This window comes from Salvelinus namaycush, chromosome 36 (genome assembly GCF_016432855.1).
Source record: "Salvelinus namaycush isolate Seneca chromosome 36, SaNama_1.0, whole genome shotgun sequence".
Taxonomy (NCBI): domain Eukaryota; kingdom Metazoa; phylum Chordata; class Actinopteri; order Salmoniformes; family Salmonidae; genus Salvelinus; species Salvelinus namaycush.
Window position 1 is genome coordinate 24,196,214 of NC_052342.1, and position 72,089 is coordinate 24,268,302.

The 72,089-nt window shown below is 46.0% G+C and overlaps 2 protein-coding genes and 3 non-coding genes across 5 annotated transcripts; all 5 read left to right on the top strand.

The window, feature by feature from the left end:
* The first annotated feature begins 28,891 nt into the window (after positions 1-28,891).
* Positions 28,892-34,214, top strand: LOC120030417 (cbp/p300-interacting transactivator 1-like). Its single transcript, XM_038975815.1, has 2 exons — positions 28,892-29,168; positions 31,623-34,214. The coding sequence occupies exon 2, from the start codon at positions 31,636-31,638 to the stop codon at positions 32,164-32,166; it is 531 nt and encodes a 176-aa protein (XP_038831743.1). The 5' UTR covers positions 28,892-29,168; positions 31,623-31,635; the 3' UTR covers positions 32,167-34,214.
* Positions 34,215-36,715: 2,501 nt separating this feature from the next.
* Positions 36,716-45,742, top strand: LOC120030603 (40S ribosomal protein S4-like). The gene is made up of 7 exons (XM_038976027.1): positions 36,716-36,770; positions 37,317-37,394; positions 38,501-38,681; positions 40,703-40,800; positions 43,290-43,461; positions 44,831-44,988; positions 45,576-45,742. Exons 1-7 carry the CDS (start codon positions 36,768-36,770, stop codon positions 45,675-45,677), a joined length of 792 nt encoding a protein of 263 aa, XP_038831955.1. The 5' UTR covers positions 36,716-36,767; the 3' UTR covers positions 45,678-45,742.
* On the top strand, positions 39,823-39,898 carry LOC120030726. The gene has a single exon (XR_005473681.1). It is a non-coding gene; the product is annotated as a small nucleolar RNA SNORD61 (small nucleolar RNA).
* Positions 40,886-40,963, top strand: LOC120030725. Its single transcript, XR_005473680.1, has one exon. It is a non-coding gene; the product is annotated as a small nucleolar RNA SNORD61 (small nucleolar RNA).
* LOC120030723 lies at positions 45,074-45,210 on the top strand. The gene has a single exon (XR_005473678.1). It is a non-coding gene; the product is annotated as a small nucleolar RNA SNORA57 (small nucleolar RNA).
* Positions 45,743-72,089: the final 26,347 nt, after the last annotated feature.

Genomic DNA, 72,089 nt, shown 5'->3' on the forward strand with positions numbered 1-72,089 from the left:
CACTCATGTCTCACTTTATCACGTCTTTCACGTGAAAAACTACACATTCTTTCCCCCACAGTTTTCTGTGTTTGTTTGATTTAGTTAGTCTTTCCTGGACTTCTTAACTATCTCTCTGATTGATTTAGTTAGTCTTTCCTGGACTTCTTAACTATCTCTCTGTTTGATTTAGTTAGTCTTTCCTGGACTTCTTAACTATCTCTCTGTTTGATTTAGTTAGTCTTTCCTGGACTTCTTAACTATCTCTCTGATTGATTTAGTTAGTCTTTCCTGGACTTCTTAACTATCTCTCTGTTTGATTTAGTTAGTCTTTCCTGGACTTCTTAACTATCTCTCTGATTGATTTAGTTAGTCTTTCCTGGACTTCTTAACTATCTCTCTGATTGATTTAGTTAGTCTTTCCTGGACTTCTTAACTATCTCTCTGTTTGGTTTAGTTAGTCTTTCCTGGACTTCTTAACTATCTCTCTGTTTGATTTAGTTAGTCTTTCCTGGACTTCTTAACTATCTCTATGTTTGGTTTAGTTAGTCTTTCCTGGACTTCTTAACTATCTGTTTGATTTAGTTAGTCTTTCCTGGACTTCTTAACTATCTCTATGTTTGGTTTAGTTAGTCTTTCCTGGACTTCTTAACTATCTGTTTGATTTAGTTTGTCTTTCCTGGACTTCTTAACTATCTCTGTTTGATTTAGTTAGTCTTTCCTGGACTTCTTAACTATCTGTTTGATTTAGTTAGTCTTTCCTGGACTTCTTAACTATCTCTCTGATTGATTTAGTTAGTCTTTCCTGGACTTCTTAACTATCTCTCTGTTTGATTTAGTTAGTCTTTCCTGGACTTCTTAACTATCTCTCTGTTTGATTTAGTTAGTCTTTCCTGGACTTCTTAACTATCTCTCTGTTTGATTTAGTTAGTCTTTCCTGGACTTTTTAACTATCTCTCTGTTTGATTTAGTTAGTCTTTCCTGGACTTCTTAACTATCTCTCTGTTTGGTTTAGTTAGTCTTTCCTGGACTTCTTAACTATCTGTTTGATTTAGTTAGTCTTTCCTGGACTTCTTAACTATCTCTCTGTTTGATTTAGTTAGTTAAATTAGTTAGTTAAACATTAAAATACAATTTATAATACAAACACATTTTCACATATAACACACTATTACAAACATACATATATACTAACATAATGACCCAATAAATATTACATCTAAAAAATATTGATTATTTTTTAAAGTGGTATTCAGGGTTTTAACATGTTAAATCTACTGTGGTGGTTGGTATCAGACCAGTGGTGTTTGGTGTCAGACCAGTGGTGTTTGGTGTCAGACCAGTGTTTGGTGTAAATTGGTGGTTGGTGTCAGACCAGTGTTTGGTGTAAAGAGGGGTCTGTACCAGACCAGTGTTTGGTGTAAAGAGGTGTCTGTACCAGACCAGTGTTTGGTGTAAAGAGGTGTCTGTACCAGACCAGTGTTTGGTGTAAAGAGGTGTCTGTACCAGACCAGTGTTTGGTGTAAAGAGGTGTCTGTACCAGACCAGTGTTTGGTGTAAAGGGGTGTCTGTGTCAGACCAGTGTTTGGTGTAAAGAGGTGTCTGTACCAGACCAGTGTTTGGTGTAAAGGGGTGTCTGTGTCAGACCAGTGTTTGGTGTAAAGGGGTGTCTGTGTCAGACCAGTGTTTGGTGTAAAGAGGTGTCTGTACCAGACCAGTGTTTGGTGTAAAGGGGTGTCTGTGTCAGACCAGTGTTTGGTGTAAAGGGGTGTCTGTGTCAGACCAGTGTTTGGTGTAAAGAGGTGTCTGTACCAGACCAGTGTTTGGTGTAAAGAGGTGTCTGTACCAGACCAGTGTTTGGTGTAAAGAGGTGTCTGTACCAGACCAGTGTTTGGTGTAAAGAGGTGTCTGTACCAGACCAGTGTTTGGTGTAAAGGGGTGTCTGTGTCAGACCAGTGTTTGGTGTAAAGAGGTGTCTGTACCAGACCAGTGTTTGGTGTAAAGGGGTGTCTGTACCAGACCAGTGTTTGGTGTAAAGAGGTGTCTGTACCAGACCAGTGTTTGGTGTAAAGGGGTGTCTGTACCAGACCAGTGTTTGGTGTAAAGGGGTGTCTGTGTCAGACCAGTGTTTGGTGTAAAGGGGTGTCTGTACCAGACCAGTGTTTGGTGTAAAGAGGTGTCTGTACCAGACCAGTGTTTGGTGTAAAGAGGTGTCTGTACCAGACCAGTGTTTGGTGTAAAGAGGTGTCTGTACCAGACCAGTGTTTGGTGTAAAGAGGTGTCTGTACCAGACCAGTGTTTGGTGTAAAGAGGTGTCTGTACCAGACCAGTGTTTGGTGTAAAGGGGTGTCTGTACCAGGCCAGTGCTTCACAACTCTCTATGTTTGTTTGTTTGTTTGTTTGTTTGTTTGTTTGTTTGTTTGTTTGTCATGCTGCTGTTTATTTCCTGGTCCAGTTCTTCACTGTGGGGTGGGGAGAGGGGTGGGTGGAGGAGGGAGAGGTGTGTGTGTGTGTGTGTGTGTGTGTGTGTGTGTGTGTGTGTGTGTGTGTGTGTGTGTGTGTGTGTGTGTGTGTGTGTGTGTGTGTGTGTGTGTGTGTGTGTGTGTGTGTGTGTGTGTGTGTGTGTGTGTGTGTGTGTGTGTGTGTGTGTGTGCGTGCTGAGTGCTGCCCTACTACACTTCTCCAGGGGGACCAGCAGTGGTTTGTGTGTACGGGGTTAAAACCATGTCTTCACTGTAGAGTAAGTTATTGTCTTGGCTAGGGAGTAGGAGCTGTTGTAAGAAGTAACCATGTCTTCACTGTAGAGTAAGTTATTGTCTTGGCTAGGGAGTAGGAGCTGTTGTAAGAAGTAACCATGTCTTCACTGTAGAGTAAGTTATTGTCTTGGCTAGGGAGTAGGAGCTGTTGTAAGAAGTAACCATGTCTTCACTGTAGAGTAAGTTATTGTCTTGGCTAGGGAGTAGGAGCTGTTGTAAGAAGTAACCATGTCTTCACTGTAGAGCGAGAGGAGGGATTTCTCAGACATTGTAATTCTTGGGCTGGAGAGTTGTTTCGAGCTTGAGAGGATCTGCAGATAAGAATGGGAGAAACTCCCCAAATACAGGTGTGCCAAACTTGTAGCATCATACCCAAGAAGACTTGAGGCTGTAATCACTGCCAAAAGGTGCTTCAACAAAGTACTGAGTAAAGGGTCTGAATACTTATGTAAATGTGATATTTCATTTTTTTTTTTTTATAAATTAGCAAAAAATGTCTAAAAACCTGTTTCTGCTTTGTCATTATGGGGTAATGTATGTAGATTGATGAGGGGGCAATTAAAAAAAAATCTATTTTAGAAGAAGGCTGTAACATAGAAATGCAGGAAACTGCAACATTTTCTCTCAGCAGCATGGAAAAAGGTTTAGAATTACAGGAAATTAGCTTTTAAACTGCAACAAAAAAGAAATCGCAGCTCCATGGGGAAATGTATAGAATTGATGGAAATTGCCTTAAAAATGCTGAAAAAGTCTTTACAGCGCCAAGATGGATAAGATACGCCCCTTTTTGATCCATAGAAAACCCTGGAAGAGCTATTGTCTTATGCTAGGGACTAGGGAGTAGGAGCTATTGTCTTACGCTAGGGACTAGGGAGTAGGAGCTATTGTCTTACGCTAGGGACTAGGGAGTAGGAGCTATTGTCTTACGCTAGGGACTAGGGAGTAGGAGCTATTGTCTTACGCTAGGGAGTAGGAGCTATTGTCTTACGCTAGGGACTAGGGAGTAGGAGCTATTGTCTTACGCTAGGGACTAGGGAGTAGGAGCTATTGTCTTACGCTAGGGACTAGGGAGTAGGAGCTATTGTCTTACGCTAGGGACTAGGGAGTAGGAGCTATTGTCTTATGCTAGGGACTAGGGAGTAGGAGCTATTGTCTTACGCTAGGGACTAGGGAGTAGGAGCTATTGTCTTACGCTAGGGACTAGGGAGTAGGAGCTATTGTCTTACGCTAGGGTCTAGGGAGTAGGAGCTATTGTCTTACGCTAGGGACTAGGGAGTAGGAGCTATTGTCTTACGCTAGGGACTAGGGAGTAGGAGCTATTGTCTTACGCTAGGGACTAGGGAGTAGGAGCTATTGTCTTACGCTAGGGACTAGGGAGTAGGAGCTATTGTCTTACGCTAGGGACTAGGGAGTAGGAGCTATTGTCTTACGCTAGGGACTAGGGAGTAGGAGCTATTGTCTTACGCTAGGGACTAGGGAGTAGGAGCTATTGTCTTACGCTAGGGACTAGGGAGTAGGAGCTATTGTCTTACGCTAGGGACTAGGGAGTAGGAGCTATTGTCTTATGCTAGGGACTAGGGAGTAGGAGCTATTGTCTTACGCTAGGGACTAGGGAGTAGGAGCTATTGTCTTACGCTAGGGACTAGGGAGTAGGAGCTATTGTCTTACGCTAGGGTCTAGGGAGTAGGAGCTATTGTCTTACGCTAGGGACTAGGGAGTAGGAGCTATTGTCTTACGCTAGGGGCTAGGGAGTAGGAGCTATTGTCTTACGCTAGGGACTAGGGAGTAGGAGCTATTGTCTTACGCTAGGGGCTAGGGAGTAGGAGCTATTGTCTTACGCTAGGGACTAGGGAGTAGGAGCTATTGTCTTACGCTAGGGGCTAGGGAGTAGGAGCTATTGTCTTACGCTAGGGGCTAGGAGCTATTGTCTTACGCTAGGGGCTAGGGAGTAGGAGCTATTGTCTTACGCTAGGGACTAGGGAGTAGGAGCTATTGTCTTACGCTAGGGACTAGGGAGTAGGAGCTATTGTCTTACGCTAGGGACTAGGGAGTAGGAGCTATTGTCTTACGCTAGGGACTAGGGAGTAGGAGCTATTGTCTTACGCTAGGGAGTAGGAGCTATTGTCTTACGCTAGGGACTAGGGAGTAGGAGCTATTGTCTTACGCTAGGGAGTAGGAGCTATTGTCTTACGCTAGGGACTAGGGAGTAGGAGCTATGGTAAGAGTTAAACCTGTCTTCACTGTGTATAAGGGTAGGGGGTGCGAGGGAATAGTGAAGGGGGCTAGAGTTAGGGACTAGCAAAGGGGGCTAGGGAGTAGGCTTTGGGATGAGGGAGTGGGCTAGGGTTAGGGACTAGTGAAGGGGGCTAAGGAGTAGGCATTGAGAAGAAGATGAGGCTAGGGTTAGGGACAGTGAAGGTGGTTAGGGAGTAGGCTTTGGGAAGAAGATGAGGGTTACGGAATTAGTGAAGGGGGTTAGGGAGTAGGCTTTGGGAAGAAGATGAGGCTAGGGTCAGGGATTACTGAAGTGGGTTAGGGAGTAGGCTTTGGGAAGAAGATGAGGCTAGGGTTAGGGACTATTGAAGGGGGTTAGGGAGTAGGCTTTGGGAAGAAGATGAGACTAGGGTTAGGGACTAGTGAAGGGGGTTAGGGAGTAGGCTTTGGGAAGAAGATGAGGCTAGGGTTAGGGACTATTGAAGGGGGTTAGGGAGTAGGCCGTGGGAAGAAGATGGAAGCTAGGGTTAGGGACTAGTGAAGGTGGTTAGGGAGGAGGCTTTGGGAAGAAGATGAGGCTAGGGTTAGGGACTAGTGAAGGTGGTTAGGGAGTAGGCTTTGGGAAGAAGATGAGGGTTAGGGACTAGTGAAGGGGGTTAGGGAGTAGGCTTTGGGAAGAAGATGAGGCTAGGGTTAGGGACTAGTGAAGGGGGTTAGGGAGTAGGCCGTGGGAAGAAGATGGAAGCTAGGGTTAGGGACAGTGAAGGTGGTTAGGGAGTAGGCTTTGGGAAGAAGATGAGGCTAGGGTTAGGGACTAGTGAAGGGGGTTAGGGAGTAGTGAAGGAGGTTAGGGAGTAGGCTTTGGGAAGAAGATGAGGCTAGGGTTAGGGACTAGTGAAGGGAGTTAGGGAGTAGGCTTTGGGAAGAAGATGAGGGTTAGGGATTAGTGAAGGGGGTTAGGGAGTAGGCTTTGGGAAGAAGATGAGGCTAGGGTTAGGGACTAGTGAAGGGGGTTAGGAAGTAGGCTTTGGGAAGAAGATGAGGGTTAGGGATTAGTGAAGGGGGTTAGGGACTAGTGAAGGGGGTTAGGAAGTAGGCTTTGGGAAGAAGATGAGGCTAGGGTTAGGGACTAGTGAAGGGGGTTAGGAAGTAGGCTTTGGGAAGAAGATGAGGGTTAGGGATTAGTGAAGGGGGTTAGGGAGTAGGCTTTGGGAAGAAGATGAGGCTAGGGTTAGGGACTAGTGAAGGGGGTTAGGAAGTAGGCTTTGGGAAGAAGATGAGGCTAGGGTTAGGGACTAGTGAAGGGAGTTAGGGACTAGTGAAGGGGGTTAGGGAGTAGGCTTTGGGAAGAAGATGAGGCTAGGGTTAGGGACTAGTGAAGGGAGTTAGGGACTAGTGAAGGGATCAAAATGGGAGGAGGGGTAAAATGAAAGGCAGCTTCGGTCTTGTCACATCTACTGTCTATCTATCTGTCTGCTCCGTTCAGAGATCCTTTGTTTCCTCTCTCTCTCTGAGACAGACAGACAGACAGACAGACAGACAGACAGACAGACAGACAGACAGACAGACAGACAGACAGACAGACAGACAGACAGAGATTGAGACAGACAGAGAGACAGAGAAACAGACAGACAGACATAGACAGAAAGACTGTCTGTCTGTCTGTCTGTCTGTCTGTCTGTCTGTCTGTCTGTCTGTCCGTCCGTCCGTCCGTCCGTCCGTCCGTCCGTCCGTCCGTCCGTCCGTCCGTCCGTCCGTCCGTCCGTCCGTCCGTCTGTCTCTCTCTCTCTCTCTCTCTCTGTCTCTGTATCTGTCTCTCTCTCTCTCTGTCTCTCTCGTCTTACTCTGTTGGGAATTCGATCCGTGCAGTTAAATGAAGGTGGTGTCATTCCTTCCTCTGTTCCTCTCTTCTCTCTTCCCCCTCTCTGTTCTTTCTTTCTGTGACTGAGGGTTGGACGTGGGTTCACCCTGTCACATCTGTTTAACTTCTTCTCACACACACACACACACACACACACACACACACACACACACACACACACACACACACACACACACACACACACACACACACACACACACACACACACACACATACCTCAACCGTGTTGTGTGTTAGGGAGAGTCTGTGGGAGAGAAACATAGCGACTACAGTGGTTCCAGTTTAGACCAGGATGTGGTTGCTGGGCAACTGTGGCAAAGTGTAGACTGGAAATCAATGTTTACCCATGTTCCCAACTCAGGGAAAGCAATGTTTACCAGTGATCCCAACCCACATATGTCAGAGTCAAGGCCCGCGGGCCACATCCGGCCCGCGAGAAGGTTTTTTACGGCCCCTGGGATGATCTTGATTTATTATTAGAACCGGCCCGCAGACCGCAGCAAGCCGGCAGCCCGCAGATCTTTTACACGCACCAATACTACATTTCCCACAATGCAACGGTGACGCACCGAGCAGTAGGCTGCTTCATTTCAATATTTATTGGCACAGCAGTCGTCAGCATCACAGTAAAATTAACTTTCAGATACCCATCAAAAATGGCAAAACGGAAGGTGGACACTGAGAACCGGGGGTTTCAAACAAGGTGGGAGTCGGAGTATATGTTCACGGAGGTAGCTGGAAAACCTGTGTGTCTTCTGTGTGGAGAAAGTGTGGCGGTACTGAAAGAGTATAATCTGAGACGACATTATGAAACGAAACACGCGGACAAAAACAAGAATATGGACATGGAACAAAGGCTACAAAAGGCAGAGGAATTAAAACGAGGCCTCAAATCTCGACAGGCTCTGTTCAAAAAAGCCAAATCACAAGGCCAGGCTGCTGTCAAGGCCAGTTTTATTTTGGCAGAAGAGATCGCTAAATCAGCCCGGCCATTTACGGAGGGGGATTTCATCAAAAACTGCATGATTAAAGTTTGTGACGAAGTTTGCCCAGAAAAAAGGCAACTCTTTTTAAATGTGAGTATGAGCAGAAACACCATTGCCGAGAGAGTAGACCAGTTGTCCATCAATCTAAAAGAGCAGCTTGTGAAAAAGGGAAAAGATTTCATTGCATATTCCTTGGCTGTGGATGAGAGCACCGACATTTCTGACATTGCCCAGTTGTCAATTTTCATCCGCGGAGTGGACTCCAGCCTAAGCGTGACAGAGGAGTTTTTGGCTTTACGTCCTATGCATGGCACAACTACGGGGCATGATTTGTATGAAGAGGTGTCAAGATGTGTAAATGAGATGGAGCTGCCTTGGGAAAAACTCGTGGGTTTGACAACCGACGGAGCACCTGCGATGTGTGGACACAGGAGCGGACTGGTGGCGAAGATACGGGAAAAGATGCAAGAGGAAAACGCGACAGGTGAGCTGACAGCTTATCATTGTATCATACACCAGGAAGCGTTGTGCGGTAAAGCCTTGAAAATGGAGCATGTAATGAGCATCATCACGCGCACAGTTAACTTTATCAGAGCCAAAGGTTTGAATCACCGCCAGTTCAAGGCATTTCTGACGGAGTTAGAAACGGAGCATGGTGATTTGCCTTATCACACAGAGGTGCGATGGCTAAGCCAGGGAAAGGTGCTTCAAAGATGTTTCGAGCTTCGTGAGGAGATTTGTCTGTTCTTGGACAGCAAAGGGAAAGACACAACACAACTCCGAGACGAAATGTTTCTGTGTGAAATGGCTTTTCTGTGTGACATTACGAGTCATCTGAATGCAATGAACTTGCAGCTGCAGGGTCGGGATCATGTCATCTCTGATATGTACAGTACAGTGAAGGCATTTAAAACCAAACTGACTCTGTGGGAGACGCAGATGCGGAAAGAAAATTTGAGCCACTTTCCCAGCTGCCAGACCATGAAAGAGAAGCTCTCTACCAGTGCGTTCCCGAGCGCACAGTTGGCTGATAAAATAGGTATGCTTGCCGCTGACTTTCGACGCCGATTTGCTGACTTTGAAGCACAAAAAAGCAGGTTGGAACTGCTCGGTAACCCATTTGCTGTTGACGTGGAAAGCTCACCACCAAACCTCCAAATGGAGTTGATTGACCTCCAATGCAATGATGCACTGAGGGCAAAATATGCGGCAGTGGGTGCTGCGGAGTTCGCCCGTTTCCTCCCCGACACAATGCCCCAGCTGCGCATCCAGGCTGCTCAAACGTTGTCTATGTTTGGCAGCACATACCTGTGTGAACAACTGTTTTCTTTGATGAACCTGAACAAAACATCACACAGAAGTCGACTTACTGCTGAACACCTCCACTCAATTCTGAGGATTTCCTCAGCTCAGAGCCTTACCCCGAACATTGATGAACTTGTGGAAAAGATGGGACACCACCAAGTATCACCCTCAACCTCAAACAAGTGAACATTACTGTGCAATCACATATTTAGAGTTTTTACTCAGTTCAAGTTTAAAAGTTAAAGTTTAATATTTGTTTTCACTGCATGTTACTTCTCCTTAAACAAAGTGTTGTTTTTGATTAATAGATTTTTGCACTTTATTTTATTGTATTTCAATCCAATTATATTTTAAAAATATTTCAGTTGAGTGGATGATAGAAAATTGCTATTATTGTTTTTTTCTTTGAAGTAAATTTAGCCCACTTTTGCTAAAATAGAAAATATAGGCTACTGATGGTGCCTTGAATACCGGTTTCTTTCATTTAATGTTCATGTTATGGGGATTTTTATATAAAGGAAATTTGTCTTTTGTGTCTGTTGAAAATTAAAGATTACTGACAGAGCCATAAGAAAATATTGCTTTATTTATCTGATCATATTGGAATATATTTGTTAGGTTTTCAGTAGGTTCAATTAGGTTCACTAGACTATATGCGTCATTTAAAAATTTTTCAATGAACATTCGAACAGTCCGGCCCTCGGCTTGTAGCTAAATTTTTTATTTGGCCCTCCGTCCATTTGACTTTGACACCCCTGTCCCAACCCATTGAACCCAATGTTTACCAGTGTTCCCAACTCAGGGAAAGCAATGTTTACCAGTGATCCCAACCCATTGAACCCAATGTTTACCAGTGTTCCCAACCCATTGAACCCAATGTTTACCAGTGATCCCAACCCATTGAACCCAATGTTTACCAGTGTTCCCAACCCATTGAACCCAATGTTTACCAGTGTTCCCAACCCATTGAACCCAATGTTTACCAGTGATCCCAACCCATTGAACCCAATGTTTACCAGTGTTCCCAACCCATTGAACCCAATGTTTACCAGTGTTCCCAACCCATTGAACCCAATGTTTACCAGTGATCCCAACCCATTGAACCCAATGTTTACCAGTGATCCCAACCCAGGGAACCCAATGTTTACCAGTGTTCCCAACCCATTGAACCCAATGTTTACCAGTGATCCCAACCCAGGAAACCCAATGTTTACCAGTGTTCCCAACCCATTGAACCCAATGTTTCCCCATGTTCCCAACCCAGGGAAGGCAATGTTTACCAGTGTTCCCAACCCATTGAACCCAATGTTTCCCCATGTTCCCAACCCAGGGAAGGCAATGTTTACCAGTGTTCCCAACCCATTGAACCCAATGTTTCCCCATGTTCCCAACCCAGGGAAATCAATGTTTCCCCATGTTCCCAACCCAGGGAAAGCAATGTTTCCCCATGTTCCCAACCCATTGAACCCAATGTTTCCCCATGTTCCCAACCCAGGGAAATCAATGTTTACCCATGTTCCCAACCCAGGGAAAGCAATGTTTCCCCATGTTCCCAACCCATTGAACCCAATGTTTCCCCATGTTCCCAACCCAGGGAAAGCAATGTTTACCAGTGTTCCCAACTCAGGGAAAGCAATGTTTACCAGTGTTCCCAACTCAGGGAACCCAATGTTTACCAGTGTTCCCAACCCAGGGAAAGCAATGTTTACCAGTGATCCCAACCCAGGGAACCCAATGTTTACCAGTGTTCCCAACCCAGGGAACCCAATGTTTACCAGTGTTCCCAACCCAGGGAAAGCAATTTTTACCAGTGTTCCTAACCCAGGGAAAGCAATGTTTACCAGTGTTCCCAACTCAGGGAACCCAATGTTTACCCATGTTCCCAACCCAGGGAAATCAATGTTTCCCCATGTTCCCAACCCAGGGAAAGCAATGTTTACCAGTGATCCCAACCCAGGGAACCCAATGTTTACCAGTGTTCCCAACTCAGGGAACCCAATGTTTACCAGTGTTCCCAACCCAGGGAAAGCAATGTTTACCAGTGATCCCAACCCAGGGAACCCAATGTTTACCAGTGTTCCCAACTCAGGGAACCCAATGTTTACCAGTGTTCCCAACCCAGGGAAAGCAATGTTTACCAGTGATCCCAACCCAGGGAACCCAATGTTTACCAGTGTTCCCAACTCAGGGAACCCAATGTTTACCAGTGTTCCCAACCCAGGGAAAGCAATGTTTACCAGTGATCCCAACCCAGGGAACCCAATGTTTACCAGTGTTCCCAACTCAGGGAACCCAATGTTTACCAGTGTTCCCAACTCAGGGAACCCAATGTTTACCAGTGTTCCCAACCCAGGGAAGGCAATGTTTACCAGTGTTCCCAACCCAGGGAAAGCAATGTTTACCAGTGTTCCCAACTCAGGGAAAGCAATGTTTACCAGTGTTCCCAACTCAGGGAAAGCAATGTTTACCAGTGTTCCCAACTCAGGGAAAGCAATGTTTACCAGTGTTCCCAACTCAGGGAAAGCAATGTTTACCAGTGTTCCCAACCCAGGGAAGGCAATGTTTACCAGTGTTCCCAACTCAGGGAAAGCAATGTTTACCAGTGTTCCCAACTCAGGGAAAGTAATGTTTACCAGTGTTCCCAACTCAGGGAAGGCAATGTTTACCAGTGTTCCCAACCCAGGGAAAGCCATGTTTACCAGTGTTCCCAACTCAGGGAAAGTAATGTTTACCAGTGTTCCCAACCCAGGGAAGGCAATGTTTACCAGTGTTCCCAACCCAGGGAAGGCAATGTTTACCAGTGTTCCCAACTCAGGGAAGGCAATGTTTACCAGTGTTCCCAACCCAGGGAAGGCAATGTTTACCAGTGTTCCCAACTCAGGGAAGGCAATGTTTACCAGTGTTCCCAACCCAGGGAAAGCAATGTTTACCAGTGTTCCCAACTCAGGGAAAGTAATGTTTACCAGTGTTCCCAACCCAGGGAAGGCAATGTTTACCAGTGTTCCCAACCCAGGGAAGGCAATGTTTACCAGTGTTCCCAACCCAGGGAAGGCAATGTTTACCAGTGTTCCCAACTCAGGGAAGGCAATGTTTACCAGTGTTCCCAACTCAGGGAAAGCAATGTTTACCAGTGATCCCAACCCATTGAACCCAATGTTTACCAGTGTTCCCAACCCATTGAACCCAATGTTTACCAGTGATCCCAACCCATTGAACCCAATGTTTACCAGTGTTCCCAACCCATTGAACCCAATGTTTACCAGTGTTCCCAACCCATTGAACCCAATGTTTACCAGTGATCCCAACCCATTGAACCCAATGTTTACCAGTGTTCCCAACCCATTGAACCCAATGTTTACCAGTGTTCCCAACCCATTGAACCCAATGTTTACCAGTGATCCCAACCCATTGAACCCAATGTTTACCAGTGATCCCAACCCAGGGAACCCAATGTTTACCAGTGTTCCCAACCCATTGAACCCAATGTTTACCAGTGATCCCAACCCAGGAAACCCAATGTTTACCAGTGTTCCCAACCCATTGAACCCAATGTTTCCCCATGTTCCCAACCCAGGGAAGGCAATGTTTACCAGTGTTCCCAACCCATTGAACCCAATGTTTCCCCATGTTCCCAACCCAGGGAAGGCAATGTTTACCAGTGTTCCCAACCCATTGAACCCAATGTTTCCCCATGTTCCCAACCCAGGGAAATCAATGTTTCCCCATGTTCCCAACCCAGGGAAAGCAATGTTTCCCCATGTTCCCAACCCATTGAACCCAATGTTTCCCCATGTTCCCAACCCAGGGAAATCAATGTTTCCCCATGTTCCCAACCCAGGGAAAGCAATGTTTCCCCATGTTCCCAACCCATTGAACCCAATGTTTCCCCATGTTCCCAACCCAGGGAAAGCAATGTTTACCAGTGTTCCCAACTCAGGGAAAGCAATGTTTACCAGTGTTCCCAACTCAGGGAACCCAATGTTTACCAGTGTTCCCAACCCAGGGAAAGCAATGTTTACCAGTGATCCCAACCCAGGGAACCCAATGTTTACCAGTGTTCCCAACCCAGGGAACCCAATGTTTACCAGTGTTCCCAACCCAGGGAAAGCAATTTTTACCAGTGTTCCTAACCCAGGGAAAGCAATGTTTACCAGTGTTCCCAACTCAGGGAACCCAATGTTTACCCATGTTCCCAACCCAGGGAAATCAATGTTTCCCCATGTTCCCAACCCAGGGAAAGCAATGTTTACCAGTGATCCCAACCCAGGGAACCCAATGTTTACCAGTGTTCCCAACTCAGGGAACCCAATGTTTACCAGTGTTCCCAACCCAGGGAAAGCAATGTTTACCAGTGATCCCAACCCAGGGAACCCAATGTTTACCAGTGTTCCCAACTCAGGGAACCCAATGTTTACCAGTGTTCCCAACCCAGGGAAAGCAATGTTTACCAGTGATCCCAACCCAGGGAACCCAATGTTTACCAGTGTTCCCAACTCAGGGAACCCAATGTTTACCAGTGTTCCCAACCCAGGGAAAGCAATGTTTACCAGTGATCCCAACCCAGGGAACCCAATGTTTACCAGTGTTCCCAACTCAGGGAACCCAATGTTTACCAGTGTTCCCAACTCAGGGAACCCAATGTTTACCAGTGTTCCCAACCCAGGGAAGGCAATGTTTACCAGTGTTCCCAACCCAGGGAAAGCAATGTTTACCAGTGTTCCCAACTCAGGGAAAGCAATGTTTACCAGTGTTCCCAACTCAGGGAAAGCAATGTTTACCAGTGTTCCCAACTCAGGGAAAGCAATGTTTACCAGTGTTCCCAACTCAGGGAAAGCAATGTTTACCAGTGTTCCCAACCCAGGGAAGGCAATGTTTACCAGTGTTCCCAACTCAGGGAAAGCAATGTTTACCAGTGTTCCCAACTCAGGGAAAGTAATGTTTACCAGTGTTCCCAACTCAGGGAAGGCAATGTTTACCAGTGTTCCCAACCCAGGGAAAGCCATGTTTACCAGTGTTCCCAACTCAGGGAAAGTAATGTTTACCAGTGTTCCCAACCCAGGGAAGGCAATGTTTACCAGTGTTCCCAACCCAGGGAAGGCAATGTTTACCAGTGTTCCCAACTCAGGGAAGGCAATGTTTACCAGTGTTCCCAACCCAGGGAAGGCAATGTTTACCAGTGTTCCCAACTCAGGGAAGGCAATGTTTACCAGTGTTCCCAACCCAGGGAAAGCAATGTTTACCAGTGTTCCCAACTCAGGGAAAGTAATGTTTACCAGTGTTCCCAACCCAGGGAAGGCAATGTTTACCAGTGTTCCCAACCCAGGGAAGGCAATGTTTACCAGTGTTCCCAACCCAGGGAAGGCAATGTTTACCAGTGTTCCCAACTCAGGGAAGGCAATGTTTACCAGTGTTCCCAACTCAGGGAAAGCTGTGTTTACAAGCCTTTGCTCCCAAACAAAGGAAGCCCTTTTAACTATCCACCAGGCCTGGAATACACACACACACACACACACACACACACACACACACACACACACACACACACACACACACACACACACACACACACACACACACACACACACACACACACACACACACACACACACAGAACATTTGGTCAACTCCTCTGAAATGCTAACTGTGTGTACATCACCACAAAGGCTTAGGTTAACACGCCATGGCTTGAGTCTTGACACACACACACTGAACACACACACACTGAATGCGCACACACTGAACACACACACTGAACCACTCACACACTGAACACACACACACTATGGCCTGGCAATGTGGTCTACTGCCCTGGCATGCACAGTTATCAGGCCATTGAGTTTATATTCGTTTTCATTGGTTTTTAGTGATCATGGTAAGTTATGGGCCCCGCAAGGGTCCAAATAAAAATGACTTGTTTGTGTTGCAAAGACTGATTTCTCTGCAGTAGGCCTAATATCTGTGAGGTTCACACACACACACACACACACACACACACACACACACACACACACACACACACACACACACACACACACACACACACACACACACACACACACACACACACACACAGTAGTGTTGGTACTAAATTTAAATGAGCTGTCTGTCAATATGTCCTTGGTGGCCATCTTGAAAAAACTTCAATGATCAGTAGAAGGATTTAACCGTTACCTCTGTTCCGATGGTCGGACGGTCAAATTACAGTTTAAGATGAATTAATTAAACTGAGTTTAACTGCAATGTCATCCGGCAGGAACTGTCTCTCTCCACTGTTTGCTTATCGGTTTATTTTCAGAATAGTCAAGTTTTTACGAGCAGGGGAAAGTTTTATTTCCCAAGGCATGGATAAAGCAACAGGATCCCGCATTCCAAATAGGACCCTATCCGTTGTATAGTGCACTACTTTTGACCCCTAGTGCACATATGTTGACCCCTAGTGGACTACTGTTGACCCCTAGTGCACTATTTTAGATCCCTAGTGGACTACTGTTGACCACTAGTGGACTACTATTGACCCCTAGTGCACAACTGTTGACACCTAGTTCACTATTTTAGACCCCTAGTGCCATACTGTTGACTCCTAGTGGACTACTGTTGACCCGTAGTGGACTACGGTTGACCCCTAGTGCACTACCTGACTCGGGCCCCTAGTGGACTACTGTTGACCCCTAGTGGACTACTGTTGGCCCCTAGTGATCTACTGTTGACCCCTAGTGGACTACTGTTGACCCCAAATTGACTACTGTTGGCCCCTAGTGGACTACTGTTGACACCTAATGGACTACATGGCTAAGACCCCTAGTGGACTACTGTTGACCCTTAGTGGACTACTGTTGACCCCTAGTGGACTACTGTTGACCCCTAGTGGACTACTGTTGACCCCTAGTTGACTACTGTTGACCCCTAGTGGACTACTGTTGGCCCCAGGGGGACTACTGTTGACCCCTAGTGGACTACTGTTGACCCCTAGTTGACTACTGTTGACCCCTAGTGGACTACTGTTGGCCCCTAGTGGACTACGGTTGACCCCTAGTGGACTACTGCTGACCCCTAGTGGACTACTGTTGGCCCCTAGTGGACTACATGGCTAGGAACCCTAGTGGACTACTGTTGATCCCTAGTGGACTACTGTTGACGCCTAGTGGACTACTGTTGGCCCCTAGTGGACTACTGTTGACCCCTAGTGGACTACTGTTGACCCCTAGTGGACTACTGTTGACCCTTAGTGGACTACTGTTGACCCCTAGTGGACTACTGTTGACCCCTAGTGGACTACTGTTGACCCCTAGTTGACTACTGTTGACCCCTAGTGGACTACTGTTGGCCCCTAGTGGACTACTGTTGACCCCTAGTGGACTACTGTTGACCCCTAGTTGACTACTGTTGACCCCTAGTGGACTACTGTTGACCCTTAGTGGACTACTGTTGACCCCTAGTGGACTACTGTTGACCCCTAGTGGACTACTGTTGACCCCTAGTTGACTACTGTTGACCCCTAGTGGACTACTGTTGGCCCCTAGTGGACTACTGTTGACCCCTAGTGGACTACTGTTGGCCCCTAGTGCACTACTTTGACCCCTAGTGGACTACTGCTGACCCCTAGTGGACTACTGTTGGCCCCTAATGGACTACCTGGCTAGGGCCCCTAGTGGACTACTGTTGACCCCTAGTGGACTACTGTTGACCCCTAGTGGACTACCTGGCTAGGGCCCCTAGTGGACTACTGTTGACCCCTAGTGGACTACCTGGCTAGGGCCCCTAGTGGACTACATGACTATGACCCCTAGTGCACTACTTTTGGCCCCTAGTGCACTACCTGACTAAGGCCCCTAGTGGACTAATGTTGGCCCCTAGAGCACTACCTGGCTAGAACCCCTAGTGGACTACTGTTGACCCCTAGTGGATGACTGTTGGCCCCTAGTGGACTACCTGGCTAGGACCGTTAGTGCACTACCTGACTAGGACCCTTAGTGGACTACTGTTGGCCCCTAGTGGACTACTGTTGGCCCCTAGTGGACTACCTGGCTAGGGCCCCTAGTGAACTACCTGACTAGGACCCTCAGTGGACTACTGTTGGCCCCTAGTGGACTACCTGGCTAGGGCCCCTAGTGGACTACCTGGCTAGGGCCCCTAGTGCACTACCTGGCTAGGGCCCCTAGTGGACTACTGTTGACCCCTAGTGGACTACCTGGCTAGGACCCTTAGTGGACTACTGTTGGCCCCTAGTGGACTACCTGGCTAGGGCCCCTAGTGGACTACTGTTGGCCCCTAGTGGACTACCTGACTAGGACCCTTAGTGGACTACTGTTGGCCCCTAGTGGACTACCTGGCTAGGGCCCCTAGTGCACTACCTGGCTAGGACCCTTAGTGGACTACTGTTGGCCCCTAGTGGACTACCTGGCTAGGTTCCCTAGTGCACTACCTGGCTAGGACCCTTAGTGGACTACTGTTGACCCCTAGTGCACTACCTGGCTAGGACCCTTAGTGGACTACTGTTGGCCCCTAGTGGACTACCTGACTAGGACCCTTAGTGGACTACTGTTGGCCCCTAGTGGACTACCTGGCTAGGGCCCCTAGTGCACTACCTGGCTAGGACCCTTAGTGGACTACTGTTGGCCCCTAGTGGACTACCTGGCTAGGTTCCCTAGTGCACTACCTGGCTAGGACCCTTAGTGGACTACTGTTGGGCCCTAGTGGACTACCTGGCTAGGACCCTTAGTGGACTACTGTTGGCCCCTAGTGGACTACCTGGCTAGGGCCCCTAGTGCACTACCTGGCTAGGGCCCTTAGTGGACTACTGTTGGCTCCTAGTGGACTACCTGGCTAGGTTCCCTAGTGCACTACCTGGCTAGGACCCTTAGTGGACTACTGTTGACCCCTAGTGCACTACCTGGCTAGGACCCTTAGTGGACTACTGTTGGCCCCTAGTGGACTACCTGGCTAGGTTCCCTAGTGCACTACCTGGCTAGGACCCTTAGTGGACTACTGTTGGGCCCTAGTGCACTACCTGACTAGGACCCTTAGTGGACTACTGTTGGGCCCTAGTGGACTACCTGGCTAGGACCCCTAGTGGACTACTGTTGGGCCCTAGTGGACTACCTGGCTAGGACCCTTAGTGGACTACTGTTGGGCCCTAGTGCACTACATGGCAAGTGAGCCATTTTAGACATGTAGATATGAACTGCAGGAGCTGCCAGGGCAGGGAGATAACGGGTGGCGTGCGCACAGACAGCTTGCTCATTAATCCCCCTGGAGATGAGAAACGTGTGTGTGTGTGTGTGTGTGTGTGTGTGTGTGTGTGTGTGTGTGTGTGTGTGTGTGTGTGTGTGTGTGTGTGTGTGTGTGTGTGTGTGTGTGTGTGTGTAGTGTGTGTAGTGTGTGTAATGACAAATTCTTTGCCCCCAAAAATCACAACACTCCAATCCAGTTTGTCGGTGGGATGCGAGCTGTGTTTGATTAACACAGTCGGGTAGCAGAGGGCAGCGGTCGCCACTCGCTGCTCGCTAACCACCTTCGCTTTACCAGAATCTCTAAGCCACATCTGGAGGACATTTACTGAGCTCTGTTTTTTTTTTTAAATAGAGTGACAAAATGATAGAGGACATTAAATCCAGGGTTGCTTTTTCCCATGGGTCCTGAATGGAATGGATGCTTGGGCAATTCACACACACAGCAATGCAAACCTCGAGTCGGTTTGCTCATGCTGGCTTTTAAGCATATGCAGCAGGACGTTTTATAATGAACCATGCAAACACCCCCCCCCCCCCCCCCCCCCCCCCCCCCCCCACACACACACACACACACACACACACACACTGCAATGAAAACAAACAGGAAACCAAAGCATGCCTCTATAACATGGTTGTTTGTCAAAAACAATATATCTAAGTGTATTATTACTGTGCTCACAGCTGTTAAACATGAAACAGTGTTGGTGACCATAGGACATCAAGGCTGCATTGTCTTCATAGACACTGACATGATCTGTCCCCTTTCATTCTATGCATGCAGTGTTGGCTTCACCTATAGTCCGTCACATTACAGAGTACACACAGCTCTCCCCCTCTCTCTCCCCCTCTCTCTCTCACTCTGTCTCTCCCTCTCTCCCTCTCTCTCTCTCTCTCTCTCTCTCTCTCTCTCTCCCGCTCCCTCGCTCTAGCTCACTCGCTATCTCTCTCGCTCTGTCTCTCACTCTCTCTCAATTTTTCTTCTCTCAATTCAATTCAAAAAGGGCTTTATTGACATGGGAAATTACACTCACAAAAGTAAAAAAAAAAAAAATAGAGACATTTTAAACGTCATATTATGTCTATATATAGTGTTGTAATGATGTGCAAATAGTTAAAGTACAAAAGGGAAAATAAATAAATATGGGTTGTATTTACAATGGTGTTTGTTCTTCACTGGTTGCCCTTTTTCTTGTGGCAACAGATCACACATATTGATGCTGTGATGGCACACTGTGGTATTTCACCCAGTAGATATGAGAGTTTATCAAAATGTAATTTGTTTTCAAATTCTTTGTGGGTCTGTGTAATCTGAGGGTAATATGTGTCTCTAATATGGTCATACATTTTGCAGGAGGTTAGGAAGTGCAGCTCAGTTTCTACCTCATTTTGTGGGCAGTGTGCACATAGCCTGTCTTCTCTTGAGAGCCAGGTCTGCCTACGGTGGCCTTTCTTAATAGCAAGGCTATGCTCACTGAGTCTGTAAATAGTCAGAGCTTTCCTTAAGTTTGGGTCAGTCACAGTGGTCAGGTATTCTTCCACTGTGTACTCTCTCATGTGGTTATGCATTCTGAATTGTAACAACAAAGACGTCAAGTCCTGAAACATGATATTCAAGACAACAAACACCAAGGTTGTGAAGGTTGGTCATTCATTGGTTGGAGAAGAGTAGCATCACTATGTTGTTATGCAAATACACTCCCTATCGTCATGTTGTTATGTAAAGGAGCTGTGTTACATTGGTCTATTTACCTATTCTGTTTCCTCATTTGCATATCTGCTCTTCCTGAGGAAGTACATCACTGATGCATTTTGCATTTTGATAAAACCCCTGAGTCTGGGAAACTACCGCAAACACACACACACACACACACACACACACACACACACACACACACACACACACACACACACACACACACACACACACACACACACACACACACACACACACACACACACACAGACACAGACACAGACAGGCAGACGCACACAGACAGACGCACACAGACAGACAGACAGACAGACAGACAGAAGCACACAGACAGACGCACACAGACAGACAGACAGACAGACAGACAGACAGACAGACAGACAGACAGACAGACAGACAGACAGACAGACAGACAGACAGACAGACAGACAGACAGACAGACAGACAGACGCACACACAGAGACACACACACACACACCCAGACACACACACACCCAGACACACACCGACACACACCCAGACACACAGACACACACACACACACACACACACACACACACACACACACACACACACACACACACACACACACACACACACACACACACACACACACACACACACACACAGACACACACACAGAGACACACACCCTAACAGGCCTCCCTCCTCTTATCTAAACCAGGCTAACAGGAGGCTAACCCTCCCGGCCAGATGGCAGATGTATCACTGACTGTCCACACTTAACGTCACTGATAACACACTGTGGGGATCCTGTGTTTGCTGTTTTGAATGGACACAGAGAATACATGTTTAGATAAATGAATGATTCATAGTTTCTGTGTGTTTTGACTTTGTGTGTGTTGTGAGTCATGATTTAATTGTGCGTATATGTGAACGTATCTATGAATCATTTGACCCAGTTTTTCCCTTCCCCAACCCTCAATCCCTCCTCGCGTCCCTCAGCTCCTCCTCCCATCCCTCACCCATTTTCCTGTCCCTCAATCCCTCCCCCCGTCCCTCAACTCCTCCTCCCGTCCCTCACCCCTTTTCCTGCCCCTCAATCCCTCCCCCATCCTTCAATCCCTCCCACCGTCCCTCAATCCCTCCTCCTGGCCCTCAACCCATCCCCCATCCCTCAATCCCTCCTCCAGTCCCTCAATCCCTCCTCCTGTCCCTCGAATCCCTCCTCCTGTCTCTCACCCCTTTTCCCGTCCAGCAATCCCTCCCCCGTCCCTCAATCCCTCCCCCGTCCCTCAATCCCTCCCCGCGTCCCACCAATTCCTCTTCTCGTCCCTCAAACCCTCTTCACGTCCCTCAAACGCTTTTCTCGTCCCTCAAACCCTCCCCCGTCCCTCAATCCCTTTTCCCATCCCTCCAGCCCTCCTCCCGTCCCTCAATCCCTCCCCCGTTCCTCAATACCTTTTCCCTTCCCTCAATCCCTCCCCCGTTCCTCAATCCCTCCTGCTGTCCCTCAATCCCTTTTCCCGTCCCTCAATCCCTCCTCCTGTCCCTCAATCCCTTTTCCCGTCCCTCAATCCCTCCTCCCGTCCCTCAACCCCTCCCCCATCCCTCAATCCCTCCTCCCATCCATCAATCCCTCCTCCTGTCCATCACCCCTTTTACCGTCCAGCAATCCTTCCCCCGACCCTCAACCCCTCCCCACGTCCCCCAATCCCTCTTCCTGTCCCTCAAACCCTTTTCCCGTCCCTCAATCCCTCCTCCCAGCCCTCAATCCCTCCTCCCGTCCCTCAATTCCTCCTCCCGTCCCTCAATCCCTCCTCCCGTCCCTCAATCCCTCCTCCCGTCCCTCAATCCCTCCTCCCGTCCCTCAATCCCTCCTCCTCCCCCTCAATCGCTTTTCCCATCCCTCAATTCCTCCTCCCTTCCCTCCCCTTTGTTGTTTACAGGGAATCTAAAGAATGTGGTTTAAGAGCGGCGTCTCGGTCTCATGTTTCCAATCAGGTCCTCCTGGGGTAATGAACACACACAGACATCGGGTCAGGCTAATGAAGACAGTATGTTGGAGCAGTGTGTGTGTTGAGAGGAGAGATGTTGGAAAACAATGTTTCCAGGGGGATGTTTTAATGTCTGACGAAGGTAGGGTGCTAATGTTGCCTGTTTGGTGTTTGCTGGTCTGTTTCTGTTTCAGTCTGTGATCTTTTTTAATCTTTGGGGAGATGGGTTGGGCTAGACTGGGACCAGACTGAGAATCCTGCTCCGTAAAATGGCTTCCAGGGCCCGTATTCACAAAGCGGATCAGCGTAAGAGTTTTGCCTTTCAGATCATAATGAATTCTGATTAAGATGGCCCAGAATCTGAACTAAACTTTTAGTTCCATAGTTCGAGGGGGGGGGGGGGTAATATTACACTGAAAGATGTACAGAGAAAATGGCGTTGACAGAGAGGGCTGCCGTGCTTCTAGCTCTTAGGAAACTTTGCAGTATTTCGTTTTTTAATGTATTATTTCTTACATTGTTAGGCCAGAAAAAATTGTGTACAAGCATTTTGCTACACCCGCAAGAACCTCTGCTAAACACGTGTATGTGACCAATGAAATTTGGTTTGATTTGATTTGATATAAAGGCCTGGGAAACATGTAGGGTGGGGATATGTTGCATATTATTTGTGTTAAACGGGTAAAGCAGACATGATGGGGGCTTGTGTTACCCCATTGGGTTTTGCCCTAGCACTATACAGCTGATTGATATAACTCATCAAGCTTTGATTATTTGAATCAGCTGTGTAGTGCTGGGGCAAAAACCAAAATGTGCAACCAGGAGGGGCCGAAGGACCGAGTCAGGGGAACCCTGCTCTATGGTAACATGTTAACACCCCCTGGATACATACAAAACATACTAGATCTTGGGGGGAGTTTCCCCCAAAAATAAAGATCATCCTCAGCATAAAGATCATCCTCAGCATAAAGATCATCCTCATCATAAAGATCATCCTCAGCATAAAGATCATCCTCAGAGTTAAAGATCATCCTCATCATAAAGATCATCCTCAGCATAAAGATCATCCTCAGCATAAAGATCATCCTCATCATAAAGATTATTCTCAGAGTTAAAGATCATCCTCATCATAAAGATCATCCTCAGCATAAAGATCATCCTCAGCATAAAGATCATCCTCATCATAAAGATTATTCTCAGAGTTAAAGATCATCCTCAGCATAAAGATCATCCTCAGCATAAAGATCATCCTCAGCATAAAGATCATCCTCATCATAAAGATCATCCTCAGAGTTAAAGATCATCCTCATCATAAAGATCATCCTGAGCATAAAGATCGTCCTTAGCATAAAGGTCATCCTCATTATAAAGATCATCCTCAGCATAAAGATCATCCTCAGCATAAAGATCATCCTCAGTATAAAGATCATCCTTATCATAAAGACCATCCTCAGCATAAAGATCATCCTCATCATAAAGATCATCCTCAGCATAAAGATCATCCTCAGAGTTAAAGATCATCCTCATCATAAAGCCCATCCTCAGCATAAAGATCATCCTCAGCATAAAGACCATCCTCAGCATAAAGATCATCCTCATCATAAAGATCATCCTCAGAGTTAAAGATCATCCTCATCATAAAGATCATCCTCATCATAAAGACCATCCTCAGCATAAAGATCATCCTCATCATAAAGATCATCCTCAGCATAAAGATCATCCTCAGAGTTAAAGATCATCCTCAGCATAAAGATCATCCTCAGCATAAAGATCATCCTCAGCATAAAGATCATCCTCATCATAAAGATCATCCTCAGAGTTAAAGATCATCCTCAGAGTTAAAGATCATCCTCAGCATAAAGATCATCCTCATCATAAAGATCATCCTCAGCATAAAGATCATCCTCAGAGTTAAAGATCATCCTCAGCATAAAGATCATCCTCATCATAAAGATCATCCTCAGAGTTAAAGATCATCCTCAGCATAAAGATCATCCTCAGCATAAAGATCATCCTCATCATAAAGATTATTCTCAGAGTTAAAGATCATCCTCAGCATAAAGATCATCCTCAGCATAAAGATCATCCTCAGCATTAAGATCATCCTCAGAGTTAAAGATCATCCTCAGCATAAAGATCATCCTCAGCATAAAGATCATCCTCATCATAAAGATCATCCTCAGCATAAAGAGCATCCTCATCATAAAGATCATCCTCAGCATAAAGATCATCCTCATCATAAAGATCATCCTCAGCATAAAGATCATCCTCATCATAAAGATCATCCTCAGCATAAAGATCATCCTCATCATAAAGATCATCCTCATCATAAAAATCATCCTCATCATAAAGATCATCCTCAGCATAAAGATCATCCTCAGCATAAAGATCATCCTCATCATAAAGATCATCCTCAGAGTTAAAGATCATCCTCAGCATAAAGATCATCCTCATCATAAAGATCATCCTCAGAGTTAAAGATCATCCTCATCATAAAGATCATCCGCATCATAAAGATCATCCTCAGCATAAAGATCATCCTCAGAGTTAAAGATCATCCTCATCATAAAGACCATCCTCAGCATAAAGACCATCCTCAAAGTTAAAGATCATCCGCATCATAAAGACCATCCTCAGCATAAAGACCATCCTCAGCATAAAGATCATCCTCAGGATAAAGATCATCCTCAGCATAAAGATCATCCTCATCATAAAGATCATCCTCAGCATAAAGATCATCCTCATCATAAAGATCATCCTCATCATAAAGATCATCCTCAGAGTTAAAGATCATCCTCATCATAAAGATCATCCTCAGAGTTAAAGATCATCCTCAGCATAAAGATCATCCTCATCATAAAGATCATCCTCAGAGTTAAAGATCATCCTCATCATAAAGATCATCCTCATCATAAAGATCATCCTCATCATAAAGATCATCCTCAAAGTTAAAGATCATCCGCATCATAAAGATCATCCTCAGCATAAAGATCATCCTCAGAGTTAAAGATCATCCTCATCATAAAGACCATCCTCAGCATAAAGACCATCCTCAAAGTTAAAGATCATCCGCATCATAAAGACCATCCTCAGCATAAAGACCATCCTCAGCATAAAGATCATCCTCAGGATAAAGATCATCCTCAGCATAAAGATCATCCTCATCATAAAGATCATCCTCAGCATAAAGATCATCCTCATCATAAAGATCATCCTCATCATAAAGATCATCCTCAGAGTTAAAGATCATCCTCATCATAAAGATCATCCTCATCATAAAGCCCATCCTCAGCATAAAGATCATCCTCAGCATAAAGATCATCCTCATCATAAAGATCATCCTCATCATAAAGATCATCCTCAGAGTTAAAGATCATCCTCAGCATAAAGATCATCCTCATCATAAAGATCATCCTCAGCATAAAGATCATCCTCAGTCCATATATAGCAGGGGTATCAAACGAATGTGATTCTACCAACTGAGCTACAAATCTGTTATGACCTTGGTGCTAAACATGATATTTACTACTTCAGTGTCAGATGAAGAGCATTCCTAGCATTTTCATATATTGTACAGTCTGTGTGTTAAGACGAAGTGTCAATGATATGATCTCCTATCTAATGAAATGTTTCAGGTGTGTATTCTGTCCTGTTCCTATTCAAACTGCATGTTTAAATTCAACTGGAAAAACTGTAGGAGTGTAAAAATGTTTTGTATCATTTTACTTTTGGTTTCACAAAAGTATAACTTTAACTTTAACTTTTTTTTTACAGTTCACTTTTGCCTTTTATATGGTGTAAACAACATGTTTTATTATAAAATACAATCTGTTTTATTATAAAATACAATCTGTATTATATGGTGTAAATAACATGTTTTATTATAAAATACAATCTGTATTATATGGTGTAAATAACATGTTTTATTATAAAATACAATCTGTTTTATTATAAAATACAATCTGTATTATATGGTGTAAACAACATGTTTTATTATAAAATACAATCTGTTTTATTATAAAATACAATCTGTTTTATTATAAAATACAATCTGTATTATATGGTGTAAACAACATGTTTTATTATAAAATACAATCTGTTTTATTATAAAATACAATCTATATCTGAGTATGTTGATGTTAGTCTTTTTTTGTTATTTTTTTCCAACGTGAGCTTCAATAACCTCCTAAGAGGAAACTGACACCAAACTGACACCAAACTGACACCAAACTGACACTAAACTGACACCATACTGACACTAAACTGACACCAAACTGACACCAAACCGACACCAAACTGACACCAAACTGACACCAAACTGACACCATACTGACACCAAACTGACACCTGTGCTCCAAATGGCACCCCTTTCCATCTAGTGCACTAATTTTGACCAGAGCCCTATGGGTAGTGCACTACTTTACACCGGAGCCCTATGGGTAGTGTACTACTTTTGACCAGAACCCTATGGGTAGTGCACTACTTTAGACCAGAGCCCTATGGGTAGTGTACTACTTTTGACCAGAACCCTATGGGTAGTGCACTACTTTAGACCAGAGCCCTATCGGTAGTGTACTACTTTAGACCAGAGCCCTATGGGTAGTGCACTACTTTAGACCAGAGCCCTATGGGTAGTGTACTACTTTTGACCAGAACCCTATGGGTAGTGCACTACTTTAGACCAGAGCCCTATGGGTAGTGTACTACTTTTGACCAGAACCCTATGGGTAGTGCCCTACTTTAGACCAGAACCCTATGGGTAGTGCACTACTTTAGACCAGAGCCCTATCGGTAGTGTACTACTTTAGACCAGAGCCCTATGGGTAGTGCACTACTTTAGACCAGAGCCCTATGGGTAGTGCACTAGAAAGGTAATAGGGTGCAATTTGAGATGTAGACTAGGAGTGGTGAATCAAAGTGGTTTCCATGTGTGCAACAGAAGTTGTAAAGTTCTGTCTGTGATCTTTATGGATTTAATTTAAACACCATGGCCAGGACACCCACTCACACTACGGATGCCGTGGTCAGCCTTGCGCTTCTCAGAGTGAATGTGAAACGAGGGAAAGTCATCAGTGTGTTTATGGGTTAATAGGAAAGACGGAACTGATTGAAACGCTCTGTCTTAATAAACGGCTGTTGCACAAAGACCCTAGAAAATGAATGAACTTAGACAGGAGAGAAGTGTGGTTAAGTTTTCCTCCCCCAAACACCCCTTAAGGAGACCAAAATAAGACAACTTCAGGGGGCCAGATTCACTAAATATTTTAGGAGAACCTTTTAAATAACTGTTTCCTTAATTTAAAAAAACTTCTTGAGAACTTCTCAAATGTCTTCTTTTAGGAGAACCTTCTTAAAGCATATGTACCAATGTCTTGTGCCATGCCATCCCTTAAAAACAAGTTCATCAACCCACTTCAATGAATATGTACTGTAAAGAAACTCTCAGAGCCTATATAACGTTTCCTCTCCTCCCCTGCCTGAAATCAAACTCCCATCTCTCTATGTTCTCCATTCATGCTGTTGAATAGCACACCTGCCTGCCCTGTCCCGTGTGGCGGCTAGACTGACTCCATCAGGACTTCCCAACGACATTTTATGCAAAACATCATGTTTCCCTCCAAAGTGGCATGGCATCATTATTTGAATAGGACACCAGTTGACGTTTAAGATAAATGATAAAATTAGATAAAAGTTCGGTTCAATGTCTATTGTGTTATCAACGTATATTTGCTTAGGCTGTACTTCTATGGGAGGCTTGCTAAAATGATCCCACAGCAGACTCATTGAAAACTTCAAGGTGACGTTAATGTGCGCTTCCTTCGGACGTTCTATGTGTTTACCCATTTCGCCTAGTTTTACGTTAGAAGGGAACTTGAAAACCGCTCATCTCATTTGCATACTGTTTTCCCACGGGGGAAGACTCCACGAACTTCCATACATCATGCTCGAGCCTCATCTACATGTTAACTGTCTCCGCGCGCCGACGGGACTAAAGACAGATGCTCGTGAGCCTTTAACTGAAAGGGAATTAAGGCGCGTGGCGTTCTAAAAGAAAATTGTCTTCACCTGTTCTGTTCTTTTCTCTCTTTGACTATTAGACGTAGGCGTATTATTTAGAATGAATGAATGAAAATATGATATTTATTTAGGCTAAAACGGATGAAAAAAATGCTGAGACGATAACATCGAGGTTTGGGGAATGTTTGGGTCTCTATCTCCTATTATTGTTTTATTTTAGCATATAATTTGTAGTTATTTGACCTATAGCCAGTTGTAACAGATGACCTTTTAGATATGAAATAGGTCTACCCTAATGATGAGACGTTAGCATAGCGGTCTCTCCAGGTGGGCTGCGCAATAGGTTTAAGGCCAATTGTGTGTGTGCGCGGGTGCGTGCGTGCGTAATGGCTCATATCCACGTGGTTTTCTATTTGGTTCCTCCTGTGAACATTGTTTTTCTCGTGAAAATCAACAGTTATTGTTTCAAGACCTTTGAAGATTGTTGAGGCTGTGCGTTCTCTCATGAATGAAAATCAGTGAGTTGTCTGTTTGGAGAAGAATAGAACAGACAATAATAGAATTTGATCTGTGATTGTAGAGAAAAGCGCTCGCTCTGAGAATATAAAACATCTGCGCTTTCATGACCGAAACTCCGGAAACTGTTTTCATCCGATACTGGAATGAACCGTTTATTGTGCGATAACCGTGGTGCGTCAGTCCTATTCCTCTACAAATCCACGCCGTGATTTAAATGCTGTCCCGCCACAAACGCGCCTCACTTGAGGGTCGTGTGTGTGTGTGTGTGAGAGAGAGAATAATACTTTATATTCAGTAACAACCACAGTGAGGGAACTATCCCGGAGTCGGACAGTCTGTTATTTCGCACAGAGAGAGGAGAGACGCAGCACGAGGACAATATTGACTCAACCGTTTACTTTATGGCTATAACTCTCAACAGGAACCGGCGGATTCCTTACTAAATATAGACCACAACAATTGTCAAAGTTTTTGACAAACATTTACGGATGTGGTGTTATCCTGCGATCTGTTGGAGTTGATTGTTGTACATTTTGACTCTTTTCTTTACCATTCTTTTCCTTCCTCAAACGGACCTACAGCTGCGTTTTTAAAAGTGGCTTTCTAAAGGGTATGTTATTTTACATTTTAATTGGTAAGGTTTGAACATTTTATGGAAGTTATTCACAATAGTTTGATTTCACAGAACAATAAGGGAAATTGTCAACTTATTTGCCAAATGCTACCAAAAACTTTTCCCCTAAAATGTTATTTTTTTGTTGCCCTTTTTGTGATTTGCCTCCGGTTTGAACTGGTGAATTTAAATGCGTTTTACGCACATCTTGGATGATGGTTTCGTAACACAAATCAGTAAACTATTCAGCCTGTTTTACCAAATGGGCATTTGGTAGAAAATGAGGCTTCGTCTAAACTTTTGTTACTTTGACAAAGTGTTATTCTGTTGGCTGTAGATGTTTGTGGTTTTCTCCATCCCATAGAAGCGTTGATTAAATTACTATAAAACAAGTGGCCATGCTCAGCCTCACCATATGGTCAAGGTGTGTGTTTATTGAGCGATTGACGTTCTAATTGGCTCGACACGCATGGTAATTGTGTAATTGACACCGCTGTTGGCTAGAAGCAGTGGGGTTCCGTGCTCATTTTAAGTCCGAACCACGTCTTCAGGGAGGCGGATGTGATTAATGTAATCAAGTAACTTTTATTGGGATTGTTTGACATGGTGTGATTAGTTTATAGGCAAAATAAACCACCCATACTAGTTGAATAGCGTACCTTTTGTCTGTCAATCAACAAACCGTTTGTGATCTTGGCACTAGGTTAAAATACGGTTTAGTGAACGAAACCTTCCACTTCATTAGGATTTGTTCAATACAAAACTGATTCTTGAGGTAATCATTGATATGAGAAGGATGTATTTTAAAGTATTCGAATGTGGTCCATGGTCTCCTTTTAAGGGAGAATGCATTTACAGTTTGACAGTTTCTTCCACATGATTTGAGACTACGGCTACTTTTCTTGAGACTCGACACACAAATGCAAAACGTCACATCTCTTGCAAAACCAAACACTAAATTCGCAAGGGGGAAAAAATATTTCTTTCACAAAACATTATTTTCCTCCAGATTTCGGGATGAACACAGACAAAACAAATACAGTAGAAGAAAAATAAATAGGCTTGTCCTCTTCCTCATCTCCCTCTCCAAAATTGGCCTCCATTGTTGTCCAAACCAAGAAAGCCAACCTGAAGCCTATTCATAGTGCTCAAGCTCTGATTTCTAACTGAAGAAATTAGCTGTAAGTGTTTTTCACGTCAGCACTGGATGTAGGTAATGGGTGTAGGTACTGGGTGCAGGTAATCGGTAAATGAGTGAGGCATTTGGAATGGCAATGTTTTCCAAACGAAACACAAGACCTGTTAGTTTTGAATGTGTCTAATGTAGAGAACTGTGTTTAGTGTTTTGCACAACAACAAAAAATGGTTTTACAAATTGCAAACTAAGAGTAAAGTAGATAAAGTGCTTGCAGACTTGGTCTGAAGATGAGGTTAATGGTTTCACTGAGTGCCTCAACTACCACTTTTAGTGTGTGTGAGAGAGATAATCAACTACCACTTTTAGAGTGTGAATTGTAAAAAACTGTAACCATAATAGTCCTTTCTATGATGCAAAGGAAGAGGGATGTATTTGAACGTAGCCCATGTCCCCTTCATAAGGATGCATTAAGTTTTTTTTAAACAGGGCCCAATGTCTCTCCTTCCTAAGGATCCATTTGAACAGTATTTCAGTCTGCAATCCTGACAGTAATCAGCCAATGAATAATGAACACAAAGGACCAAAGAACACACACAGCGATAAATCCCCAACAGCAGGGCTCATGAGATGCTGGTGTGCTGTAGGTGCAGCTGCATGCCTGCCTGTAGCAATTACCCTCTCCATAAATATGGGCTGGGGCAGGAAGGGGGTCAGAGGAGTGTGTGTGTGTCGGGAAGGGGTCTGCAGTGGGATCAGCACATATATATATATATATATATGTATGTATGTATGGTATCATGTGACTCAGTCCTCAAAAGTCCTGTTTTCTTTAACCCTTATTATGAACCGCCAGTCAGTCCTCTCTGAGCCTCTATGGTACTTTAGTGTGTATCCAAAATGGCACCCTATTCCCTATATAGTGCGCTACTTTTGACTGACTGTCATTAGAGAACAGGGTCAGGGGCAGTGGTTCTGATCAAAAGTAGGGCACTATATTGGGAATAAGGTGCCATCTCTCCGCACTGTGACCCACCTAAAGATTTTTTTTGTTTTCTTGTGAACCCCCCCCCAATTTTAAATGAAACTAATGTTTTTAGCCAGGCAAGGACATGTCTCAATCTGCTATTTGGAATAGGCTACTAGTGGTGACCTAGTGAAGCAGTTGACTTTAAAGCCAAGCAGGCTTATCACTCTAATCTAAACACCATGATGTCATATGTTAACAGAATAATCCTGTATGTTTTTAGTACTCCCTGTCATCTCTTCCGCCTTGTGATGACGTCATCGTAACACCGTTTCTTCCTCCTTCTCAGGTGTCCCCAGGTGATGACCTCACTGCTGTTTTCCAGCCCAGCCCACGTCGTCATGAAGGACTGCGAGCCTCCGCCATCCTCCCTCACCCTGCTCCACTACCCTGGGATGACGGTCACCGCCAAGACCTCCGGGGATGACCCCTTTCCCTCCTCCACCTCTCCATCCCTCTCCAAACCACAGCCCTTCTGCCTGCAGACCAGCCCTCACCTCCTCGCCAGCATGCAGCTCCAGAAACTCAACTCCCACTACCAGAGTCTGGCTGGAGGCAGTGGTGCCTCAGGGCCCAACTCAGGGCCTCAGAGGGGGTTTGGGGGCTCGACGGTGGGCTCGGCTGGGCAGCTGGTCGGGGGTAGCCCTGGAGGTGGTGGAGGTGGGAACCAGAGTTGTGGATCTGGCGGGATCATAGATTCTGACCCAGTGGATGAAGAGGTTCTGATGTCATTGGTCATAGAGCTGGGGTTGGACCGGGCCAATGAGCTACCTGAACTCTGGCTGGGACAGAATGAGTTTGACTTCATAGCGGACGTACCTGCTGGATGTTGACCCGCCCGGATAGAAAGATGGAAGGAGGGGATCTGTGCTCTCATTCATTCTTTTCTTCTGTTCGTCTCTTGTTTGGATGGACACAGACGCCGACGTCCCTGCCGGGTACAAACCTAAACACACAGAAAGAGAAACTGTCCTTTTGTTTTTTTTTAGGTCAACCTTAGTTTTTCTCTGAAAGAGAAATGATGAACACAAACTGACCCAAAGAGAGCATGTGCTCTTGTTTTTTTCCCTCTGTACCACCCTCTCATTTTCTCTCTCAGAAGGACAGAGTGCGGACACAGGGCCTGGGGTTTCGTCTTGTGTTTTTCTGTGAGTCACAGAGAGGATGACGACTTCAGGGGGAACTTGTGTTTACCTTCATTTATTCCTCGGTGCAAAAGGACCCGACGTTAAGGGTTGTGAACATACAAAGGTTCAACAGAAACCAAGAGGGGACAAAACCCACACGACCCTATCTATATTCAACAGTAGGGGAAAACACTGAGGGATAGAAAAGCCTTTTACTTGAGCCTGGGGCCTGTCTCATTGTACATCCCATGGGCCTCCTACACACACACACACACACACACACACACACCGACTGAAGGCTGGATGGTATTATGATCCGGTAATGGAAGTTGCAGCTGTGAAACAGGCACTTGTTCAGTTACCCTAGCGTTCAGGGGGTTTGATGCGACACTAGGGTGAGAGAGAATGCGCGAGAGAGATGAGTGATGTGTTTGCATGCATGTGTACCTGTGTGTGAGGTTGTATGAGACAAACATGACAGGAGGCCTGTGTAGTCTCCATGGACCAGTAGACCAATGTAACCTGACCTGTATGGTATTGTCTGTATCTAAATACATTATTGAGTCTCAACGTCAGTGGTCTTCATGTAACTCTGTAGGAGGAACGACTCAGTTTCCCACTCCTGTCTTGTTTCTGCCTGATCTCCCTGTCTCGCTTTCCCTCTCTCTGTATGTGTTGTAAGTCTCTTGCTCTGTCTATATCAAATGGATGATGTCTGAAGAAGCAAAGAGAGCTATGAGTCTCTCACTCCTCTCTTTCTCTCTCCTTTTTCTCTCCTGTGGTCTGAGCCAAGACACTCCGTCACTACCTACTCTGCTATGTTACTGTCAAAGTAAATGTGTACGTCCCAACTGGCACCGTATTCCCTATTTAGTGCACTTCTTATGACCAGAGCCCTATGGGTCCTGGTCTAAAGTAGTGCACTATAAAGGGAATAGGGTGCCATTTGGAACATTGTCAATCTATTAGTTAATGAGGCTGTAGGTTACAGTTAAAGATGGCTGACTTATTTTGTTTTTTTCTGGGGTGGAATGGGAGCCCTGTAGACGACTTGATGACAAACTGATGATTGAGTCATTGACTGATTTACTTACAGTACCTACATTGTAAAGAGTTTTTTTTTATATCTTGTGCAACTCATTTTTAAGAAAGAAAAAAATTGAAGAGAAAGTTTCAATTAACTAAGTCCCCAGGTTCCAGTGAATAGAGCCCCAAGCCTGAATTGCATTGCATCAACATGATGTGAAAGACCAAGTTTTAACACCCAGGAAATTAAAGATAAGTAATGGAACATACCAACTTGTAATTTTCTGAACAGAAACCCTTTGATCCGACTGACTGTAGCGAGAACATTTTACTTTGATTAGTTTTTGTTCGTTTTGCTTATATTACATTTCACATATTTTGTGATTTTTATTTTGTTTTAGGGTGAGAAACCTCTTGCTATTGACTTTGTAAAAGAAACAAATATCAGTTAGTAATTAATCCCTTGTCTAGTAGATACTGTGCTGATTGTATGATCCTTAGTTTCTTAAAATCACACCTTTTCAATTGAAGGCTTTCTTTTGTTTAAGAGGAGGTGGACCTGGCTTTTTGTCTCTTTTGTTTTGCAATTTAAATGATGGAACGAATATATCTGAGGTTGATCTTATTTTTTTTGCATCATTTGTATTTCTATGTAAATTACTAGATCATATTTAAATGGTTGTATTTTTGTTACTTCTCTGCATGTTTGGGAAAATAAAGAATACCGAACTGAATATTCTCTCCGTTTCTCATTAGTATGTATAGTCTACCATTTTGATTTTTACACTTTAGTTCACTATCTGTACACGAACTCATGAAACTGTAGTTGAGAACAGTTCACACATTTAATGGAAATGGTTAGTCACAACTTTCTTATAAAATGTCGCCCTCTAGTGTCAACCTTTTCAAAATGCCTCAAAGTTCACAGGTGGCGTCCAATAACAAAAGCAACAGACTGTAGGCCTACAATAGACAGCATGTGTAACAACGAAACACAGCAGATAAAGATGATTTGAAACTGCATACCTTTTTAAAGAAACAAGGACCGTCATATGAACTCATGAAAACAAATTGATACAACAGACTGTGTATATATACACTGTTGCAAGTTTACTGAGGACCAGGGGTCAGACGGGCATAATATACCGCCTTCGTGTAGAACTATATGACTTGTAAAACAGACTGAATTGAGTAGACAGAATTCAAAGCATAGGAAAGCAAGCTGCAAGACAGGACGTCACTAGTGACATTTGGCATGGGAACATGCGGAATAACGGCTTGATTATCTTGCGCCACACAAACAGAAGGGCTCTGTCCTGCGCGCTGGTATTTCCTGACAGAGATAGCGGGAGGAAATCAGAGAGGCTCAGGGAATAGCAGAACAAACAGGCTACAGAACATAACAATTATTCGTTGAGTGCCGATGAAGACTTGCTAATCAAGATAATATTACGAAAATAACTTCAACTGTGTGTGCATTGTTTAGGCCTATTATAGATTTTGAGACTGATTGAATTTGATATATAATATATTTACAATCATAGTAATCACAGTGAGAGCCATATAATGTATGGGTACCATATATTACAATACAAACACTGACTTACGTATAGCTGCTAAAATAATATAAAAATCAATACTGTATTTCTTGAGGAATTCACCTCATACAAGTACTTGGGGGTATGGCTAGACGGTACACTGTCCTTCTCTCAGCACATATCAAAGCTGCAGGCTAAAGTTAAATCTAGACTTGATTTCCTCTATCGCAATCGCTCCTCTTTCACCACAGCTGCCAAACTAACCCTGATTCAGATGACCATCCTACCCATGCTAGATTACGGAGACGTAATTTATAGATCGGCAGGTATGGGTGCTCTCGAGCGGCTAGATGTTCTTTACCATTCGGCCATCAGATTTGCCACCAAGGCTCCTTATAGGGCACATCACTGCACTCTATACTCCTCTGTAAACTGGTCATCTCTGTATACCCGTCGCAAGACCCACTGGTTTATTCTTATTTGTAAAGCCCTCTTAGGCCTCACTCCCCCCTATCTGAGATATCTACTGCAGCCCTCATCCTCCACATACAACACCCGTTCTGCCAGTCACATTCTGTTAAAGGTCCCTAAAGTACACACATCCCTGGGTCGCTCCTCTTTTCAGTTCGCTGCAGCTAGTGACTGGAACGAGCTGCAACAAACACTCAAACTGGACAGTTTTATCTCAATCTCTTCATTCAAAGACTCAATCATGGACACTCTTACTGACAGTTGTGGCTGCTTTGTGTGATGTATTGTCTCAACCTTCTTGCCCTTTGTACTGTTGTCTGTGCCCAATAATGTTTGTACCATGTGCTGCTACCATGTTGTGCTGCTACCGTGCTGTGTTGTCATGTGTTGCTACCATGTTGTGTTGTCATGTGTTTCTGCCTTGCTGTGTTGTCTTAGGTCTCTCTTTATGTAGTGTTGTGTTGCTACCATGTTGTGTTGCTACCATGTTGTGTTGCTACCATGTTGTTGTCATGTTGTGCTGCTACCATGTTGTGTTGCTACCATGTTGTGTTGCTACCATGTTGTGTTGCTACCATGTTGTTGTCATGTTGTGCTGCTACCATGTTGTGTTGCTACCATGTTGTTGTCATGTTGTGCTGCTACCATGTTGTGTTGCTACCATGTTGTGTTGCTACCATGTTGTGTTGCTACCATGTTGTTGTCATGTTGTGCTGCTACCATGTTGTGTTGTCATGTGTTGCTGCCATGCTGTGTTGTCTTAGGTCTCTCTTTATGTAGTGTTGTGTTGTCTCTCTTGTCGTGATGTGTGTTTTGTCCTATATTTATATTTATTTTAAATCCCAGCCCCCGTCCCAACAGGAGGCCTTTTGCCTTTCAGTATGCCGTCATTGTAAATAAGAATTTGTTATTTTTAAATGTTTTAAATTGAATCTTTATTTAACTAGGAAAGTCCGTTCTTATAAACAAATTCTTATTTACAATGACAGCCTACCGGGGAACAGTGCCTTGTTCAGGGGCAGAACGACAGCATTTTACATTGTTAGCTCGGGATTCGATCCAGCAACCTTTCTTAACTGGTTTGCCAAGTTAAATAAAGGTTAAATAAAATACATTTCTGACAAGTTCAAGGAACATCCAGTCGCAGTTATTCTCCTCGACACTAGAGCGCACCAAATAAATTATGCTCGGTTTGTCCCTCATCATTCACCGTACTCTGTCTTATTTTGCAAGGACTCAAAGTGGGAGGTCCTTTTCCCCGCAGACTCCAACATGGTGAGCCGTATTTCCTTATGATTTTCTCCCGAATCATCATCAAACATCACTTTTTCTGAATATAATATAGCACATATAACTGCGATTGTATGAAAATATATACTTTGTGTAATGGTTAGTCCCTGTATTTAAATAATAAGTTATGTCTGAGTCTCTGAAACGATTTTAGAAAAACCGATTCGTTTGACCATTGTAGCCACCGGCTAGCTGGTTAGCATCAACTCTGCCCATTTCAGCCAAACATGTTAACGTTACCACGATTTCTAGGTTCAAAAGTCTATTCCCGTAGCTTATACCAGCCTTGGTAATTGAGCACAACTTTTGCGGCGAGAATGTGTAAAAATAAGCCCTTTTTCTTGTGCTTTTACCGATTAGGCCCCAGCCGGAACTCGCGTTCGTGGACAGTATAGCAAATAACTAACTTGCATGCTAACGTCTGCTAGCCATACGGGTCGCATGGTATCTCAAAACGAACAGCCGTTTGTCCGGTAGGCTGTTCCAGGCAAGTTTTACTGCTGTGTTTAACCTTGTTTTTCTGTTTACCAGGCACGAGGACCGAAGAAGCACCTGAAGCGCGTTGCAGCGCCCAAGCATTGGATGCTTGACAAGCTCACCGGAGTGTTCGTAAGTACATAGCTACTTTCTATGTTGAAACCACAATGTTACTAGCTGGTTGCAGACTAGTATACAAATTGTTGGGCATTCATATCTAGCTATCAGTTTTCCATTATTTTCTCGACGAACATGTAATTAATTGTCTTGTCCCCTACCTGTATCTCCTCACCTGGGCTGTTGGAACACAGCGACCCAACCTAACTTGAGGAACGTTCCCCTCCTATTGAAAGAACATTTGCTTACTTGCCACTTATCTTCTCATTATTAAAGTGAGCACGACAAACAGTTTATGCCGTTGCTGGAAGGTGCTACATACTCAATTCGACATCTTTACTACTGTAGGATGCGGCCTCTGCAGAAGTCTGGGCCTGTATACTTGTGCGTCTGAGCAGAGCTGTTGTGTTCAGGGCCTGTATACTTGACTTGTGCTTCTGAGCAGAACTGTTGTGAAGCAAGTGAGTTTGTTTGTACTAGACCCCACCTACAGTCAACCAATCACATCAATGCAGAATTTTGCTGGCGCATGGTAGGGAACTCAACTGGAGGCTCCCCGCGATTGCGTCACACCATCCATATGGCACCTCCGACTAACGTTTTCGTATCAAACATAAATTGTCTGTTGCTAGATTGTGGCCCTACAAATGTTTTTAACCAATGAAGGTGTTTGCAACATGCATATTTGTAGTCATTTGCTATTTCATCTACTGAACAGTCGTGGCTTTCCCTCCCATCCTAACCCCATTCCCCACGTACTCTCTCCTCCCTGTGTATAGTGGTCTGCTGTCCCTGCATTGTCTATAGCCGCCATTGTTAATCAAGGTAGACTCGGCGACGTGACGTTGCCACAAGCACCACCGCAGATATTGCGACGAGTGAGATGCAAAACTTCACTCTTATCACACGGTGTCGGCTTATGAAGATGGGTTTGCTTCACGATGTTGTGTGGGAATTCTGGGACCCAAACTGGAAGTTTAGCCTCGTGCTTCAATGCACTCAGTAGTTGTCGATATTGACCCACTGTGCTGTTTACTTAGTGCATCTACGTCGTATTGTTGAATCCACCTTTTAACTGCTCTCATACAGTTACAGTGCCTAACCCTATTCTTCTCCTGTAGGCTCCTCGTCCCTCCACTGGTCCCCACAAGCTGAGGGAGTGCCTGCCCCTCATAATCTTCCTCAGGAACCGTCTGAAATACGCCCTGACCGGAGATGAGGTCAAGAAGATTTGCATGCAAAGGTTCATCAAGATCGACGGCAAAGTCCGCACTGATATCACCTACCCCGCTGGCTTCATGGGTAAGTCTGGCTGGGGGACAGGGGTTGGATGAGGAAGGGAGCCATAGGGATGGCAATGGGAGAAGCCAAGGAGTACATAAGGGTGGGTAAATGTTCGGCTTACTCCTTTCGGGCGACGTGAACCTCTGTGCCTCATATTCCCTTGAGACCTTTGCTTGAAAAATGAAGGAATAAACCCCCCCTGCAATATTAGTTTGTCCCCTTTGAGACACCGTAGCAACAACAGCCAGTCAATACACCCACAAATTATTTTAAGATAAAATCAAGAAGTATGTAAATAATTGTCATTCTTACTTTGATTTTAGTTGTGCAATTTTAGATCAGATGTTTGGTGCCATATTTTTCAAGTGGGAAAAAAATGCATGAACTTTTTTATTTCATTGAATGATAAACACTTCATTGAAGAATCACGTCCGTAGTTCCCATTCCTGCTAGGAGTAGTACTGTTGACCAATCACTGACAAAGAGGCGTAGCTTTCGGCTATCTAACTTCGTGCGCAACTACGGGGAAATGGATTGTATTGGCTTAGACCACTGGTTCTCAATCCTGGTCCTGGGGACCGAAAGGGATGCATGTTTTTGCCCTAGCACTACACAGCTGATTTTAAAATCGTCAGCTCATCAAAAGGCTTTGATTTGAATCCGGTGTGTCGTGGTAAGGGCAAAAACATGCACCCCTTTGGGTCCCCAGGACCAGGATTGAGAACCGCTGGCTTAGACTGACAACATGTAAACTATATTTACACTCAATGTTTATTGAAAACCCATACATTTTGCACAATGAGCACTTGTCTTTCAAATACATCTTTGCAGTTGATGGTTAGCTAGCACTTAAAAAAAAAAAAGTTGTTGCCATGTTAACATTGACATGATCAGTCAAAACACCTCAAAACAAGACATGGCATCAAGAATATGATACAAATCACTTATTTGGCAGCTTGTCACTGTTGCTATGTGACGTCAGAATCATAACGCACGCGTGCTTCGCAGTCTCATGTGTGGCGAGTGAAGGAGCGATACTAGCCAAGTCCTACATGCATCCTCCCTTGACGCAATCGCACCTTTTTTTTAGGTCATTGAGCTGGCGAAAGCAAAGCTAGAAGCATCTGTTTTTCACCTAAGCCAGTGATGAATGTAGAGGGCAATGAAGACACACTTTGGTTTTGATCAACGAGCTGAAATAAATCTCACCAATACCTCTAAGAAGTTCTGAGCTCTAATCAATAGGATGTTTTTTTTAAACTATTCAAACTGGGCCTAGGTCACTAAACATGGTGCCGAAGCTCCCCTGATTCGTCTCTACAGGAATTGTCTAGTTGGAACTAGATGGGCTGTAAGGCACTAAAGGTAATGGCTGGCTTGCTCTGGGCTTTTAGGACAGTGAATGATTTTTCATTAGTTTTTTGATAGTGGTGCTGCTTGGTGTTACTGGTTAGCTGTAAGACCAGATGGTCACTTCAAGGGAATATCCCTGGGCTCCCATATACACGCCACCAAACCAATAGACATTCGCCGTCTTATATTCACGTTTTTCTCGGGTGCGCATATTCCCTCACACACACACAGTAATTCTTAGCACCTTTATCCCTGCCAAGAGCGATGACGCCGGTGTCGTTGATTAATTTCCTACACCAGGTGAATCAGCCCACCATGTCACACCTCTCCTTCACTGGACCATAGCAGGCTGTGGAGAAGCTCTATTCCATTTCCTTGTTCCTCACATCCTTCCTCTACCCATTGGCTGAGAAGGTCAGAGGGGAGGGTCTGAGATGTAGTCTAGCTTGTCTAAAATATTGTCGACTTTCATTCCGTTAGTCAATAACAGTTGAACCATCTGAAGTGTTTCCAAATATGAGAACGTAATGTTAACTGAAACGGACAAATCTTGCATTTTTGGATTTGATGCGAAAGCTGTATTTTGTTTTGTTGTAGTTCAGCCTTGACAGACTGAATGTTGGTGTTTGTCTATGTTCTGGATGTGATCATTGACACTAATGCATGTGCCATGTCCGTCTGTCTAGATGTGATCAGTATTGAGAAGACTGGAGAGCACTTCCGTCTGATCTATGATGTGAAGGGACGTTTCACTGTTCACCGCATCACTGCAGAGGAGGCCCAGGTATGACGCACGTTGTCACCACATAATCCTGCCTTTTAATAACCGAGCAGTACCGTATAATTGGCTGAATCTTCTGTGTGACGGAGCAATGAAGACAATCTTTGGTTTTGATCAACGAGCTGAAAAAAAACCCTCACCAATACCTCTAAGAAGTTCTGAGCTCCAAACAAAAGAATGAACTGAATCCTAATGTGAAGTGGTTGGTTTCTACCTTTTTTGTGTAAATAAATGCCTTGTGCTTGTGGAGCTACACAGTACATTCGGAAAGTATTCAGACCCCTTGACTTTATCCATATTTTGTTGCGTTACAGCTTTGTTCTAAAATTGATTATATATTTATCAGCAATCTACACAATACCCCATAATGACAGGTTTTTAGAAATGTTTGCAAATGTATTAAAAGTGTTATTATTTTTTACTTATTAACATAGGTATTCAGACCCTTTGCTATAAGACATATCATTGCGCTCAGGTGCATCCTGTTTCCATTGAGCATCCTTGAGATGTTTCTACAACTTGATTGGAGTCCACCTGTGGTAAATTCAATTGATTGGACATGATTTGGAAAGACACACACCTGTCTATATACAGTCCCACAGTTGACAGTGCATGTCAGAGCAAAAACCAAGCCATGAGGTTTAAGGAATTGTCTATGAAGCTCCGAGAAAGGATTTTCAGGGCACAGATCTGGGGACAGGTACCAAAAAATGTCTGCAGCATTGAAGGTCCCCGAGAACAGTGGCCTCCCATTTGTACATGGAGGAAGTTTGGAACCACCAAGACTTCCTTGAGCTGGCCGCCCGGCAAAATAGGGCAATCAGGAGAGAAGTGCCTTGGTCAGGGAGGTGACCAAGGAACAGATGGGCACTCTGACAGAGTTCCTCTGTGGAGATGGGAGAACCTTCCAGAGGACAACCATCTCTGCAGCAGTCCACCAATCAGGCCTTTATGGTAGTGTGCAGACTGAAACCACTCCTCGGGTGAAGGCACATTACTACCCACTTGGAGTTTGCCAAAAGGCACCTAAAGGACTATCAGACCATGAGAAACAAGAGTCTCTGGTCTGATGAAACCAAGATTGCCTGAATGCCAAGCGTCATGTCTGGAGGAAACCTGGCACCATCTCTACGGTGAAGCATGGTGGTAGCAGCATCATGCTGTGGGGATGTTTTTCAGCGGCTGGGACTGGGAGACTAGTCAGGATTGAAAAATGCTCCACAGTTCTCAGACCTCAGACTGGGGTGAAGGTTCACCTTCCAACAGGACAGCGACCCTAAACACACAGCCAAGACAACGCAGGAGTAGCTGCGTGACAAGTCTCTGAATGTCCTTGAGTGGCCCAGCAAGAGCCCGGACTTCAACCTGATCAAACATCTCAGAAGAAACCTGAAAATAGCTGTGCAGCAACGCTCCCCATCCAACCTGACCGAGTTTGAGAGGATCTGCAGAGAAGAATGGAAGGAACTCCCCAAATACAGGTGTGCCAAGCTTGTAGCATCATTACCCAGAAGATTTGAGGCTGTAATTGCTGCCAAAGGTGCTTCAACAAAGTGAAGAATAAAATGCCTTATTTTTAAAACCATTAAATGCATAACCTGTTTTTGCTTTTTCATGATGTTGTGATGTCATTATGGGGTATTGTGATGTCATTATGGGGTGTTGTGTGTAGATTGAGGGGGGGAAACGATTGAATCAATTTTAGAATAAGGCTGTAACGTAACAAAATTTGGAGAAAGTCAAGGGGTCTGAATACTTAATGAATGCACTATATATATGCGTGTGTGTGTGGACACCCCTTCAAATTAGTGGATTCTTCTAATTCATCCACACCCGTTACTGACCGATGTATAAAATTGAGCACACAGCCATGCAATCTCCATAGACAAACATTGGCAGTAGAATGGCCTTACTGAAGAGCTTAATGACTTTCAATGTGGCATTGTCATAGGATGCCAGCTTTCCAACAAGTCAGTCAAATTGCTGCCCTGCTAGATGCCAGGGTCAACTGTAAGTGCTGTTACTGTGAAGTGGAAACGTCTAGGAGCAACAATGGCTCAGCTGCGAAGTGGGAGGCCGCACAAGCTCACAGGACAGGACTGCCGATTTTACTGAAGTGTGTAATGCGTTAAAAAATAAAAAAAGCCTCACTACAGAGTTCGACTGCCTCTGGAAGCAACATAAGTACAATAACTGTTTGTCGGGAGCTTCATGAAATGAGTTTCCATGGCTGTTATAGCAGCAAAGGGGAGACCAACTCCATATTAATGCCCATGATTTTGGAATGAGATATTTGACGAGCAGGTCTCCACATACTTCTGTCTGTGTAGTATAGTTGGGGTTCAGACCCCAAAACCTAGCGATTGTCAAATCAACTTGAGACATTTTTGGAGATAAGTGCTTAAGTTACACGGCTTAGACTCTAAAAACGAGGCTATGGAAACCCTTACCATAACAATCACTCACTTCTCCCATCTTTTCCCCCTCTGCAGTACAAGCTGTGTAAGGTGAAGAAGAACCTGATGGGTACCAAGGGAGTCCCCGCACTGGTGACCCATGACGCCCGCACCATCCGCTACCCAGACCCCCTCATCAAGGTCAACGACACAGTCCGCATCGACCTCGCCACCGGCAAGATCACAGAACACATCAAGTTCGACACAGGTAACATGATTTTATTGAACTTCAAAAAAACTTCTAGTTGACATAAAGAAATGGTTTGATACCGGTGAGGAAATGGGTTTAGAGATTGGAGGTTTGATTTGTCTTGGATTTTAATGGATTTTATATATTACCCACCTATATACTCAAAGCACTTTATGTAGTCAGGAAGTGAAGCTTCTCATCCTTCACCAATGTGGGGCAACCATTTTGTGAAATTGAAGGAAAATATTAAGCGGGATTAATTGGTGCAGCTTGTTCAGTGCTGTTATGTCGGTCCCCCTGCACACCAACTAGTCCCCCTGCACACCAACTAGTCCCCCTGCACACCAACTAGTCCCCCTGCACACCAACTAGTCCCCCTGCACACCAACTAGTCCCCCTGCACACCAACTAGTCCCCCTGCACACCAACTAGTCCCCCTGCACACCAACTAGTCCCCCTGCACACCAACTAGTTTCCTACTATCCCTGTCTACATCCCGTGGCTGACAGGGACGCTTGGCCTCTGACACAGACAGTGAATTTACAACTGTTTTGTTTTGGTACTCTGCAGAAACAAAAAAATACATTATGGGAAAGTAACATCTGTTCATTCAGACATTGTCTCCATCAGCACTCTTGGGAAGTTTTTTTTGCAGATGCGACTGAAGCAAACCAACGCTATTACCCAATCGCACCAGCGCTATTACCCAATCGCACCAGCGCTATTACCCAATCGCACCAGCGCTATTACCCAATCGCACCAGCGCTATTACCCAATCGCACCAGCGCTATTACCCAATCGCACCAGCGCTATTACCCAATCGCACCAGCGCTATTACCCAATCGCACCAGCGCTATTACCCAGTCGCACCAGCGCTATTACCCAGTCGCACCAGCGCTATTACCCAGTCGCACCAGCGCTATTACCCAGTCGCACCAGCGCTATTACCCAGTCGCACCAGCGCTATTACCCAGTCGCACCAGCGCTATTACCCAGTCGCACCAGCGCTATTACCCAGTCGCACCAGCGCTATTACCCAGTCGCACCAGCGCTATTACCCAGTCGCACCAGCGCTATTACCCAGTCGCACCAGCGCTATTACCCAGTCGCACCAGCGCTATTACCCAGTCGCACCAGCGCTATTACCCAGTCGCACCAGCGCTATTACCCAGTCGCACCAGCGCTATTACCCAGTCGCACCAGCGCTATTACCCAGTCGCACCAGCGCTATTACCCAGTCGCACCAGCGCTATTACCCAGTCGCACCAGCGCTAGTACCCAGTCGCACCAGCGCTAGTACCCAGTCGCACCTGGCATTCTTCTGAAGCAGTTCTAATCCTCTTCCTCCCTCTTCTCCTCCCTCTTCTCTCCTCCCTCCTTCTCGTAGGTAACCTGTGCATGGTGACTGGCGGTGCCAATTTGGGGCGGATTGGTATCATCACTAACCGGGAAAGGCACCCTGGCTCGTTTGATGTGGTTCACGTCAAAGACAGCGCCGGAAACATCTTCGCCACCAGGCTGGGAAACATCTTCATCATTGGCAAGGTGAGCAGAGGAGTTGTGATGTAGGCGACCCCACACGCACAGAGGGAGCACTAACATGCAAATACACGTTGAAGACAACTCAACCCCTCCATTTCTTGACACGCTTGTAGTTGCTTAGTACTCGTGTGTGTGATTGTACGGAGGTAGAACAAAGCCAATGCTATGTCTTCGGTACCAGTGTGATATTGTCTGCTGGTTCTATCCTCAATCGCTGGCACACTTTACACTGATGAAGAGCAGGTTCACATCTATACCAAACCAAGTAGACTGCAAACCGTGTTTTAATGTTCTACTCTTCTGTCTGCTGGGGTGGGGATCAAGTTGTCACCATACGTTCTCATATTCTGGCTTTTTTCCCGACCAGCATGATCACTTCTTAAAAGCATAATGTCACTTTTCAAAGCTATTTATTTAGTCCTCTTCCTGTCCTGTGAACGCATGTCCATTTCCTCTTGAGATCTTTCTCTACTTATCTCAGTTTTGATGGTTGATGGCTAAAACTTAATATATTTTTAATTTTAAATAGTTGAATGTGAGTTGCACCTGTTCCCTTCAAATGTCCTAATCTTTTGTCCTTCCCCTCCCAGGGCAACAAGCCGTGGGTGTCCCTGCCCCGTGGAAAGGGTATCCGTCTCACAATCGCTGAGGAGCGGGACAAGAGAATCGCTGCCAAGGCTGGCAGCAGCTAAATCCTATATGTAGGTCTAGGCATCCTGGCTTTGAAATAAAAACATGTTATTTACAACAAAAACCATCTGCTGACTGGACTTCTGTTTTCCATGATGTTTAGTACATTATTTGTAAATGTATATTTTCAGAGCAGCTTCTCCCAACAAATGGGCTCACAGACTTGAATAGTAGTTTCAATCTTCACATAAATAAGGGATATTTTATGTCTCCCAGAATCTCCCCTCAACATTATCATCTAGGGTGGAGTTGGGGACCAATTGAGACCATCGAGAAGAAAATAATATATTCCAAATGGCACACTGTTCCCTATATAGTGCACTACTTTTGACCAGGCACCATAGGTCTCTGGGGCCTTATTTATTAACCTTGCTGATGTACAGAATATACCCCCAGAACATGCTTGTGCCAGTTTTCGGAAGTTGCCGTTTATAAAAACTGATCTTGACATGAACGTGCCATCTTTTAGACCATGCGCTGTTTCTAGTGGTTGGAAGTATTGCATGTAAGTAACCTAAGTGTTTTGTGAAAACGGGGATATGATGGTCACTCTTGTTCATAAGAAGAAAAACGGATTAATAAGATGCAATCATCTGACGTTAGTGAGAATATTTCGTTGAACTTTGCGTTTTCAAATTTTTAAAACGAACATCCTATTTCCTAGGCTAATGCGTTTCGGAGATTGTACAATTCCTCACCACTGTCACCGTATGGTTTCATACTCACGAAGTACCCTACAAGTCGGGGACCGTTCGTCCCATTTCTCGTGTAATTGGACCCACGTCACAGCAGTAAATGAGCTATTTCAAGTATTTTTCCTCTGCCATCGAATCCGGAGAGCATGTTTAACGGTGGAACCGACGGTTTTATGCTACTTCTGTAGTTTTACGTCGGAATAGTGTAACGTTCTAATTTCTCAAATATTTAATCCATAGCCATTTTCATAGCCTATTCAGCTATTTTAAGTATTTTGCTCTGTATCAAAGAAAGCGTTTTTTTTTTTTTTTAACACGTGAACAGGGACTTGCTCTTTTGCATTGAAGTGTTTATGGCTACAATTAACTATCATTAAGTACACAATGTTTCAGTATTTGCGGGCAGTGCAGCATATTGGTGCGCATTATTTTCCACAGCCTTTCGCAATCGTTTTTGTCTTACATTAAACTTTTTTTTCTGTCATGGCCTAGGCCTAGCGCAAATGTTCTGCCAACACCTCCAAAGACCTTTTAGCAAGTTCTCCATTGTTATTTCCTTTAGGAAACTGCCTTGGCCTAATTCCGATACTTCCAAAGGATACAGCACGTAAGGGCGTTGTCACCACAAAAGGTCAATGACGTGAGTTCTTCACTCTAAATTGTAATGCTCATTCACGCGTGCGCAGTTACGGACGGGTCTGATTTATAACAGGAAACGTGTATGTGTGCAGGCTTTTTAGAAATGGCGCATGCAGATATTGATTGGGAAATTTATGCCACAGTTATAAATGAAGCTCCTGGTCAAGTAGTGCACTATATAGGGAATAGGGTGCCATATGGTATGCTGACAAACTGATGATCATGGTTTAGCAGTGATTCTGAGGGTTGGGAAGGTGGTCCGTTTTGTAATTACAGGTGACAAGGGGTTCTCACCCCCACCTTCTCACCTGTGTGTTTGTGAACCCGTGACAGTCTCTTCCTCCTCAGAGACTGAAGACGAAACGAGCCGTCCCACTCCCTCGTTTTTTCTGTGTCAATGAACTAAGTGGACCAGACTCAGCTGCTATCGCATTGGTGTCTATGGGAGAGCCACCTCTTTAAGCAGACAGGAACTGACCATTTTTTCCCCCTGGTAAACGGCCTGAGTGAACTATCTTCATTTTTCCACCATCTTTGTTACTAATTGCTGGACACTTTATTCTCCACCTCCATCCCTTTCCACCCTTCCAGTCAAGTGTGAATCAGAAGGGTCTTCTCCATGGCCTTTTATCAATTAGATTTGCTTACCTCCTGCGTCCTCTCTTGCCTGCTTTTGTAAAAAGGGAGTCAGGACGGAGTGTGAACGTGGATGGAACTTCTCCACTCGCGTATCATTAGGCAACTTACTTTTACAGGGTGGATCCCAAAATAAATGTCTTAAATTATCAAAACAAATGAAGTTAGTTGTGCAAGACATTTTATAGATAAAAAAACAAAACAATAAGTAGCATATTGTTTTGGAACGTGTGGATGTTTTTCTCTGACAAAACAAGAGCTGATTCGAGGGGGGTGTGCCAGAGATATCAAAAGTCTTCTGCAGTAGGATACACATGAGTATCCTCAATGAAAGGTGGCTATCGAAGGGTGCCCTACTTTCGGAAACGGCCCCTATGTAGGGAATGGTATTCTGTTTGGGATGCAGTTGTGATGGTATATCGATGAAAGCCGTATAATTATATTTTACCTTAACCTGTCTAGCTTTTTCTACATCATATTAAGTGAAAGGAGACGAGAAGAGCTGCAGTAGGGATCCACTTTAGACTATTGAAATGCACCCAGAGTGTGTGACGGCTGGAGCCCATCATCCCTTCTCTTTCCCTCCCTCCCTCCCTATTCAGGTGGCTGGTCTCTCCATCCCTCTCATCCCCTCTTCCTGAAGTCTCCATGGCCCCATCACTCCCTCCCTCCCTAATTCAGGTGGCTGGTCTCTCCATCCCTCTCATCCCCTCTTCCTGAAGTCTCCATGGCCCCATCACTCCCTCCCTCCCTAATTCAGGTGGCTGGTCTCTCCATCCCTCTCATCCCCTCTTCCTGAAGTCTCCATGGCCCCATCACTCCCTCCCTCCCTCCCTAATTCAGGTGGCTGGTCTCTCCATCCCTCTCATCCCCTCTTCCTGACGTCTCCATGGCCCCATCACTCCCTCCCTCCCTATTCAGGTGGCTGGTCTCTCCATCCCTCTCATCCCCTCTTCCTGAAGTCTCCATGGCCCCATCACTCCCTCCCTCCCTAATTCAGGTGGCTGGTCTCTCCATCCCTCTCATCCCCTCTTCCTGACGTCTCCATGGCCCCATCACCCCCTCCTTTTCTGTTCAGGTGGCGTCATCCTTTCCCCCCTCTCTCCATCCTTCCCTCTATCATTCCTACCCTCCTTCTATCCCTCCCTCCTCCCTTCTCTGTTCAGGAGGCTGGTCACCTCATCCCTCCCTCTCGCTCCTGTTCCTGAGTCCTCCAGAAGGCCATATGGACCCTGCTGAGAGACGGCCTGTTCCTCCCACTTGGCCTGCACACTCACCTAGGGAAGGAAGTGTGTGTGTGTCACTGTGTTTGAGAGAGAGAGAGTGTGTCACGGTATGTGTGTGAGAGAGTTAGTGTCGTGTCCTGATCCTCCAGCAGGAACTTGGCCTACGGACTCACGTCACCACTACACACCACAACACACCCTGCAGGAGATGGAGTGTGTGTGTGTGTGTGTTGTGGGGCGGGTGGGCATGGATGGCAGGATGGGACACAACATGACTGACCATATGATCTCTGACACACCACTACAGCAACGTCCTCGGCTGGTTTATTTTAGGGACAAGAAGTGTGTGTGGCTAAATTAAAGAGGGAATAAGTATCTTCTGACCTGTAGATGGATGTTTAGGATCTACTGTCTGACCCTAGAGATTCTACCGTCTAACACTGGAGATTCTACTGTCTAACACTAGAGATTCTACTGTCTGACACTAGAGATTCTACTGTCTAACACTAGAGATTCTACTGTCTAACACTAGAGATTCTACTGTCTAACACTAGAGATTATACTGTCTAACACTAGAGATTCTACTTTCTAACACTAGAGATTCTACTGTCTGACACTAGAGATTATACTGTCTAACACTAGAGATTCTACTGTCTAACACTAGAGATTATACTGTCTAACACTAGAGATTCTACTGTCTAACACTAGAGATTCTACTGTCTGACACTAGAGATTCTACTGTCTGACACTAGAGATTCTACTGTCTAACACTAGAGATTCTACTGTCTAACACTAGAGATTCTACTGTCTAACACTAGAGATTCTACTGTCTGACACTAGAGATTCTACTGTCTGACACTAGAGATTATACTGTCTAACACTAGAGATTATACTGTCTAACACTAGAGATTCTACTGTCTAACACTAGAGATTCTACTGTCTGACACTAGAGATTCTACTGTCTGACACTAGAGATTCTACTGTCTAACACTAGAGATTCTACTGTCTAACACTAGAGATTCTACTGTAACACTAGAGATTCTACTGTCTGACGCTAGAGATTCTACTGTCTAACACTAGAGATTCTACTGTCTAACACTAGAGATTCTACTGTCTAACACTAGAGATTCTTCTGTCTGACACTAGAGATTCTACTGTCTGACACTAGAGATTCTACTGTCTAACACTAGAGATTCTACTGTCTAACACTAGAGATTCTACTGTCTGACACTAGAGATTCTACTGTCTGACACTAGAGATTCTACCGTCTGACACTAGAGATTCTACCGTCTGACACTAGAGATTCTACCGTCTAACACTAGAGATTCTACCGTCTGACACTAGAGATTCTACCGTCTGACACTAGAGCTTCTACCGTCTGACACTAGAGATTCTACCGTCTGACACTAGAGATTCTACCGTCTAACACTAGAGATTCTACCGTCTAACACTAGAGATTCTACCGTCTAACACTAGAGATTCTACCGTCTAACGCTAGAGATTCTACTGTCTAACGCTAGAGATTCTACCGTCTAACGCTAGAGATTCTACCGTCTGACACTAGAGATTCTACTGTCTGACACTAGAGATTCTACCGTCTGACACTAGAGATTCTACCGTCTAACGCTAGAGATTCTACCGTCTGACGCTAGAGATTCTACCGTCTGACGCTAGAGATTCTACCGTCTGACGCTAGAGATTCTACCGTCTGACGCTAGAGATTCTACCGTCTGACGCTAGAGATTCTACCGTCTGACGCTAGAGATTCTACCGTCTGACACTAGAGATTCTACCGTCTAACACTAGAGATTCTACCGTCTGACGCTAGAGATTCTACCGTCTGACGCTAGAGATTCTACCGTCTGACGCTAGAGATTCTACCGTCTAACGCTAGAGATTCTACCGTCTAACGCTAGAGATTCTACCGTCTAACGCTAGAGATTCTACCGTCTGACGCTAGAGATTCTACCGTCTGACGCTAGAGATTCTACCGTCTGACGCTAGAGATTCTACCGTCTGACGCTAGAGATTCTACCGTCTGATGCTAGAGATTCTACCGTCTGACGCTAGAGATTCTACCGTCTGACGCTAGAGATTCTACCGTCTGACGCTAGAGATTCTACCGTCTGGCACTAGAGATTCTACCGTCTGGCACTAGAGATTCTACCGTCTGACACTAGAGATTCTACCGTCTGACACTAGAGATTCTACCGTCTGACACTAGAGATTCTACCGTCTAACACTAGAGATTCTACCGTCTAACACTAGAGATTCTACCGTCTAACACTAGAGATTCTACCGTCTAACACTAGAGATTCTACCGTCTGACACTAGAGATTCTACCGTCTGACACTTGAGATTCTACCGTCTAACACTAGAGATTCTACCGTCTGACACTAGAGATTCTACCGTCTGACACTAGAGATTCTACTGTCTAACACTAGAGATTCTACTGTCTGACACTAGAGATTCTACTGTCTAACACTAGAGATTCTACTGTCTGACACTAGAGATTGGGGGAATATGTGCATTTGTTTGAATGAAATCTATGCAGCTGTGTTATTTCTATTAGCTTTGTCTTGTCACAACTGAATTTGTGTATGTGACTGTTAGCATTCAGTTCCAGGATTCATATACCTGCTACCTACCTACTCAGTATAACTGACCGTTTTGGATGTCCTCATCACAGGCTTTGATGCTTGAAGCCGCTCCAAACTTGACTTTACTTCTGGAAGTTTTTTTGACAAAGGCTGTTCCAGCATTGTTTACTGTCCAGCATCAACTACTTTTTATACTGTTTCATCCCCTGATCTAAGAGCTCCTCGCGGATTAACTATAATCCAAAGAAGTGCTTCTCTCCTGTGTCTCTTCATTCCAAACTTTATTGACATTGTTTCCAGGGACAAAGGGTAAGTAATACTCAGAAATATCTTCCTCTCTTTTGAGATGCAGAACTGTACACACACACACACGTACACACACGTACGCACACTGTTTGAAGGGTGTAATGTGAGCTTGGCCAGGCTCCTGCTCTGCTCTGCTCTGGTCCTGGCTGCAGAAAGAAAACAACCTATTTGATGTGAACAGAACAGAACTTGGATTCACCAGAGACCCAGTTGGCTTTTGACCAGACCTGGGCTCAAATACTATTTGAAATCTTTTGAGTGTTTCCTTTTAGCCTGCCTGGAGTGCCAGGTGGGTGGGGTTTACAGTCGTGGGACTATTCTATTGGTCAATTAAGCCAGATAAGCTCAATCAAGCACAGATAAACTATTTTAAATGATTTCAAATAATATTTGAACCCAGGTCCGCTTTAAACTGGTACATTTGGCAGAGGAATAATGGGCCATACAGAAATAAATAAATAACATGCATTCAAAGAAAAGCAAAATAATACTGTGAGGGTGAAGAAAAGGAGGAGGGGGATGGAGTGATTCTGGAAGAGTTTGAGCTCATACGTTAGAGCAATGAAGTGGGTTGGGCATGCCGAGAAACAATGAACACAGTCATGGAACGAAGGAGGGAAGGGTTGGGGACAGATGTTTCCAATCAATTGCGCTTCCATCATGTGATGGACAGATGGACGGTGTGTGTGTGTTTGTCTCTGTGTGTGTGTTAGTGTGTTCATGTGGTCACTGTTTATGGAAATCCCATCAGAAGCCGTGGGAAACATCCACATGATCAGCTTAGTGTACATGACATGGTGTTGTATGACGGAGCCTACCTTCTCCTTCCAATAACTATCCCACTCTCTGTCTTTCTTCTTCTCTCGCTCCGCTGTTGATGTTTTCAATTGTGCCAAAAAAGACCATGCCTCTCCCCCCTCTCTCTCTCTCTCTCTCTCCCCTCTCTCTCTCTCCCCCCCTCTCTCTCCCCCCCCTCTCTCTCTCTCTCTCTCCCCCTTTCTCTCTCTGTTTTTCTCCCTCTTTCTGAGACACCTCTCTTTACCTCCCCAACCTCTCTCTCTCTCTCCCCCCTTTCTCTCTCTCTCTCTCCCCTCTCTCTCTCTCTCTCCCCCCCCTCTCTCTCTCCCCCTTTCTCTCTCCTTTTTTCTCCCTCTTTCTGAGACACCTCTCTTTACCTCCCCAACCTCTCTCTCTCTCTCTCTCCCCCTTTCTCTCTCCTTTTTTCTCCCTCTTTCTGAGACACCTCTCTTTACCTCCCCAACCTCTCTCTCTCTCTCCCCCTTTCTCTCTCCTTTTTTCTCCCTCTTTCTGAGACACCTCTCTTTACCTCCCCAACCTCTCTCTCGCTCTCTCCCTTAGTCCCTTAAGACACAGACAGACGGCATAAACTGCATCTACAGCACACGGCTGGGGCTACAGTATACTGCTGGGGCTACAGTATACGGCTGGGGCTACAGTATACTGCTGGGGCTACAGTGTACTGCTGGGGCTACAGTATACTGCTGGGGCTACAGCGTACGGCTGGGGCTACAGTATACTGCTGGGGCTACAGCGTACGGCTGGGGCTACAGTATACTGCTGGGGCTACAGCGTACGGCTGGGGCTACAGTATACTGCTGGGGCTACAGCGTACGGCTGGGGCTACAGTATACTGCTGGGGCTACAGCGTACGGCTGGGGCTACAGTATACTGCTGGGGCTACAGCGTACGGCTGGGGCTACAGTATACTGCTGGGGCTACAGCGTACGGCTGGGGCTACAGTATACTGCTGGGGCTACAGCGTACGGCTGGGGCTACAGTATACTGCTGGGGCTACAGCGTACGGCTGGGGCTACAGTATACTGCTGGGGCTACAGCGTACGGCTGGGGCTACAGTATACTGCTGGGGCTACAGCGTACGGCTGGGGCTACAGTATACTGCTGGGGCTACAGCGTACGGCTGGGGCTACAGTATACTACTGGGGCTACAGCGTACGGCTGGGGCTACAGTATACTGCTGGGGCTACAGCGTACGGCTGGGGCTACAGTATACTGCTGGGGCTACAGCGTACGGCTGGGGCTACAGTATACTGCTGGGGCTACAGCGTACGGCTGGGGCTACAGTATACTGCTGGGGCTACAGCGTACGGCTGGGGCTACAGTATACTGCTGGGGCTACAGCGTACGGCTGGGGCTACAGTATACTGCTGGGGCTACAGCGTACGGCTGGGGCTACAGTATACTGCTGGGGCTACAGCGTACGGCTGGGGCTACAGTATACTGCTGGGGCTACAGCGTACGGCTGGGGCTACAGTATACTGCTGGGGCTACAGCGTACGGCTGGGGCTACAGTATACTGCTGGGGCTACAGCGTACGGCTGGGGCTACAGTATACTGCTGGGGCTACAGCGTACGGCTGGGGTTACAGTATACTGCTGGGGCTACAGCGTACGGCTGGGGCTACAGTATACTGCTGGCTCTACAGCGTACGGCTGGGGCTACAGTATACGGCTGGCTCTACAGTATACTGCTGGGGCTACAGTATACTGCTGGGGCTACAGTATACTGCTGGGGCTACAGTATACTGATGGGGCAACAGTATACTGCTGGGGCTATAGTATACTGCTGGGGCTACAGTATACTGCTGGGGCTACAGTATACTGATGGGGCAACAGTATACTGCTGGGGCTATAGTATATGGCTGGGGCTACAGTATACTGCTGGGGCTACAGTATATGGCTGGGGCTACAGTATACTGCTGGGGCTACAGTATACTGCTGGGGCTACAGTATACTGATGGGGCTACAGTATACTGATGGGGCAACAGTATACTGCTGGGGCTATAGTATACTGCTGGGGCTATAGTATACTGCTGGGGCTACAGTATACTGCTGGGGCTATAGTATACTGCTGGGGCTATAGTATACTGATGGGGCAACAGTATACTGCTGGGGCTATAGTATACTGCTGGGGCTACAGTATACTGCTGGGGCTACAGTATACGGATGGGGCTATAGTATACTGATGGGGCAACAGTATACTGCTGGGGCTATAGTATACTGCTGGGGCTACAGTATATGGCTTGGGCTACAGTATACGGCTGGGGCTACAGTATACTGCTGGGGCTACAGTATACTGCTGGGGCTACAGTATACGGCTGGAGCTACAGTATACTACTGGGGATACAGTATACTTCTGGGGCTACAGTATACTGCTGGGGCTACAGTATACTGCTGGGGCTACAGTATATGGCTGGGGCTACAGTATACTGCTGGGGCTACAGTATATGGCTGGGGCTACAGTATACTGCTGGGGCTATTTAGCTGGGGCTACAGTATATGGCTGGGGCTATAGTATACTGCTGGGGCTACAGTATATGGCTGGGGCTACAGTATACTGCTGGGGCTATAGTATACAGCTGGGGCTACAGTATACAGCTGGGGCTACAGTATATGGCTGGGGCTACAGTATATGGCTGGGGCTATAGTATACAGCTGGGGCTACAGTATATGGCTGGGGCTACAGTATACAGCTGGGGCTACAGTATATGGCTGGGGCTATAGTATACAGCTGGGGCTACAGTATATGGCTGCGACTACAGTATACTGCTGGGGCTATTTAGCTGGGGCTACAGTATATGGCTGGGGCTATAGTATATGGCTGGGGCTACAGTATACAGCTGGGGCTACAGTATATGGCTGGGGCTACAGTATACAGCTGGGGCTACAGTATATGGCTGGGGCTATAGTATACTGCTGGGGCTACAGTATCTGGCTGCGACTACGGTATACTGCTGGGACTATTTAGCTGGGGCTACAGTATATGGCTGGGGCTATAGTATATGGCTGGGGCTACAGTATACAGCTGGGGCTACAGTATATGGCTGGGGCTACAGTATACAGCTGGGGCTACAGTATATGGCTGGGGCTATAGTATACTGCTGGGGCTACAGTATCTGGCTGCGACTACGGTATACTGCTGGGGCTATTTAGCTGGGGCTCCAGTATACAGCTGGGGCTACAGTATATGGCTGGGGCTACAGTATACAGCTGGGGCTACAGTATACTGCTAGGGCTATATGGCTGGGGCTACAGTATACAGCTGGGGCTACAGTATACGGCTGGGGCTACAGTATACTGCTAGGGCTATAGTATACAGCTGGGGCTACAGTATATGGCTTTGGGTACAGTACACGTCTGGGGCTATATGGCTGGGGCTATAGTTTACGGCTGGGGCTATATGGCTGGGGCTATAGTATACGGCTGGGGCTACAGTATACTGCTAGGGCTATAGTATACAGCTGGGGCTACAGTATACTGCTAGGGCTATAGTATACAGCTGGGGCTACAGTATATGGCTTTGGCTACAGTACACGTCTGGGGCTATATGGCTGGGGCTACAGTATACGGCTGGGGCTACGGTGTAATGCTGGGGCTACAGTATACGTCTTGGGCTACAGTTTTTCGGCTGGGGCTATATAGCTGGGGCTGCAGTATATGGCTAGGGATACAGTATACTGCTGGGGCTACAGTATACTGCTGGGGCTACAGTATATGGCTGGGGCTACAGTATACTGCTGGGGCTACAGTGTACAGTATACTGCTGTGGCTACAGTATACGGCTGGCATTACAGTATACTTCTGGGGCTACAGTATACTTCTGGGGATACAGTATACTTCTGGGGATACAGTATACTCCTGGGGATACATTATATGGCTCGGGATACAGTATATGGCTGGGGTTGCAGTATACTGCTTGGCCTACAGTATATGGCTGGGGCTACAGTCTACGGCTGGGGCTACAGTATACGGCTGGGGCTACAGTATATGGCTGGGGCTACAGTATACTGCTGGGGCTACAGTATACTGCTGGGGCTACAGTATACTGCTGGGGCTACAGTATATGGCTGGGGCTACAGTATACTGCTGGGGCTACAGTATATGGCTGGGGCTACAGTATACTGCTGGGGCTATTTAGCTGGGGCTACAGTATATGGCTGGGGCTATAGTATACTGCTGGGGCTACAGTATATGGCTGGGGCTACAGTATACTGCTGGGGCTATAGTATACAGCTGGGGCTACAGTATACAGCTGGGGCTACAGTATATGGCTGGGGCTACAGTATATGGCTGGGGCTATAGTATACAGCTGGGGCTACAGTATATGGCTGGGGCTACAGTATACAGCTGGGGCTACAGTATATGGCTGGGGCTATAGTATACAGCTGGGGCTACAGTATATGGCTGCGACTACAGTATACTGCTGGGGCTATTTAGCTGGGGCTACAGTATATGGCTGGGGCTATAGTATATGGCTGGGGCTACAGTATACAGCTGGGGCTACAGTATATGGCTGGGGCTACAGTATACAGCTGGGGCTACAGTATATGGCTGGGGCTATAGTATACTGCTGGGGCTACAGTATCTGGCTGTGACTACGGTATACTGCTGGGACTATTTAGCTGGGGCTACAGTATATGGCTGGGGCTATAGTATATGGCTGGGGCTACAGTATACAGCTGGGGCTACAGTATATGGCTGGGGCTACAGTATACAGCTGGGGCTACAGTATATGGCTGGGGCTATAGTATACTGCTGGGGCTACAGTATCTGGCTGCGACTACGGTATACTGCTGGGGCTATTTAGCTGGGGCTCCAGTATACAGCTGGGGCTACAGTATATGGCTGGGGCTACAGTATACAGCTGGGGCTACAGTATACTGCTAGGGCTATATGGCTGGGGCTACAGTATACAGCTGGGGCTACAGTATACGGCTGGGGCTACAGTATACTGCTAGGGCTATAGTATACAGCTGGGGCTACAGTATATGGCTTTGGGTACAGTACACGTCTGGGGCTATATGGCTGGGGCTATAGTTTACGGCTGGGGCTATATGGCTGGGGCTATAGTATACGGCTGGGGCTACAGTATACTGCTAGGGCTATAGTATACAGCTGGGGCTACAGTATACTGCTAGGGCTATAGTATACAGCTGGGTCTACAGTATATGGCTTTGGCTACAGTACACGTCTGGGGCTATATGGCTGGGGCTACAGTATACGGCTGGGGCTACGGTGTAATGCTGGGGCTACAGTATACGTCTTGGGCTACAGTTTTTCGGCTGGGGCTATATAGCTGGGGCTACAGTATATGGCTAGGGATACAGTATACTGCTGGGGCTACAGTATACTGCTGGGGCTACAGTATATGGCTGGGGCTACAGTATACTGCTGGGGCTACAGTGTACAGTATACTGCTGTGGCTACAGTATACGGCTGGCATTACAGTATACTTCTGGGGCTACAGTATACTTCTGGGGATACAGTATACTTCTGGGGATACAGTATACTCCTGGGGATACATTATATGGCTCGGGATACAGTATATGGCTGGGGTTGCAGTATACTGCTTGGCCTACAGTATATGGCTGGGGCTACAGTCTACGGCTGGGGCTACAGTATACGGCTGGGGCTACAGTATATGGCTGGGGCTACAGTATACTGCTGGGGCTACAGTATACTGCTGGGGCTACAGTATACTGCTGTGGCTACAGTATACGGCTGGCATTACAGTATACTTCTGGGGCTACAGTATACTTCTGGGGATACAGTATACTTCTGGGGATACAGTATACTCCTGGGGATACATTATATGGCTCGGGATACAGTATATGGCTGGGGTTTTAGTATACTGCTTGGCCTACAGTATATGGCTGGGGCTACAGTCTACGGCTGGGGCTACAGTATACGGCTGGGGCTACAGTATATGGCTGGGGCTACAGTATACTGCTGGGGCTACAGTATACTGCTGGGGCTACAGTATACTGCTGGGGCTACAGTATATGGCTGGGGCTACAGTATACTGCTGGGGCTACAGTATATGGCTGGGGCTACAGTATACTGCTGGGGCTATTTAGCTGGGGCTACAGTATATGGCTGGGGCTATAGTATACTGCTGGGGCTACAGTATATGGCTGGGGCTACAGTATACTGCTGGGGCTATAGTATACAGCTGGGGCTACAGTATACAGCTGGGGCTACAGTATATGGCTGGGGCTACAGTATATGGCTGGGGCTATAGTATACAGCTGGGGCTACAGTATATGGCTGGGGCTACAGTATACAGCTGGGGCTACAGTATATGGCTGGGGCTATAGTATACAGCTGGGGCTACAGTATATGGCTGCGACTACAGTATACTGCTGGGGCTATTTAGCTGGGGCTACAGTATATGGCTGGGGCTATAGTATATGGCTGGGGCTACAGTATACAGCTGGGGCTACAGTATATGGCTGGGGCTACAGTATACAGCTGGGGCTACAGTATATGGCTGGGGCTATAGTATACTGCTGGGGCTACAGTATCTGGCTGCGACTACGGTATACTGCTGGGACTATTTAGCTGGGGCTACAGTATATGGCTGGGGCTATAGTATATGGCTGGGGCTACAGTATACAGCTGGGGCTACAGTATATGGCTGGGGCTACAGTATACAGCTGGGGCTACAGTATATGGCTGGGGCTATAGTATACTGCTGGGGCTACAGTATCTGGCTGCGACTACGGTATACTGCTGGGGCTATTTAGCTGGGGCTCCAGTATACAGCTGGGGCTCCAGTATATGGCTGGGGCTACAGTATACAGCTGGGGCTACAGTATACGGCTGGGGCTACAGTATACTGCTAGGGCTATAGTATACAGCTGGGGCTACAGTATATGGCTTTGGGTACAGTACACGTCTGGGGCTATATGGCTGGGGCTATAGTTTACGGCTGGGGCTATATGGCTGGGGCTATAGTATACGGCTGGGGCTACAGTATACTGCTAGGGCTATAGTATACAGCTGGGGCTACAGTATACTGCTAGGGCTATAGTATACAGCTGGGGCTACAGTATATGGCTTTGGCTACAGTACACGTCTGGGGCTATATGGCTGGGGCTACAGTATACGGCTGGGGCTACGGTGTAATGCTGGGGCTACAGTATACGTCTTGGGCTACAGTTTTTCGGCTGGGGCTATATAGCTGGGGCTACAGTATATGGCTAGGGATACAGTATACTGCTGGGGCTACAGTATACTGCTGGGGCTACAGTATATGGCTGGGGCTACAGTATACTGCTGGGGCTACAGTGTACAGTATACTGCTGTGGCTACAGTATACGGCTGGCATTACAGTATACTTCTGGGGCTACAGTATACTTCTGGGGATACAGTATACTTCTGGGGATACAGTATACTCCTGGGGATACATTATATGGCTCGGGATACAGTATATGGCTGGGGTTGCAGTATACTGCTTGGCCTACAGTATATGGCTGGGGCTACAGTCTACGGCTGGGGCTACAGTATACGGCTGGGGCTACAGTATATGGCTGGGGCTACAGTATACTGCTGGGGCTACAGTATACTGCTGGGGCTACAGTATACTGCTGGGGCTACAGTATATGGCTGGGGCTACAGTATACTGCTGGGGCTACAGTATATGGCTGGGGCTACAGTATACTGCTGGGGCTATTTAGCTGGGGCTACAGTATATGGCTGGGGCTATAGTATACTGCTGGGGCTACAGTATATGGCTGGGGCTACAGTATACTGCTGGGGCTATAGTATACAGCTGGGGCTACAGTATACAGCTGGGGCTACAGTATATGGCTGGGGCTACAGTATATGGCTGGGGCTATAGTATACAGCTGGGGCTACAGTATATGGCTGGGGCTACAGTATACAGCTGGGGCTACAGTATATGGCTGGGGCTATAGTATACAGCTGGGGCTACAGTATATGGCTGCGACTACAGTATACTGCTGGGGCTATTTAGCTGGGGCTACAGTATATGGCTGGGGCTATAGTATATGGCTGGGGCTACAGTATACAGCTGGGGCTACAGTATATGGCTGGGGCTACAGTATACAGCTGGGGCTACAGTATATGGCTGGGGCTATAGTATACTGCTGGGGCTACAGTATCTGGCTGCGACTACGGTATACTGCTGGGACTATTTAGCTGGGGCTACAGTATATGGCTGGGGCTATAGTATATGGCTGGGGCTACAGTATACAGCTGGGGCTACAGTATATGGCTGGGGCTACAGTATACAGCTGGGGCTACAGTATATGGCTGGGGCTATAGTATACTGCTGGGGCTACAGTATCTGGCTGCGACTACGGTATACTGCTGGGGCTATTTAGCTGGGGCTCCAGTATACAGCTGGGGCTACAGTATATGGCTGGGGCTACAGTATACAGCTGGGGCTACAGTATACTGCTAGGGCTATATGGCTGGGGCTACAGTATACAGCTGGGGCTACAGTATACGGCTGGGGCTACAGTATACTGCTAGGGCTATAGTATACAGCTGGGGCTACAGTATATGGCTTTGGGTACAGTACACGTCTGGGGCTATATGGCTGGGGCTATAGTTTACGGCTGGGGCTATATGGCTGGGGCTATAGTATACGGCTGGGGCTACAGTATACTGCTAGGGCTATAGTATACAGCTGGGGCTACAGTATACTGCTAGGGCTATAGTATACAGCTGGGGCTACAGTATATGGCTTTGGCTACAGTACACGTCTGGGGCTATATGGCTGGGGCTACAGTATACGGCTGGGGCTACGGTGTAATGCTGGGGCTACAGTATACGTCTTGGGCTACAGTTTTTCGGCTGGGGCTATATAGCTGGGGCTACAGTATATGGCTAGGGATACAGTATACTGCTGGGGCTACAGTATACTGCTGGGGCTACAGTATATGGCTGGGGCTACAGTATACTGCTGGGGCTACAGTGTACAGTATACTGCTGTGGCTACAGTATACGGCTGGCATTACAGTATACTTCTGGGGCTACAGTATACTTCTGGGGATACAGTATACTTCTGGGGATACAGTATACTCCTGGGGATACATTATATGGCTCGGGATACAGTATATGGCTGGGGTTGCAGTATACTGCTTGGCCTACAGTATATGGCTGGGGCTACAGTCTACGGCTGGGGCTACAGTATACGGCTGGGGCTACAGTATATGGCTGGGGCTACAGTATACTGCTGGGGCTACAGTATACTGCTGGGGCTACAGTATACTGCTGGGGCTACAGTATATGGCTGGGGCTACAGTATACTGCTGGGGCTACAGTATATGGCTGGGGCTACAGTATACTGCTGGGGCTATTTAGCTGGGGCTACAGTATATGGCTGGGGCTATAGTATACTGCTGGGGCTACAGTATATGGCTGGGGCTACAGTATACTGCTGGGGCTATAGTATACAGCTGGGGCTACAGTATACAGCTGGGGCTACAGTATATGGCTGGGGCTACAGTATATGGCTGGGGCTATAGTATACAGCTGGGGCTACAGTATATGGCTGGGGCTACAGTATACAGCTGGGGCTACAGTATATGGCTGGGGCTATAGTATACAGCTGGGGCTACAGTATATGGCTGCGACTACAGTATACTGCTGGGGCTATTTAGCTGGGGCTACAGTATATGGCTGGGGCTATAGTATATGGCTGGGGCTACAGTATACAGCTGGGGCTACAGTATATGGCTGGGGCTACAGTATACAGCTGGGGCTACAGTATATGGCTGGGGCTATATTATACTGCTGGGGCTACAGTATCTGGCTGCGACTACGGTATACTGCTGGGGCTATTTAGCTGGGGCTCCAGTATACAGCTGGGGCTACAGTATATGGCTGGGGCTACAGTATACAGCTGGGGCTACAGTATACTGCTAGGGCTATATGGCTGGGGCTACAGTATACAGCTGGGGCTACAGTATACGGCTGGGGCTACAGTATACTGCTAGGGCTATAGTATACAGCTGGGGCTACAGTATATGGCTTTGGGTACAGTACACGTCTGGGGCTATATGGCTGGGGCTATAGTTTACGGCTGGGGCTATATGGCTGGGGCTATAGTATACGGCTGGGGCTACAGTATACTGCTAGGGCTATAGTATACAGCTGGGGCTACAGTATACTGCTAGGGCTATAGTATACAGCTGGGGCTACAGTATATGGCTTTGGCTACAGTACACGTCTGGGGCTATATGGCTGGGGCTACAGTATACGGCTGGGCTGAGGTGATTGTTGGGACTGGGGGGATTGTGGGACTGGGGGGATTGTGGCTGGGCTGGTGTTATTGTTGGGACTGGGGGAATTGTGGGACTGGGGGGATTGTGGCTGGGCTGGTGTTATTGTTGGGACAGGGGGGATTGTGGGACTGGGGGGAAGAGAGAGATGGGAGGGGTGAGGGGGTCAAAGAGAAAGAGAGAGTCACTCAGTGGAGAGTTGTTGAAGTGTGTTCCCTAAACCTGGGTGAATTACAGTTTTTCCAACATTCTATCCATGCTTGTTTAAGTACAGCTGTGAAAACTCCTCTCTGACCCATAAAGCTTATTGTTCCATCACTGAGAGAGAGCATGAGAGAGGGAGAGAGAAAGAGAGAGGAGAGGGAGAACAGAGAGAGACTAGAGGAGAGAGAAATGGAGAGAGAAAGAGAGAGGAGAGGGAGAACAGAGAGAGACTAGAGGAGAGAGAAAGAAATGGAGAGAGAGAGAGAAATGGAGAGAGAGAGAGAGAATGGTGAGAGAGAAAAATGGAGAGAGGGAGAGAAATGGAGTGAGAGGGAGAAATTGAGAAAGAGAGAGAAAGAAATTGAGAGAGAGAGAAATGGGGAGAGAGAGAAATGGAGAGATAGAGAAATGGAGAGAGAGATAAATGGAGAGAGAGAGATAAATGGAGAGAGAGAGATAAATGGAGAGAGAGAGAGATAAATGGAGAGAGAGAACTGGAGAGAGAGACCTGGAGAGAGAGATAAATGGAGAGAGAGACCTGGAGAGAGAGAGATAAATGGAGAGAGAGACCTGGAGAGAGAGAGAGAAATGGAGAGAGAGAAATGGAGAGATAGAACTGGAGAGAGAGAGAGATGGAGAGAGAGAGATAAATGGAGAGAGAGAGAGAGAGAAATGGAGAGAGAGATAGAGAAATGGAGAGAGAGAAATGGAGAGAGAGAGAAATGGAGAGAGAGAAAGAGAGCAACTGGGTTATATTGGTGTTTTCTTTCATCTATAAGGGTCAGAGGGTCAGTATTTTCTTCACCCTGACGATGAAGGGAGGTGTGTGTGTGTGTGTGTGTGTGTGTGTGTGTGTGTGTGTGTGTGTGTGTGTGTGTGTGTGTGTGTGTGTGTGTGTGTGTGCAGACAGGAATGTGATGGAGAGATGTTGAGAAGACCTCCTCAGATGGCACCATTTATTAGTTTTATTCAATCATGGAAGTATGACCAAATTGGTGATTTAGCCTGGGCCTATATAGATAGGTCTATGTATCTAAAACAAATCAAGCCTCTATCTTGCACTTGATGCAAGATAGATGGAGAGGCTGCCTCTCTATATAAGTGGCATTAGTTAAAAGGCGCCTCAAAAGTTTAGATAATCAGTCATATAGCCTACATAGTCTCAAGTTGCAGAGTATCTTGGCAACGTGCGGGTTCGGGGTGACGTCTTGCTGTCCTCAGACCAGAGGATTCCTCTTCCTCCTCCCCGCAGCAGGTTTCGCTTCGGGAAGACCAGAGACAAACAACCCCTAGCCCATACTGGTGTGCAGAGGCGGAGAGCATCGCGTCGTGGACAGTCAATCACAATGCAACAACAAAAAGAAAAGAACGCACTGGACTCGCAACAACTCTTACTACGGTTCTATTTCAACAACAACAACAATAACAGAGGTTGCCGCATGGATTACACGCTTCTGTAGAAGGAGGATAATATTTCGACTGGGTTTGCGCGCTTGGAAGGAAAATGCCCTTCTACAAGCGCACGCTAGTTCCCAAGGATGTCTGTAAAAACGACACGAAGAGGCCAAATGCGAATTTCGGGGACTTGGTGGACGTGTGCGGGTTTTCTCTGTGTTCGGTGCTCCGACAGCTCTCGGATTTATCCCGACAGACCGTCAGCATCTTGGAAGAGCTCGAGGGCGAGCTCGTGTCTATCTGTCTCCGGTCGGAAACGCTCGAGGACAAGGTGATTAGTTTACAACGGCACATCACCGCGCTCTCCAAAAAGCCACCGCCAAAAAGTAAGAAAGAAACCACACTGTATAATTTTACATCACTTGTGTGGCCGTAGGAGTGAGCTCAACTCACCGAGGCCAACTTTTAGTTGTGAATGTGTGGGAGGGAGATTCATAATCGCCAGTTATTGTTTGAGGTAACTTGGACATGGTGGAGGAAATAAATCATGCTATGTTTATACTGTAAAGGCTGACGATCACATCACTGTGTGCGTTACTTAGCCATAACCGTGTATTCTGCAGCTTTCAACGGTTGTTTACAAAATAGGACTCTCCCGCTATCTCACTCTGTGTCTTCAGACTTGTGTTTTTTAACCTCTACTCATATTCCATTCATGCTACTAAACAGTAGCCTATTGTCTATATTTCGTAAGGTATGGGCTACACTTCATCAGCGCCCACTGGAAACGCTGCGCTTGCCACAACATTGTGTCACAGTGGCAACCCAACCGGTATACTTTGTCGCCAAGTCACTTGGTGCGACACGAGCTATAGGCTATTACGAATATCGACAGCGCGCATGATTACAGATTTAGATGTCACACCGGATAATGATTTCTCCGATGAACGTGACGAGGGCAGTGTCACGGATAGATGTTAATTAAACTAGAAATAGACTCACAGCACGCGATGCACGATTTGAAGTCCCAAATGGCACCCTATTCCGCATGGTCAACAGTAGTGCACTATATAGGGAATATGGCTCTGGTCAACAGTAGTGCACTATATAGGGAATAGGGCTCTGGTCAACAGGAGTGCACTATATAGGGAATAGGGCTCTGGTCAACAGTAGTGCACTATAATAGGGAATAGGGCTCTGGTCAACAGGAGTGCACTATAATAGGGAATAGGGCTCAGGTCTAAAGTAGTGCACAATAGGGTGCCATTTGGGACCTAATAAAAGTGACAGCAGTTGTCTACCTCTGTCTCTGCTCTGCCCTGTTGGCTTGAGTTTAGCCAAACCAAACCAAGCCAAGCCAAGGCAGCTACCAGAGACTGAACACATGGCCCAGAACAGAAAAAACATATTTCCTGTGAGAAGGATATTGTAAGTTAAGCAGCTCTTAGTTGGAGAGTGGAACCTCAGTCATGATGCCTACAGTCAGACATAGAGAAACAGTTCTGATGTGATGCTGCTGGTGGAATAACAGGTCAACCACAGTAGGCTACAGAAGTGCCATGGTAACTCAGAGTGAAGTGCCATGGTAACTCAGAGTGAAGTGCCATGGTAACTCAGAGTGAAGTGCCATGGTAACTCAGAGTGAAGTGCCATGGTAACTCAGAGTGAAGTGCCATGGTAACTCAGAGTGAAGTGCCATGGTAACTCAGTGAAGTGCCATGGTAACTCAGAGTGAAGTGCCGTGGTAACTCAGAGTGAAGTGCCGTGGTAACTCAGAGTGAAGTGCCGTGGTAACTCAGAGTGAAGTGCCGTGGTAACTCAGAGTGAAGTGCCGTGGTAACTCAGAGTGAAGTGCCGTGGTAACTCAGAGTGAAGTGCCGTGGTAACTCAGAGTGAAGTGCCGTGGTAACTCAGAGTGAAGTGCCGTGGTAACTCAGAGTGAAGTGCCGTGGTAACTCAGAGTGAAGTGCCGTGGTAACTCAGAGTGAAGTGCCGTGGTAACTCAGAGTGAAGTGCCGTGGTAACTCAGAGTGAAGTGCCATGGTAACTCACAGTGAACTACCATGTTAACTCAGAGTGGACACTTGTGATTTACTATGTTGGTATGACAATAATGAGATTGTAAGTTCAGCAACTCTCCAATTGGAGAATGGAACGTCAGTCATGAATGACAAAGATAAACAATTGATAATGTTGTCTTTGTGTTGGTTTAATAACATTACATAGCACGTCAATGACTCACTACCCCCGCTATATAGCCTCGTTATTATTATTTTATTGTGTTATTTAAAAAAAAACGTTACTTTATTCTATTTTTTTATTTATTTTTAATCACCCTGAAGAAGGCAAAGTGTTGCCGAAATGTTGGTAAATACCAAATCAATTACTGGGAGTTTATATTGGATAGTTTAAAGTATATATATAAAAAGCTCATATTTTCTTACTTAAAAAACCCCGGCATTGTTGGTTAAGGGCTTGTAAGTAAGCATTTAACGGTAAGGTCTACCTACACCTGTTGTATTCGGCACACGTGACAAATAACATTTGATTGATTTGATTTGACAATATAACACAGACGTAACATAACAGTAGTCAACCACAGTACGGAGGTGTTGCCATGGTAACTCAATGGTCAACACTCTTATGACTCACTCCATTGTTGTGTCACATTGTTGTGTCACATTGTTGTGTCAGCTGTTTTGTCAGTTGAGCAACAGACACAACTATACACCATTAACTGGAGGTCAGTGGGAGACACATTGAAGGAGCTCCCACTGACATTAACTGGAGGTCAGTGGGAGACACATTGAAGGAGCTCCCACTGACATTAACTGGAGGTCAGTGGGAGACACCTTGAAGGAGCTCCTGCTACATGGCAAGATGTCACAAGACAGTTTACCCAGTCACAGGTGACAGAAAATAATCTGTTTTCTCCATGGAGATAAAAACCATCTCTGGTTAGGATATCTCTTCCTTCATCCTGTTATTGCTCACAATAGTTAAACAGGCTATTCACTTTGCACGGAATGTTTCACCAAGTGTTATGCCAATGTTATGAATAGGCCTACAAACTCCTCTGTTCACTGTCTTACACTGAGCATAGAATGAGAGGAGAGAGAGAGAGGTGTATCAGAGGAGGGAGAGAGAGGAGAGAGGTAGAGGAGGGAGAGAGAGAGGTGTATATGCAGAGGAGAGGTAGAGGAGAGAGAGGTAGAGGAGAGCGAGAGAGGTGTATATGCAGAGGAGGGAGAGGTAGAGGAGAGAGAGAGAGGTGTATATGCAGAGGAGGGAGAGGTAGAGGAGAGAGAGAGGTGTATATGCAGAGGAGGGAGAGGTAGAGGAGAGAGAGAGAGAGGTGTATATGCAGAGGAGGGAGAGAGAGGAGAGAGGTAGAGGTGTATATGCAGAGGAGGGAGAGGAGAGAGAGAGAGAGGTGATATGCAGAGGGAGAGAGAGGAGAGATAGAGAGAGGTGTATATGCAGAGGGAGAGAGAGGAGAGATAGAGAGAGGTGTATATGCAGAGGAGGGCGAGAGAGAGGGGGAGGTGGGAGAGAGAGAGTTGTGTATGTAGAGGAGGAAGAGCGGGAGATAGATATGGAGGATGGAGGGAGAGAGATATAGAGGAGGGAGAGATATAGAGGAGGGAGAGATATAGAGGAGGTAGAGGGAGAGAGAGGTAGAGGTGGGAGATATATATATATATATACAGTATATATAGAGGGAGAGAGATATATAAAAGAGGGAGCGAGGAAGAGAGAGAAAGAAAGGAGGGAGAGAGAGGTGGAATGAAAGGGAGAGAGAGAGAGAGAGAGAGAAAGAAAGAAAGAAAGGAGGGAGAGAGAGGTAGAATGAAAGGGAGAGAGAGGAGAGATAGAGGGAGAGAGAGAGAGATGTGGAAAGAAAGGGGTGAGAGAGGAGGGAGAGAGTAAGGTGGAAAGAAAGGGGGAGAGAGGAGGGAGAGAGTAAGGTGGAAAGAAAGGGGGGGAGAGAGGAGGGAGAGAGTAAGGTGGAAAGAAAGGGGGAGAGAGATCAAGAGGCCAAATCATGTAATAGTTTCTAAGTCAACTGAAGATGAGTAGCAGTTCCTCGCTCTGTCGCTCCTTGACCTGTGTGTGTGTGTGTGTGTGTGTGTGTGTGTGTGTGTGTGTGTGTGTGTGTGTGTGTGTGTGTGTGTGTATATATATATATATACACTGCTCAAAAAAATAAAGGGAACACTAAAATAACACATCCTAGATCTGCATGAATGAAATATTCTTATTAAATACTTTTTTCATTACATAGTTGAATGTGCTGACAACAAAATCACACAAAAATGATCAATGGAAATCAAATTTATCAACCCATGGAGGTATGGATTTGGAGTCACACTCAAAATTAAAGTGGAAAACCACACTACAGGCTGATCCAACTTTGATGTAATGTCCTTAAAACAAGTCAAAATGAGGCTCAGTAGTGTGTGTGGCCTCCACGTGCCTGTATGACCTCCCTACAATGCCTGGGCATGCTCCTGATGAGGTGGCAGATGGTCTCCTGAGGGATCTCCTCCCAGACCTGGACTAAAGCATCCGCCAACTCCTGGACAGTCTGTGGTGCAACGTGGCGTTGGTGGATGGAGCGAGACATGATGTCCCAGATGTGCTCAATTGGATTCAGGTCTGGGGAACGGGCGGTCCATAGCATCAATGCCTTCCTCTTGCAGGAACTGCTGACACACTCCAGCCACATGAGGTCTAGCATTGTCTTGCATTAGGAGGAACCCAGGGCCAACCGCACCAGCATATGGTCTCACAAGGGGTCTGAGGATCTCATCTCGGTACCTAATGGCAGTCAGGCTACCTCTGGCGAGCACATGGAGGGCTGTGCGGCCCCCCAAAGAAATGCCACCCCACACCATGACTGACCCACCGCCAAACCGGTCATGCTGGAGGATGTTGCAGGCAGCAGAACGTTCTCCACGGCGTCTCCAGACTCTGTCACGTCTGTCACATGTGCTCAGTGTGAACCTGCTTTCATCTGTGAAGAGCACAGGGCGCCAGTGGCGAATTTGCCAATCTTGGTGTTCTCTGGCAAATGCCAAACGTCCTGCACAGTGTTGGGCTGTAAGCACAACCCCCACCTGTGGACGTCGGGCCCTCATACCACCCTCATGGAGTCTGTTTCTGACCGTTTGAGCAGACACATGCACATTTGTGGCCTGCTGGAGGTAATTTTGCAGGGCTCTGGCAGTGCTCCTCCTTGCACAAAGGCGGAGGTAGCGGTCCTGCTGCTGGGTTGTTGCCCTCCTACGGCCTCCTCCACGTCTCCTGATGTACTGGCCTGTCTCCTGGTAGCGCCTCCATGCTCTGGACACTACGCTGACAGACACAGCAAAACTTCTTGCCACAGCTCGCATTGATGTGCCATCCTGGATGAGCTGCACTACCTGAGCCACTTGTGTGGGTTGTAGACTCCGTCTCATGCTACCACTAGAGTGAAAGCACCGCCAGCATTCAAAAGTGACCAAAACATCAGCCAGGAAGCATAGGAACTGAGAAGTGGTCTGTGGTCACCACCTGCAGAACCACTCCTTTATTGGGGGTGTCTTGCTAATTGCCTATAATTTCCACCTGTTGTCTATTCCATTTGCACAACAGCATGTGAAATTTATTGTCAATCAGTGTTGCTTCCTAAGTGGACAGTTTGATTTCACAGAAGTGTGATTGACTTGGAGTTACATTGTGTTGTTTAAGTGTTCCCTTTATTTTTCTGAGCAGTGTATATACCATCACTGGAAGCTGTCAAGTCAGTTGCCGAATGTGATAGTGTGAACTGAAGAGCTTGTCCTTCCTGTGGAAATATCAGACCTCTCTCTCTCTCATCCTTTTTCTCTCCCTCTTTCTCTCTCTCTCTCTCTCTCTCTCTCTCTCTCTCTCTCTCTCTCTCTCTCTCTCTCTTTCTCTCTATTGCTCTCCCTCTTTCTCTCTATTGCTCTCCCTCTTTCTCTCTTAATCTCTATCTCTCCCTCTTTCTCTCTCTTTCTCTCTCTCTCTTTCTCTCTCCCTCTTTCTCTCTCTTTCTCTCTCTCTCTTTCTCTCTCCCTCTTTCTCTTTCTCTCTCTCTCTCCCTCTTTCTCTCTCTCTCTCAAATTCAAATTCAAGCTGCTTTATTGCCATGAAAAACATTGTGTCAATACTTCCAAAGCAACAATGGATACAATATATATAATACATCATACATTATAATAAAATAATGATGAATAATAATATAAAATGGTAGTAAATAATAATAATTTTAAATTAAAAAAAAAAAAATTGCTGAAATATAAAAAGCTAATAAGTTACAATTTGGCGTAAATGTAGTAATTCCTGTGAATTATGAATATTTTTGTGAGGAATATTTCTCACAGTAAAGGAGAAAGTGCATCTCTGTCTCTACCTCCCCTGTCAGGCAGTGACCACATACACGCTCCTCTTTCAGTAGCCATGTCTTTTTATGTCTGCCGGTTTCTATTAACAATCGGTGGTCACTCAATCTGTACTTGGTAAGGATCTGTCTCTGCTTTGTATCTCTGACAGAGTAGAGATAATCAGCCTGTTGGTCACTCAGCCTGTACTTGGTAAGGATCTGTCTCTGCTCCGTATCTCTGACAGAGTAGAGATAATCAGCCTGGTGGTCACTCAGCCTGTACTTGGTAAGGATCTGTCTCTGCTCCGTATCTCTGACAGAGTAGAGATAATCAGCCTGTTGGTCACTCAGCCTGTACTTGGTAAGGATCTGTCTCTACTCCGTATCTCTGACAGAGTAGAGATAATCAGCCTGTTGGTGTAACGTTCGTCTTGTGGTGAATGAACGGACCAAGGCGCAGCAGGTGAGGAATACATACTAATTTATTGAAGGAAAAACGAAAACACTGACAAAACACTAGAACAAACTACAAAACAATAAACGAAGGCAACAGACCTGAAACAAACGAACTTACATATAGACGAAGAACGCACGAACAGGAACAGACTACCTAAAACGAACAAACAAACGAAACAGTCCCATGTGGTAAACACAGACACAGGAACAATCACCCACAAACAAACAGTGAGAACAACCTACCTTAATATGGCTCTCAATCAGAGGAAACGACACACACCTGCCTCTAATTGAGAACCATACCAGGCAAACCATTAACCCAACATAGAAAACACATAACATAGACTACCCACCCCAACTCACGCCCTGACCAATTAAACACATACAAAAACAACAGAAAACAGGTCAGGAACGTGACAGAACCCCCCCCTCAAGGTGCGAACTCCGGGCGCACCCCTAAAACTCAAGGGGAGGGTCTGGGTGGGCATCTGTCCGCGGTGGCGGCTCCGGCGGTGGACGAGGACACCACTCCACCACTGTCTTTGTCCCCCTCCTTAGCGTCCTTTGAGTGGCGACCCTCGCCCCCGACCATGGTCCAGGAACCTTCACCAACGCCCCTCTAAAATAGAGGAGACAACTCAGGACAGAGAGGTAGCTCAGGACAAAGAGGTAGCGCAGGACAAAGAGGTAGCTCAGGACAGAGGGACAACTCAGGACGAATGGCAGCTCCGGACTGAATGGCAGCTCCGGACTGAATGGCAGCTCCGGACTGAGTGGCAGCTCCGGACTGGAGGGCAG

Excerpts from the sequence above, each read along its gene's own strand:
- LOC120030603 (XM_038976027.1), top strand. Across the intron at positions 37,395-38,500 it reads ACAAGCTCACCGGAGTGTTC|GCTCCTCGTCCCTCCACTGG; the intron begins GTAAGTACATAG and ends CTTCTCCTGTAG. Across the intron at positions 40,801-43,289 it reads TCACTGCAGAGGAGGCCCAG|TACAAGCTGTGTAAGGTGAA; the intron begins GTATGACGCACG and ends CCCCCTCTGCAG.
- LOC120030417 (XM_038975815.1), top strand. The coding sequence starts at position 31,636 with ATGACCTCACTGCTGTTTTCCAGCCCAGCCCACGTCGTCATGAAGGAC.